The sequence below is a fragment of the Humulus lupulus genome, chromosome 2, assembly GCF_963169125.1.
Source record: "Humulus lupulus chromosome 2, drHumLupu1.1, whole genome shotgun sequence".
Taxonomy (NCBI): Eukaryota; Viridiplantae; Streptophyta; class Magnoliopsida; order Rosales; family Cannabaceae; genus Humulus; species Humulus lupulus.
Genome location: NC_084794.1, coordinates 78041016 through 78113104, shown reverse-complemented (window position 1 = coordinate 78113104; position 72089 = coordinate 78041016). Strand labels below are relative to the sequence as shown.

Sequence of the window (72089 nt, the reverse complement as noted above, 5' to 3'; positions counted from 1 at the left end):
CTTTACCTAGCTGTTACAGAAGATGTAGCTAGTGCTGTATTGGTCCGAGAAGAAGACCGGGTTCAAAAACCAGTCTATTACATCAGCAAGAGGCTTCTCGGAGCTAAGTCCTGATATCCGTTGATGGAAAAGATGGTGTTCTGTCTCATCACAGCCTCCCAAAAGCTCAGGCCATATTTCCAATCCCACTCAATACACGTCATAACCGATCAACCTTTAAGGCACGTTTTGAAAAAACCTGAAGCATCGGGACATTTGTTGAAGTGGGCTATTGAGCTCAGCCAGTTCGAGATTTTTTACACTCCGTGGAGTGCAATAAAAAGCCAAGCCCTGGATAATTTTGTGGCAGAATGCACAGGATTCCGAGAAGATCCTGTGGAAGATTCGCCCCAGGTCACCTCTGCCCAGGCGTCATGGAAGATCTTCGTAGATGGCTCATGTAATGAGAACGGCTCCGGGGTTGGAATCATTTTAATATCCCCAGAAGGACATAGATTCCACTCGACATTGATATTCGGATTCAAGGCTTCCAACAATGAGGTTGAATACGAAGCTTTACTGGCCGGGCTAAGGGTGGCCCAAGAGCTGAAGGCCAGCTCCGTTCAGTGCTTTAGTGATTACCAGCTCGTGGTAAACCAGGTGCTAGGTGAATATCAAGCACGGGGAACCAGGATGGCTGCTTACCTGGCCAAGGTAAAAGTCGAGCTGTCCACATTTGAACGGGGCTCAATCGAGCAGATACCTCGGGAGCAGAACGCCAACGCGGATGCCCTCGCCAAGCTCGCTACCTCCTGGGAGACGGAGACTTTGGGGTTAGTACCGGTAGAGTTCCTGGAGAAACCAAGCATAGAAGAAGTCAGGGCGGAGGTCGAGATGATCGACGCCAAATCGACCTGGATGACCCCCATCCTCGAATATCTAACCGAAGGAAAGTTACCGGAAGAGCATAATGACGCAAGGCGGGTACTTTACCAAGCTCCAAGATATACGGTGGTAGATGGTCTATTGTATCGGCATGGGCACTCCTTGCCTCTCCTGCGATGTGTTCTACCAGGTGAAGCAAAGACCATTTCGCAAGAGGTGCACGAGGGTTTTTAAGGAGATCACACTGGGGGAAAAAGCTTGCTCTGAAGATCTTAAGGCAAGTATATTACTGGCCCACTCTGTCAAAGGACTCGATCTCTTACGTCAAGAAATGTGACAAGTACCAGCAATTCGCCACAGTTGCCCAAGCTCCCCCAGTCGAGCTGAAGATGATCTCGTCCTCGTGGCCATTCACGGTCTGGGGAATCGACTTGGTTGGCGCCTTCTCTACTGGAAAGGGAGGGGTCCGTTATGCGGTGGTGGCTATTGACTACTTCACCAATTGGGCTGAGGAAGAACCCTTGGCAACAATCACTTCCAAGAGAGTCCTCGACTTCGTGGTCAAAAGCATTATCTGTCGGTTCGGGCTTCCAAAAAAGATACTATCAGACAATGGGACGCAGTTCGACAACGACCTCTTCACCGAATTCTGTGAAAGGTACGACATTGTGAAAAGCTTCTCCTCCGTGGCATACCCCCAGGCAAATGGGCAGGTCGAGGCTGTTAATAAGACACTAAAGGAAATCGTTAAGAAGAGACTGGATGAAGCCAAGGGAGTCTGGCTAGAACAGCTCCCCCAGGTACTGTGGGCATACCGGACCTCGCATCGAACACTTACAGGTCATACTCCTTTCTCCCTAGCTTTTGGGAGTGAGGAAGTTCTTCTTGTCGAGATAAAGGTATCTTCGCATAGAGTCCAGGCGTATGACCAGGACCGCAATCACGAACTGCTTTGCACATCCCTCGACCTAATTGATGAAAGACGAGAAGATTCGCAGCTCCAACTCGCGCATTACCAGCAAAAAATCACTCGTTATTTCAACTCAAAGGTCAGAAAACGCGCCTTTAGCAGTGGCGACCTGGTCCTCCGGAGAATCTTTTAGCCAATAAGGACCCCAAAGACGGAGTATTGGGACCGAACTGGGAAGGGTCATACCAAGTAATCGAGGTCATAAAGGAAGGAACCTACAAATTAGCTCGGCTTAATGGAGAAGCAGTCCCACGAACTTGGAATGCCATCCATTTGAAGAAATATTATCAGTAATACCCTTGTAAGGCTTACTTAGAAAGGCCATTTTTTGTTTATTAAGCAATGAGAATTAAGTCTTTTTTCATTATTGTGTATATTTGCGAATGTAATCTCAAGTAACCATGAAAGACCCTTTCCTAATTACTTGGGGGGCATATGGTGCCTGGATACAACCAGGTCGCCTTAAAGACTTAGAAGTTAATTCAAATCGATTGATCGATGTTTTTTTAAAAAAAAAAAAGCACAAGATATTGATAAAGGATTAACACGAACTAAGTCGTATCCTGGATATAACCAGGTCGTCCTAAAACTTAGAAGTTAATTCAAATTGATTGATCAGTGTTTTTATTAAAAAGCACAAGGTATTAATCAAGAATTAACGCGAACTAAGTTTTCAAATTAACGTCCTGGACGTAACCAGGTCCTAAAACTTAGAAGTTAATTCAAATTGATTGATCGGTGTTTTTCTTAAAAATCACAAGGTATTAATCAAGAATTAACGCGAACTAAGTTTTCAAATTAACGTCCTGGACGTAACCAGGTCCTAAAACTTAGAAGTTAATTCAAATTGATTGATCAATGTTTTTTTTTAAAAAGCACAAGGTATTAATCAAGAATTAACGCGAACTAAGTTTTTAAATTAACGTCCTGGACGTAACCAGGTCCTAAAACTTAGAAGTTAATTCAAATTGATTGATAGTTGTTTTTCTTAAAAGCACGAGATATTAATCGAAAATTAACGCGAACTAAGTCTTTAAATTAATGTCCAGGATGCAACCAGGACTTGTCTTAGAAGTTGGTTCAAAATTGATTAACATGTTTTTTCCTAGAAAAGCATAAAATGTCAATCATAGCACCAACAAAAACTAAGACTATTACCAAAATGCATAGAGGCAAAAGGATGTAAATCAATTAAAAACAAAAAGTTGATAAAGACAATTGTCTCGAGGTTAGAAAACCTCATACAAAGTTACAAAAAAAAAATGTGTTCGAATGGTAAAAAGAAAAGAAGTCCTAGGCCCCGCCAGGATGCTCCGATGAGGTCACCACCTCGCCCTCCTGCTCGGCGGCTGCAGAGGTCTCCCCGGTCTTGGAGGGCGCCTCTTGCTGAAGGAGAGCTTTTAACTTCTCCAGGAAGCTATCCCATGCATCTGCCCCCAGAGAGGAGAAGTCACCATCTGGTTTGTAGACCCAGCAATGGTACAACATAGCCTCCATAGAGGAGCTAGCGGCTGCCCTCTCCATCGCCAGGGTGGCCTTGGCCTCCTCGGCCTTCGCGGCGTCCAGTGCGGCCCGAGCAGCCCTGGCCTCCTCGAGCTCAGTCCTCGCGATGGCTAGGGCAGCCCTGGTAGCCTCGACCTCCTGCAACTTAGGTCGAGATGCGTCCAGCTCGGCCTGCGCAGTTGCCAGGGCATCTTTGGCATCATGTTCCTGCTTTTGGGCAGTCTTAATGGCAGCCAAATTTTTCTGGTGCTCACCCCTCATATCCTTGAGCCGAGCCCTAGATCGGGATATGCTCCGATGGAGAGCCAAGGCACCCTGCAAGACCAAAAGATGATAAGGCAACTGCCTTAGAAGAAAAAACAAACATGCGATGCATAAAGAGCAAGGGATACAAATGGCAAGGCCAATTTACTGTGAGAGCCATCCCCAGCGAATTAAGACTCCATCACGTTCTCCGGGCTCCTTGTCTCGATTGCCCGCAGGTCCCTCTCGCCAGTGATTGTAGTAATGGTCCATGGTGTAGCTCGCCGTCTTGTAGACCGTCCCCCGAAAGACGTCGGGGATCTTCTCCAGAGCCCGGGGGTTCACCGGGATGCGCACCTCGGGGGTGGTGGTTGACAAGGTCCCGGGGGGCACCTCCGTTTCCTGAGCAGGGTCGGGAACTCGCGGGGGAGGAGGAGGCATCTTCATTGCAGGAGAAGGCGGAGGCACTTTCTCCTGAGCTGCCGGAGCCTGGTTTTTCCCCTTTGCAGGGGACTTAGAGGTACTCCTGATGGCCTTCTTCGCCAGCCGGAGCTTTTTCACCATGGGCCCGGAGGCCCCAGAGGAAGGGTTCCCTCCAGGGAACATAGCTCGCAGATCGTTGCTCCCGGGCTGAGACATATCCTCTGGCAAAACAAAGAAAGTATTAATATACAAGCAGAAACAATTTACCTAAGCAACAGTGAAAAGGAAATTTAAAACATGCATAGGCGGAGAACTTACAGAATGTTTTACTGTAAGGAGGCTGAAAGGGTCGTCTGGGTTGGAGTCCTGTTGAAACTGCTGGTGCCAAAGCCTCAAAGGAGCTCTCGCGCCTGAACTTCTGGAACGTTGGGAATAGTAACCGGAAGAAAGGGAGAGTTTTTTGAGGCTGAGAAGGAAGAAGAAAATAAGAAAATTTACAAATGAACGGGTGGCCCATGCGTAAGGTGGCCACCCCTTTTATATATGTAAGAGACCAAGTGAGGAGGACCGTTGGATTGCCCTGATGTAGGATTTGAGGATCACTACTCGAAAGGCGAAATGATGGCCGGGTATAGGCTAGGCCATTTAATGCGGTTCTCGGAAGACATACCGTCACCAACCACGATGCTCCACTATTCGACGTCTGCGTAATGGGTGGATGTGAAGAGTCCACAAGGTAGCCTAAAATCCCCCACTATGGCCCCAGGTGATGTCGTGTGCCACGAGCAGGGGCTTGGGGGGCAAATGTACGCCCTAATTCTCCAACGGGCTATTAGCGAGCTGAGGTATGGCATAATCATTTATCAGCCACGTGGGTAACATGTACCCGGAGCTGCTGTTACCAGGTCCCACCTCTTTAGCTCGAGGTAACCAAAGGCTTACTAAGGTTACTAAGGAGTAGGGTCAGAAGTATGGACACCGCGGGCTAAGAAGAACTCCAGTTCGAGGTACGAGCTTGGATTGGCAGCTGTGACCCCTTATAAAGTCTACCAGGCAATGTAAACATGCATATATCAGACATCACGTGTCTGATATATCCCTGAATTCTCAGACACGCAGCATAAATGTGCGTGTTCAGGCACCCACAACTGGGTTGGGCCGTGCGGCCCATTACCCCCCTTACCTATTGATTAGACCACACTTCATTTGTCAGGTTTTAGGAATTAATCATGAATGTCATAGAAGTGACATGATGGGTAAGAAGGTCACGTGATGGCCCCTTTGCCAACCCCCAGGTGCCCTCTCCTATAAATATGGAGACCCTGGGAGTTGCAAAGGGTTGGATTCTATTGCGTAAAGAAATACCCTGTAAAGAATACCATAAAACTAGCAATAATATTGGCTGGTGGAGTAGAAGGATTTTAACCTTTGAACCACCTAAAATAGTATTTGTATCACCATTTTATTTTAAGATCATTCATCTGTTACAGTTCATTACTTAGCACTAATCTCATTCTCTTATTCTATTAATTACCTGTTGGCAAAGAACCGCGTCAACAGGTTACATCCAGGACGTTAATTTGAAAACTTAGTTCGCGTTAATCCTTTATTAATATCACATGCTTTTTAAGAAAAACATTGATCAATCAATTTGAATTACCTTCTAAGTTTTAGGACCTGGTTACATCCAGGACATTAATTTGAAAACTTAGTTCGCGTTAATCCTTTATTAATATCTCGTGTTTTTTAAGAAAAACATCGATCAATCAATTTGAATTAACTTCTAAGTATTTTAGGCCGACCTGGTTATATCCAGGATACAACTTAGTTCATGTTAATCCTTTATCGATATCTCGTGCTTTTTACGAAAAACATCGATCAATCGATTTGAATTAACTTCTAAGTCTTTTGGGTGTCCTAGTTATATCTAGGACATATGCCCCCCAAGTAATTAGGAAATAGTCTTTCGTGATTACTTGACATTACACCCACAAACATACACAATAATGAAGAAAGATTTAATTCTCATTACTTAATAAAAAAAAGGTGGCCTCTCTAATTAATCCTTACAAAGGTATCATTGATAATATTTCTTCAAATGGACAGCGTTCCAAGTTCGTGGGACTGCCTCTCCATTAAGCCGAGCTAACTTGTAGGTTCCTTCCTTTATGATCTCGGTTACTTGCTATGGCCCTTCCTAGTTCGGTCCCAATACTCCGTCTTTGGGATCTTTACTAGCTAAGAAGACTCTTTTGAGGACCAGGTCACCAATGCTAAAGGCACATTTTCTAACCTTTGAGTTGAAATAACGAGCGATCTTTTGTTGATAGTGCGCGAGTTGTAGCTGTGAATCTTCTCATCTTTCATCAATCAGGTCGAGGGACGCGCAGAGCCATTTGTGATTGCGGTCCTGGTCAAATGTCTGGACTCTACGCGAGGCTACCTTTACTTCGACAGGAAGGACTGCCTCACTCCCAAAAGCTAGGGAGAAAGGAGTATGACCTATCGGCGTTCGATATGAGGTCTGGTATGCCCACAGTACCTGGGGGAGCTATTTTGGCTAGACTCCCTTGGCTTCTCCAGTCTTTTCTTAAGGCTCGCCTTTAGCGTCTTATTGACAGTCTCGACCTGCCCATTTGCCTGGGGGTAGGCCATGGAGAAGAATATTTTTACAATGTCGTGCCTCTCACAGAATTTGGTGAAGAGGTCGCTATCGAACTGTGTTCCATTGTCTGATACGATCTTCTTTGGCAGCCTGAATCGGCAGATAATGCTTTTGACCACAAAGTCGAGGACTCTTTTTGAAGTGATTGTTGCCAAGGGCTCTGCTTCTGCCCACTTGGTGAAGTAGTCGATAGCCACCACCGCATAACGGAATCCTCCCTTTCTTGTAGGGAGGGCCCCAACCAAGTCGATTCCCTAGACCACGAATGGCCACGGGGACGAGATCATCTTCAGCTCGATTGGGGGAGCACGGGCAACTGTGGCGAATCGCTAGCACTTGTCACATTTTTTGACGTAAGAGATCGAGTCCTTTGACAGAGTGGGCCAGTAGTATCCTTGCCTTAAGATCTTCATGGCCAAGCTTTGCCCCCCAGGGTGATCTCCGCAAAAACCTTCGTGCACTTCCCACAAAATGGTCTTCGCTTCGCCTGGCAGAACAAATCGTAGGAGGGGTAGAGAGTGCCCACGCCGGTATGATATCCCATCTACCATTGTATACCTTGGAGCCTGGTAAAGTATCCGCCTCGCGTCATTACGCTCCTCAGGTAACTTTCCTGCTGTGAGATATTCGAGGATGGGGGTCATCCAGGTCAGTCTGGCGTCGATCATCTCGACCTCCGCCCCGACTTCTTCTATGCTTGGTCTCTCCAAGAACTCTACCGGTACTAACCCCAAAGTCTTCGTCTCCCCGGAGGTAGTGAGCTTTGCGAGGGCGTCTGCATTGGCATTCTACTCCCGAGGTATGTGCTCAATAGAGCCCCGTTCAAATACAGACAGCTCGACTTTTACCTTGGCCAGGTAAGCAGCCATCTTGGTTCCCCGTGCTTGGTATTCACCTAGCACCTGGTTTACCACAAGCTGGGAATTGTTGTAACACTGAACGGAGCTGGCCTTCTGCTCCTGGGCCACCCTTAGCCCGGCTAGTAAAGCTTCGTATTCAGCCTCGTTGTTGGATGCCTTGAATCTGAATCTCAAATCCGAGTGGAATCTATGTCCTTCTGGGGATATCAAAATGATTCCAGCCCCGCAGCCATTCTCGTTAGATGAGCCATTTATGAAGACCTTCCATGAGGCTTGGACTAAGGAGGCCTGGGGTGAATCTTCCACAGGATCTTCTCGGAATCCTGTGCATTCTGCCACAAAATCAGCCAGGGCCTGGGTTTTTATTGTAGTTCGTGGGGTGTACAAAATCTCGAACTGGCTGAGCTCAATAGCCCACTTCAACAGATGTCCCGACGCTTCAGGCTTTCGCAAAACCTTCCTTAAAGGTTGATCGGTTATGACATGTATTGAGTGGGACTGGAAATACGGCCTAAGCTTTCGGGAGGCCGTAATGAGACAGAAAGCCATCTTTTCCATCAACGGATACCGAGACTCAACTCCGAGAAGCCTCTTGCTGATGTAATAGACTGGCTTCTGAGACCGGTCTTCTTCTCGGACCAATATGGCACTAGCTGCATCTTTTTTGACGACTAGGTAAAGGAAAATAGGCTCTCCTGCCATTGGTTTGGACAATATGGGTGGCTCAGCTAAATGTTCTTTCAGATTGAGGAAGGCACGCTCGCACTCCTTGGTCCATTCAAACTTTATATTCCCCAGGAGCAGGTTGTAGAAAGGTAGACACTTGTCGATAGATTTAGAGATAAACCGATTGAGGGCCGCCACCCTTCCTGTCAGGCCTTGAACGTCCTTTCGTGGCCGAGGTGAGGGCAGCTCGAGCAACGACCTGATCTTATCGGGGTTTGCCTCGATTCCTTTGGTATTGACAATGAAACCAAGGAATTTCCCTGATGTGACTTCGAAAGTACACTTTTTCGGGTTAAGCCTCATGCCGTATTCTCTCAGTATCTTATAGCATTCCTCCAGGTCAGAAACATGGTTGTCGACAGTTTTTGACTTGACCAGCATGTCGTCAACATACACTTCCATGTTTTTTCAGATCTGGTTGGCAAACATCCTGTTTACCAATCTCTGGTATGTAGCTCTGACGTTCTTCAGCCTGAACGGCATGACCTTGTAACAATAAACATTAGTTGGGGTCATGAATCTAGTGTGCTCCTGGTCCACTGGATTCATGGCGATCTGATTATAGCCCGAGTACGCATCCATAAAGGACATGAGCTCATGCCCCGCTGTGGCGTCTACCAATTGGTCGATCCTTGGCAAGGGGAAACAATCTTTGGGGCAAGCTTTGTTCAGATTGGAGAAGTCGATGCAGGTCCACCATTTCCCGTTGGGCTTCGGGACCAACACAGGATTGGCGACCCAGACCGGGAACTTAGCTTCGCGGATAAAGTCACACTTTAATAGCCGGGCTACTTACTCTTCTAGGGCTTCAGCTCGGGTTGTTCCTAGGCGCCTCAATTTCTGGGATTTCGCAAGCATGCTTTTATCCAAATGGAGCGTGTGCATGATGACGCTCGGACTGATCCCCACCATGTCCTCATGAGACCATGTGAACACGTCCAGGTTTTCCTGCAGGAACTTAATCAGCTCTGCCTTCCTTTCGCCACATAGATTTTTCCCGAGCTTTACCATCCGCGAGGGATTCTGTGGATCGATATTTACCTCCTCGAGCTCTTCGACAGCTTGGAGCTCGGATTTATCCTCGCCTATCTTGGAGTCAATATCATCACTTAAGATGATATTTTCCCCTTCGGCACTCTGAGGTTTTTCAATCTCAGGATTAGGCACGAGTTTATGAGATTCCTCATTTCCACCTTGGACGGTCATCGTTAACTGCCCGGGTTTTAGTTTTCCCTTCATAGAAATGTTGTAGAATTCCCTGGCAGCAAGTTGATTGCCACGGACCGTGCGTATCCCCGTGGAAGAGGGGAATTTTAGCGCAAGGTGGCGGATGGAGGTAACGGCTTCAAACGCTATTAGTGTAGGTCGACCCAAAATGGCATTGTATGCGGTGGGACAATCGATGACCACAAACTCGAGGTGTTTCGAGACTGTCAGAGGTCCCTCTCCCAAGGTGATCACCAGCTCGATCATTCCTATTGCCACCGATCCTTCTCTAGAGAATCCGTAAAGCATCATGGAGGTGGCTTTCAGCTCGGTGCAGACAAACCCATCTTTTCCAGCGTGGACCGGAACAGTAGGTTTACCAAGCTCCCATTATTGACCAGCACTCTCCTAACCTCCGATTAGTGAGATGTACGGCTATGACCAGAGGGTCATTATGAGGGAACTGGACATGGCTGGCATCTTCTTCAGTAAATATGATTGGTTGCCTCTCCAACCGTTGCTACTTTGGGAGATGCTGCTCAGGGACGAACTCCACTTCATTATGAGCCTTAAGTTCGTTGACGTATCTCTTTTGGGCACCTCTGCTCGTGCCAACCAGATGGGGACCTCCAGAGATCGTGGAGATCTCTCCTCCTATCACGGGAGGAGGGACGTCCTGATCTACCCGAGACCCGAGCTGACTGACCAGGACTTCCAGAGCTGGATGGCCTGCGGGGACTCTATTCCGCGCATACTGAGCCAAGGGTTTGGCTCTGATGAGAGTTTTGATCTCATCCTTCAGGTGTCTACAGTCATCGATATTGTGGCCAATGTCGTTGTGGAACCGACAAAACTTGGAAGGGTCTCACTTACACTTCTGGTGCTTTAACAGTTCCTGCTTCTTCCAGGGGAGGCGAGCAAAATTTGCTAGGAAGATGTTCTCCCTAGAGTGGGTGAGCTCAGTATAAGTCGCATAGACCGGCTTAAATTTTTCTACGGACTTGTTCTTCTTTGGGCCATGCTGGTTGCCCTTGCTGCTCCCCTTTCTCTTGCCTCCACCAAACTAGTTATTTTGTGTAACGGTTTGGGTCGCTGTCACGACCTCCGTTCCCACTCCAGTGAGCTGTTCAGGGGCCTGGCTGGTTCCCGCGGCTGAGGCTTGCACCTCCTCCAGGTTGATCCACCCGTGGGCCCTATTTAGGAATTCATTTACGGTGCTGACTCCCTTCCTTTGTATCTCTTTCCAGAGTCCTCTCCCGACGAGGATTCCTGTTCTCAAAGCCATGAGCTTGGAGCTGTCATTTGCGTCTCTGGCCTGAGCAGTGACGTTCACGAATCTGCTCAAGTAAGCCTTCAGAGGCTCGTCTGGTTGCTGCCTTACGTTTGCCAGGGTGTCGGCCTTCACGTGGACAGCCTGGGAAGCTCGGAATGCTCTCTTGAAGTCAGCAGAGAAATTTTTCCACGAGTTGATTGACTGCTTCTTATTTTGTTTGAACCATTGTCTGGCCGGCCCAGTCAAGGTGGAAGGAAATATTAGACACCTCAGCTCGGGACCAATGTTGTGGGCCATTATCAGGGTATTGAACATGCCCAGATTATCTAACGGGTCCCCGTCTCCGTTGAACTTGGACAAGTGAGGCATACGGAAACCAGGTGGATACGCCGTTGCTACTATGTTGGGCGCGAAAAGCTCAAGTTCGTCCCCTGAATCATATTCATCTTTTTCTTTTTCTGATAAGAGTTTCCTCATCAGCTCCTCCATCTGAGCCAGACGCTCAAGGGTTTTGTCCTGATTTCCTTGGTTGTTCCGGGGCTGTTCAACAGCTCCGGATCCATTGTACGCGTTTGGCGGGTTATTGTCCCTCCTATCTTGAGATAGGTTATATGGGACGTTCCTGCTGTTGTGTACTTCAGACAGGTCTTCCCTTTGGCGAGCACGGCTGCCATTCCCAACTGGGTCTCCTCTTCGAGAGTTTAGGCGATCTCGAAGGTCGTCTCTAGGGGCGGCCTGAGGACTTTGCGCCGAGCTCAAGCACTGGCACAGGTCTCCGCCGGATAGATCACTTTGACGACTTTTGGTCCAATAGCTCCCATTTGAGAAGCTTGGAGCCCGCCTCCGGGGATGAGGATTCGAGACTTCTCTGGGCGCCCGGCTACGATGGGAAGGTCCGGCGGAAGGAGGGTCTCTCCTACTGCTCCCATGAGCTGGAATGTCTCGGACTGGCTGGGGAGGAGACGGGTATCTTATTGGTGAAGGAGGATGCCTGACCGGAGATGCGATCCTAGTCCCGTCAGGGCGGATCAGGTTAGGCCAGGGCCGCTCCGCTCTATGATCCTCTGGGTCCTGTGCTCAGCGATCTGAGCGGGATGCAGGACGGCTGGCCGGGGCGGGCTGTCGCTGTGAGCCCTCCCCGGATCTCTTTCGTGAACTCCCTCGAGCCCTCCTGGGCACGCTTGAGGGCGGAAGTGAGCTGGGAGTTGAGGTCTGGACCGATCGGCTGTACTGTTTCTCGGCCCTAGGTAGTTCCTCAAAAGTGGTTTCCCGGTGGTGCGATGTGGGAGTGGAATTTGATGTTGGGGGTCTGGACAACCGACCGGGCCTGGATCGATTACCCCGGCGGGACTTATGAGTCTCGCCTTGCCTCTTTCCGACGTTAGCGTCAGTTGTAAGAGGGGGTAGTCGGCCCAAAACCTCTTGAATCTGTTGGTTAGCTTTCGCCAGCTGACTCCTCAACTATGCATTTTCCATTTCCACCGCCGTGTAAAAATCTGGGCTCGGATTGGGCGGCCGGGGAGCCGAACTTCCAGTGTCATCTTGGCCTGTTGGCTGCTTGCCCGGCCACTGCTGAACCTCAGGGTTCTGATCATCGGAAATGGCGGCATGTTGGGCCTCCTGCCCATCACGTTGGTCTGCTTCGTTACCATGTCTTGAGCGAGTGATTACCATGGTTGGGTATTTGCGATAGCACCAATCTAACAGCCTCTCAACGAAAGAACCAAACTGTTGACGCGGTTCTTCGGCAACAGATATTTAATAGAATAAAGAGTGGGATTAGTGCTAAATAATGAACCGTAATAGATGAATGATCTCAAATTAAAATGATAACACAAATACTTTTTTAGGTAGTTCAAAGGTTAAAATCCTTCTAGTCCACCAGTCTATATTATTGCTATATTTATGATATTCTTTACAGGGTATTTCTTTACAAAATAGAATCTAACCCCTTGCAACTCCCAGGGTCTCCATATTTATAGGGAGAGGGCACCTTGGGGTTGGCAAGGGGGGTCATCCCGTGACCTTCTTACCCATCATGTCACTTCTTTGACATTCATGATTAATTCCTAAAACCTGACACTGAAGTGTGGTCTAATCAATAGGTAAGGGGGATAATGGGCCGCATGGCCCAACCTAGTCGTGGGTGCCTGAACACGCACGTTTATGCTGCGTGTCCGAGAATTCAGGGATGGATCAGACACGTGATGTCTGATATATGCACGTTTACATTGCGTGGTTGACTTTATAAGGGGTCAAAGGTGCCAACTCAAGCTCACACCTTGAGCTTGAGGTACTCTCAGCTCGTGGTGTCCATACTCCTGACCCGACTCTTAGTAATCTCATTAAGCCTTTGTTTACCTCGAGCTAAAGAGGTAGGACCTGGTAACAGCAGCTCTGGGTACGTAACATCCACGTGGCTGATATAATTATGTCATTTCTCAGCCCACTAATAGCCCGTGGATATTTAGGGCGTACACAACCATTGGAGCTCTAATCTTCTCAATGGCCTCAATGGTCCTCTGAACTGCCTCAGGACCCAAGTATCTCATTTCTCCCGTCTCATCCCAATGAATGGGAGATCTGCATTTCCTACCATACAACATCTCATAAGGTGCCACCCCAATGGTAGACTGATAACTGTTTTTATAGGAAAACTCTATCAAAGGTAGATACTTACTCCAGGATCCACCAAAGTACAGCACACATGCTCGTAGCATGTACTCTAATATTTGAATCGTCCTCTCAGATTGTCCATCTGTCTGAGGATGATAAGCAGTAGTGAATTTCAACTGTGTTCCCATGGACTTCTGTAAACTCCCCCAGAACTTGGAAGTGAAAGTGGGGTCCTGATCTGACACGATCGACATCGATGCTCCATTGAGGCGCACGGTCTCTCTCACATAAAGATCTGCGTACTAGTCAACTGTATATGTAGTCCTCAATGGTAAGAAGCGAGTTGACTTGGTGTAGCAATCCACAATAACCCATATTGAATCATGTTGACCAACAGTCCTGGGTAACCCCACCACGAAATCCATCGTGATGTCTTCCCATTTCCACTCTAGGATATCCAGAGGCTTCGTAACCTTGTTGGCCTCTGATGTTCAGCCTTGACCTGTTGACATGTCAAGCACTTAGCCACATATTCCACTACATCCCTCTTCATCCCACGCCACCAATATAGTAATCTCACATCCTGAGACATCTTCGTGGTGCCTAGATGCAAAGAATAAGGAGTAGTATGAAATTCATCCAGAATATCTCTCGCCTCAAAGCAGTGTCTAACAGAACACATATCCGACCCTTGTATCTCAACAAACCCATCTCAGACACTGTATAATCTCTGGACACTCCAGCTAAAACATCCTCTCTGATCTTGGTCATCTGAGGATCACCCAACTGACCTTCCTTGATTCTCTCTAACAACGCAAACTGTAGCGTAATGTTGGCCAACTGGCCCACCAGTAACTCTATACCAGCTCTGGTAAAATCCTCTGCTAATTCTCTGGATATCAGCCTCGCACTATAAATTTGTCCCGGACCCTTCCGACTTAAAGCATCATCTACCATGTTGGCCTTTCCTGGATGATACAAGACCTCACAATCATAATCTCTTACTAACTCCAACCAACGCCTTTGTCTCATATCCAGGTCTTTTTGTGTGAAGAAGTACTTCAAGCTCTTGCGGTCAGTGTAAACCTCACACTTCTCCCCATAAAGGTAATGCCTCCACACCTTTAATGCAAAGACCATAACCACCAACTCTAAATCATGAGTGAGATATCTCTGTTCATACTCCTTCAGCTGACGTGAAGAATAAGCGATCACCTTCCTTGACTGCACCAGGACACAACCCAAACCTTGATGTGAGGCATCACAGTATATCATAAACTTCTCCTTATCTATTGGGAGATTCAGAACTGGAGCTGTAATCAACCACTGTTTCAGTTCCTGGAAGCTGGTTTCACAACTGTCTGACCACACAAACTTCTGATTCTTGAGTGTCAACTCAGTCAATGAAGTAGCAATCTTTGAGAACCCTTCCACAAAACGTCTGTAATAACCTGCCAATCCAAGGAAACTTCTAACCTCTGAATCATTCTTTGGCCTTGGCCAATCTCTGACCGCCTCAATCTTGGCTGGATCTACTTTAATCCCCTCCTTACTAACAATGTGTCCAAGGAAAGATACCTGAGATAACCAGAACTCACATTTCTTGAACTTTGCAAACAATATGTGCTCCCTCAGTCTCTGTAAAACCAATCTCAAATGTTGCTCATGTTTAGACTCTGACTGAGAATAAACCAGAATATCATCGATGAAGACGATCATAAACTAGTCCAAATAATCCTTGAACACTTTGTTCATTAAATCCATAAAAGCAGTTAGGGCATTAGTCAATCCAAAAGACATGACTAAGAACTCATAATGCCCATATGTAGTGCGAAAATCCGTCTTTGGTATATCTCCCTCCTTGACCCTCAGCTGATGATAACCAGATCGAAGTTCTATCTTTGAGAAAACCCTTTTACCTTGCAACTGATCAAACAGATCATCTATCCTTGGCAGAGGATACTTGTTCTTACTTATTCAGTTCTCTGTAATCAATACACATCCTCAGAGAACCATCCTTCTTTTTCACAAACAGAACTGGTGCACCACAAGGTGAGAAACTAGGTTTGATAAATCCCAAATCCAACAATTCTTGCAACTGTACTTTTAATTATTTTAAATCATCAGGGGCAATTCTGTAAGGTGTTCTAGACACTGGCTCTGTCCCTGGTGCCGTGTGGTGGCAACCCTAGTAAATCATCTAGAAACACATCCAGAAACTCAACGACTAGTCTGGTCTCTTCTGGTCTTACTGGCATGACCTGAGTGGTGTCAACCACACTGGCTAAGAATCCTATGCAAACTCCTTGCAATAGGTCTCTAGCCCCCAAAACAGATATCATAGGCATGCGAGGTCCATGCAAAGTACCAACAAACACAAAAGGATCCTCACCTTCAGGCTCAAAGGTGACCATCTTCCTTCTACAATCTATGGTTGCCCTATACTTCACTAACCAGTCCATACCCAGAATCATGTCAAAGTCAGCCATAACTAACTCTATCAAATCCATTGACAACTCTCTGCCCTCTACTGTCACTGGCAAAGATCTGACCCATCTCCTAGATACCACTAACTCCCTAGTGGGTAATAAGGTCCCGAACCCCACAACATAATAATCACATGGTCTACACAGTCTCTCAATAATTCTACAAGCAACAAAAGAATGTGTAACACCAGAATCAATCAAAACAGTATAAGGGGTTCCAGCACTAAAAAGTTTACCTATAACTACCGAGGGCGAAGCCTCATCTTCTGCTTGAGTCAATGCGAACACTCGAGTTGGGGCCGAGTTGTCCACCTTTTTGGGTTCTTCCATTCTTGCTTTAGGTAAATCTTTCTTGAAATGTCCCGCTGCCCCACATAAGAAGCAAGCCTTTGCCCTACACTCTCCCAAATGGCGCCTCTTGCACTTAGGGCACTTTGGATAAGTCCTACACGCCTCACTGCCAGCCTAGCGTCCCATTGTAATACCATGTGGTCGCCTATTAGGACTTGGAGCTGGGAAGGTATTAGGAACTTTCCTCTTCTGATCATTAGGGCCTCCACCCCTACCTGAACCCATAAACGGAGGACCTGTCCTCCTCAACTCTCTTCTGGCTGCATTGTCCCGCCATATCTTGTTTTCTGTGCTCTCAGATGTGAGCGTCTTCTCCACCACCTGTGCATAAGTAGTAACTCCAACCACAGTGGTGATACAAACATCCCGGGCTAATCTAAGCTATAGCCCCTAAAGAAACCTCTCCCTTCTGGTCCCATTAGTGGGCACCAACTCCATGGAAAACTTTTCCAATCTATCAAACTTCAGGGCATATTCAGTCACTGTCAAACTCCCCTAAAGTAATCTGATAAACTCTTCATCCTTTGTAGCCTTGCTATCATCATTGTAATACTTTTCATTAAACAAAGTCTGAAACTCTTCCCACTCAGGGCATTGACATTTCTGGCTTGAGATATCACTTCCCACCAAATCCGGGCATCTTCCCGAAACATGTATGTGGCACAGGCCACCCTTTCATTACCAGACACCCTCGTGAAGTCAAGGATGGTGGTAATCATACTCATCTTGTAACGCCCTGGATAGCCAAGATCGCTACACTGTGTACTTATAAAGGTGCAAGACTTGCTAATCAAGTCATTAATTTAAAAACGTGTCACTAAACATGTATGAGCTAGGGTTAAAAAAATTTTGGTCTCAAAAGTTTCATTTGATATAATTAAGCATTTATATACATGGGATCCCAAAAGAAACAAATTTTAAAAGTTGGATTACAGACTCCCAAAAATACAGACAACTGTCAGCCTTACTAAGGCAAAATGAACAATTTCTGGGTCTCGCGTCCCTGCCTAAACCTTAACTGTGGTGGCTGAGCAGCTGGCCATGTACATTCCGCTCGCAGAGCTCTCCATATCAATGCTGATCAAGTTTTCCCTTGCCTTTACCTGCACCACGTTGCACCCATGAGCCAAGGCCCAGCAAGAAAACATGATATGCAACACAACGATAATAACAGATAGTAAACTCACTAAGCATGAACTCTCATCAAATAATCCCCATTAATCACTCGTCATATACTCAGAATCATGGATGCAATCAATCACTTATAAAAATCATATCACACAATAATCAGGGCCGACAACTTAGGTCACACCCTCTATTTATCCCACTGACTCCGGCCCGCTTAAACCAAGCTCAGTGCATATTAAGCTGTCCTTGGCTACCAGTGGCCAAGCTGCGCCCTATGCGCTAGTGTAACCCTTGGCACCCTTAGGCCGTTGGTTCACTAATTAGCTTGCATGGCATAATACCATCCTTTCAAGCATACACAATAGGGAACCCTTAGTCCCATTACAGATATTCAACAGGTGCAGTTTTATTACCTTTAACTTCTTCGCTTATTAGCTATGAGCGACGTCCCTCGAGCACGATCCTTTCCCGAGCCCTCACTTTAGCACCTAATCACAACCAAGGTATTGGGTTCCATTAATATTCAAATATAGGTTTTCAAGTACAAACTAACTTCCGGGAAATTGAATCCCACCAAGCACGGTGGTGGAATTGATCCCGAGCACTCTAGGCTCACTTCCCATGCTTAAAAACCCTAAACGTTCAAGTATGCATCTAAGGGATGCGGCCCTTGAAGCCTAGCCGTGGCCCTGCCCTCAAAATAGAACCAAGGGCATGCCTGAAAGAAGACACGCGTCGCGACCCTTGCTTTGGGCGCCGCGGCGCTCACCCTTGGTCGAGCCCCCTGGCTCATCTTCATCCTAGGGCCGCAACGCTCTAGAACAGAGCCGCGACCCTTCCCTTCATGCCAAGAAAACCCACCATTTCCAACATCTAAACCTCATCCAAAGCTTCCCAATTCAAAATCCTTTAATCACAACACTTTTATCATGATTCTAACAACACATCCCAACAGAAATCTAGCCCAAAAATCTACTAGAATTCCCATTTCCAATTTCTGAAACTCAAGAACTTCCAACACTAAAACCAACCATACAAACTCAGATTGAAACCTATAAATCACGAATTGAAGCTTACCTCTTTTGCTGAACCACTTCTCCAAGAAAAATCCAAGCTAATTCCCAAGCTTTCCACCTTAATTCTGCCCTTAAACATCAAAATCACAATTACCTCAATACCCAGCCAAAACTCAGAATTTCTAACCACAAAGAAGGGAATTCAATGCTTACCTTAGTACTGATCAAGTTTCCTAGTTGATTCTTGAGCTAAGCCTCTAAATCACTCCTTCAATCCACTGAATTCCAACTGAATTCCCCTAAGATTTTCAGTGTTTTTCCTTGTGTTTTCCTTTAGAGAGAATAGAGAGTTAAGGTTGAGAATAAAGGGTTGGTCTAATTTCTTTCTACTGTTTTCCTTAAAATTTAGCTTAACCTTATCCCGTTAAGTCAATGCCGAGGCTCGGGGTGCCGGAAACGTCCCCGAGGCGAAAACGGTAATTTTCCCCAATATTCCCGCCTAGACTTCCTAACCTCAAATATATCTCCATATATTTATTTTCATAACCCGATAGTCTAAATAACTATCCGATACCTAAAATATCACTAACTTATCTAGAGTCAACTATTAAGCCCCGTTGTGACTTTTCCCACTATCTAGCCCTAGGATCGCCTCGAGTCGTGCTCTGCAGACCTACCCACATAATAATGTGGTTCTCACAATACCATATATATATATCACATTAACACCAATATAATAATACAAGCATTTTGATCATACAATTATTCATTTAAATCAATTAAGTCATTCAAATCACGTTTAACCCAATAATGCCCTCCCAGCACACTAATCAAGGCCCTTAAGCCTCATTAGCGAATTTGGGGTCGTTACACATCCACTGCTCTGCCTTAGCTGGATCTACACTACCTTAAAAAACTGGAGGTTGTTTTTTCTTGAACCTTTCATAAAGAGGTTCCCATTTGCTTCCAACCTTTGGCTGCTGCTCAGCTGTTGGCACCGCTACAAATGGTGCCTCTAGTAAAACGTGCCCTGCAGGAACTTGTTGTTGTCTCAGGAGGCGGATTTCTTCTTCCTGCCTCAATATTCTGGCCTATAAGTCATTAAACAGCTGCTGCCAGTTATTAGGAGTTGGTTGTGGAATCTAATTATGGTCATTCTCTTGACCCTGTCTATCATTCTAGCCTTGATCTTCCTGGCCAGCTGATGAATTTGTCTGCCTTGGAATCATATTATCAACTTAAACCTTGCTGAAAAAATCAATGCGGCCAGTTAGATAGTGATAAGTAAACCTCTTTCCGCCTCACAGTCCAAGATCAACAGATATTCACCCATATTCCATAATTATACAGATATACAAATGGATACATGATCATAGCATTTAGCATTTAACACGCATTAGTTAATAATTCATAATGAACAATACTAATAAGAATGTTCTAGCAATATCAGTTCTAATAAGCATGTTCTTTCTTATGATGCAATAGTCAAGGCCCAACTTTATTAATGTATTTCATGTAGACAGGTAAAGCATTTATACTTTATTTAATAAGTTAAACATATAACCACATAAATAGTAACCAAACCATGAGTGGAGCTTGTCTTTAGTGGTGAGTGTACATGCCCAGCCAGTCTACAAGAATCCTAAACCTTGGCACACTCTGATACCAAGTTGTAACGCCCTGGTTACTCAAAGACTGTTACTGTGGACTTTAATCAGTGCTTAACTCGCTAAACGAGTCATTTGGTTATAAACGTGCATCTAGGTGTCATTAATAGGCTAAGGTGAAAAATCTCGGTCAAAAGGAATGGATATATTGTATTTAAAACATAAAATTGTACATGGGCCCATAAAAGCATTTACAAAGTTATTTACAATCTAAAATGGTCATTATAGTATAAAAGTTACAACCCGCCGACCTAAGCGGAAAAAATAGGGTTAACCCCTAGTTCCTCTGAGAAACACCTTGATCGTGTGGTCAAGCAGCCACATATGTACACATCACCACCTAAGCTCTCCACTCAAGGCTGGGTAAGCTTTTCTTTCCCTTTACCTGTACAGCATAACACTCGTGAGCCAAGGCTCAGCAAGAAAACTTATTATTGCATGTATACAATATCAATTGATGATTATGATAATCATACTAGGGCTTGTAGCCCTAATTAGATAAGAGACTAATGAGTCACTCTTTGCATAGGTGACTAATGAGTCACACTCTGGATTGGTGACTAATGAGTCACACTCTGTATAGGTGACTAATGAGTAAGTCACAAACATGGGCTCCGCACCCTTAGCCATGTGACGATGCAATCACCTGAGCCGTTTGGCCTTGTATCTAAGTAACTAGCCTTTAGACTAGACAAGCGCTTTTGTTTTCATCGAACTCAAGGTCGGTCAAGCATTTCATGCTAATGATGATCATGCTTATGTCAATTAGATCTAATCTTTTCGGCTTGCGTTAGACACGCTAATACCATTCTTGACTCATAAGCCCATACCATTTGACCAATGCTCAGTACTACTGCCGAACTTGACTAATGAGTCACAGCTTCACAGTCAATACTAGCACCATTGCCGATTCTGACTAATAAATCAGTACCACTCACAAGTAAGCAAGATTGCTAAGCATTTAATATGCAATCAATGTCCACATATAGAGCACTCAACATGTCTCATTAATAACCATGCATGTCACATACTAGGTGCAATTTTCTTACCTCTGGTTCGAGCGAGAAATAAGTTAAAAACGACCATTGAGAACGATCAATCATTTGATCCTTTAGCGGTCACCTAGTCATAACCAAATATGGAATTCCATCAATAAAATCAATAATAAAAGGTTCATGATCTAAACCTTGCTCCCGGGACCTCGAATCCTACTAACACTGTTAACAAATTTGATCCCGAGCCTTAAGAATTGAAACCCCGAGCAAAAAACCCTAAAAAGTGCCCAAAAGAATTCCCTGGGAAAATAGGGTAGCGCTACAGTGCTGCCCCCCAAGCACTACAGCGCTACAAGCAGAGCTGCTAAGCCATGGACAACGCTATAGCACCCAACCCTAGGCGTTGTAGCGCCAGAACCAGAGTGTTCCAGCTCTGGTTTTTCCTCTTCGAGTTCTCCAAATTCCAAACCCCAAAAATTGATTCCAAACCTCAACCAAACCCACAAATGAACCCAAAAACCAATCCTACAAGTATTAGGCATCAAAACCCAATCAAAATTTCCCAAAAACTTCATTGAATTCCCAACTATCAAATCCAAAATCTCAACTGAAAACTAACTGAAAAACAGGGCATAAACCAGAGATTTCATGGCTGAATTTCTTACCTCAAACTCAGGATTAAATCCCCTTCAATGGCTGAACACAATCCTAAACCCTCAAGCCTTGCTTCCCTAGCTTGAATCGTCAATTGGGGCTTCAAAATTTTAAAGGGAAAAGAAGAAGAAAAATGATTGGGAGGAAGAAGGAGAATAGGCTCTGTTTTGCTTAAGTTTTCTACAGACTTCCTTAGTTAAATATATTCCTTGGTCAAATGACCAAAATGCCCCTAGGTTAAATAATTTCTTTTCAAGGCTAGCAAGGGCAAAATCGTCATTTCCCGTCTATCTCGTTAATTATAATTAACGTCCTCTAATTCCCATTATTCCCAATATTCTCAAATAGTAATAAATCATATTCCATTACCCTATAATTCCCGGTAATGTACTAATCAACAAATTACCCCAAGACTCACCCCGAGCCCAGAAAATAACCCCGTTATGACCAAACCGCTAACTTGTATTCAAAGATTGTCTCATGCCGAATAGCTCAAACAAATCCACACTATAATGTGACCTCATCCATAATTCACCAACAGACATGAAAATATACAAATATGCTCCCAACGGTCCAAATTACCAAAATGCCCTTATAATGAAAAGTGGACTCACATGCATGCATTTATCATCATATAATAATATAACTCACTTAATCATGCATATAATCATTTAATGGCATAATAAATAAATTATGGCCCTCCCGGCCTTCTAATCCAACCATTAAACCTCATTGGGAATTTTGGGGCATTACAACTGCCGCCAATTCCAAATCATGTGTGGGATATCTCTACTCATACTCCTTCAGCTGTCTCGACGTGGATGCTATCACCTTTCCGGCTTGCACCAGTACACATCCCAAAGCCTGTCTGGAAGCATCACAATAAACTATAAACCTCTCATTGTCTGATGGAAGATTCAATACTAGAGCATTGATCATTCGCCGCTTCAATTCCTTGAAACTGTTCTCACACCTGTCTGTCCACACATACTTAGTCTTCTTTCGCGTCAATTCGGTCAATGGTGTGGCTATTCTAGAGAATCCCTCGATGAACCGCCGGCAATACCCTGCCCTTCCCAAGAAGCTCCTAACTTCTGGTACACTGCTCGACCTAGGCCAATCTCTCACTACCTCAATCTTGCTTGGGTCAACCAGAATCCCCTCCTTAGTGACAACATGACCCAAAAATGTTACCTGCAGTAGCCAAAACTCACACTTGCTGAACTTATCATATAACACATGCTCTCTCAACCACTGTAATACCAAGCGTAAATGCTGCTCATGCTCTGTCTCTGACAGGGAGTACACCAGTATGTCGTCAATAAATACGATCACAAGCTTGTCCAAATAGTCCTTGAAGACTATATTCATCTATCCATAAAGGCTGCTGGGGCATTGGTCAATCCAAATGACATAACCAGAAATTCATAATGTCCATACCTCATGCGGAAAGCGGTCTTTGGTATGTCCTCCTCTTTAATCCTTAACTGGTGGTAGCCTGACCGAAGGTCAATCTTAGAGAACACTGTCTTCCCCTATAGCTGGTCAAACCAGTCATCGATCCTAGGTAGTAGGTACTTATTCTTAATGGTTAACTTGTTCAGCTCTCTATAGTCAATACACATCCTTAAGGATCCATCCTTCTTCTTTACGAACAACACTAGAGCATCCCATGGAAAAAAACTTGGTCTGATGAATCCCAAATCCAGTAACTCTTGCAACTGAATCTTCAGTTCCTTCAACTTTGCTGGAGCCATTCTATAAGGTGTCCTAGATACTGGCTCCGCCCCTGGCGCCAACTCTATGACGAACTCAATCTCCCGGTGTCGTGGCAACCCTGGCAAGTCTGCGGGGAACAAATCTGGAAACTCACATACCAGTCTAGTCTCATCCGGTCCAACCGACACTACTCTGGAAGTATCCACAATGTTTGCTAGGAATCCTATGCAACCCTCCCGCATCAGGTCTCTAGCCTTCAGTGCCAAAATCATAAGTACTTGTGGACCACTCATTGTCCCCATGAATACAAAAGGTACCTCTCCTTCTGGTTCAAAGGTCACCATTTTGCGCTTGCAGTCACTCGTCGCCCCATACTTCGATAACCAATCCATCCCTAGGATCATATCAAAGTCATCAATTGCTAGCTCAATCAGATCCACATACAACTGCCTACTGTCTATCTCTACTGGCAATGCTCTAGCCCATCTCCTAGAGACTACCAGTTCCCCAGTCGGCAACAAAGTATGAAATCCCCTAGCATACAAATCACTAGGTCTACACAACTGATCTATCACTCTAGCAGAAACAAATGAATGAGTAGCCCCTGAATCAATCAATGCAGTAAAAGAAGAACTAGCACTAGAAATCTGACCTGTCACGACCGAGGGGCTAGCCTCAGCCTCAGTCTGGGTCAAGGTAAATACTCTAGCAGGAGTGAGACTGTTGCTTTGTTTTGGCTCTTCCTTTCTGGCTTGTGGGCAATCCTTCCTCAAGTGACTGATACTCCCACAAGTAAAGCAAGCCCTGATCCTGCACTCTCCCTGATGTCATCGTCTGCACCGAGGACACACTGGAAAACTCCTCCAGTTGTCTCCCCCACCCTGACTGCCACTGAAAACACCCCTGTGCCCTCCTATCCGAGCTAGGAGGAACAAGGGCCTTTCTCTTCTGCTCGCTGGGGACACTACCCCGACTAGATCCAGTAAAAGGAGGCACCTTCCTCCGAGCATCGTGCCTAGCAGCGCCCTCTCTCCATATTTGATCCTCAGCCTTTTCAGCTGTAAGGGCCTTGTCCACTACCTGTGCATAAGTGGTAGTCCCCAGACCCAAAGTTATCTTGATGTCATGGGTGATCATGACATTCAATCCTCGCATAAACTGATCTCTCCGTGCCATGTTAGTCAGCACCAAATCTAGAGCGAACTTCGCTAGTCGGTCAAACTTCAAAGCATACTCAGTAACCGTCATTCGATTCTGAGTCAGGTTGGTAAACTCATCAACCTTCGCAGCTTGGACTGCGACATTGTAATACTTCTCATTAAAAATATTTATGAATTCTTCCCAGGTCATAACTGCAACATTCCTTCTCTGCGACACAACATCCCACCAGCGGGTGTCTTCTCTCAACATGTAGCTAGCACAAGCTACTCTCTCATTCCCTTCCACCCTCATGAAATCCAAGATGGAAGAAATCATATTCATCCACTGCTTTGTCCACAGTGGGTCTAGTCCACCCTCGAAGGTGGGATGATGCTGCTTCCTAAACCTCTCATACAAAGGTTCCCATCTATTCTCCATAGCAGGCTGGGCTGGCACTAGTGCCACAGCCTGTGGAACTTACAACCCAATGCCCTGAAGAGGGGTCTATTGCCTCAACTGTCGAAGCTCTTCTTCTATTCGGTGAAGTCTAGATTCCATCTCGGAAAATAACTGCTGCCAATTCGGTGGGGTAGGTGGAGGGTTCTGACCCTAGTTGTCATCCTTGGCCCTATTGTCGCGGAGTCTGATTGATCGCTGAGGCATTATAACAACATGCCTACAATCAATGACGTCGTTTATCAGGCATGATGACAATATCCAAAACCACCTCCCAATTAACATCAACCAACCACAATTAGCAATCCACATAACATAGATAGCATACAATTCATTCATCATGCTCTATTAAAATATTCAGGAAAACAAGGCACTTTAGCAAGCATTTAAACATATAATTCAATAATTACCAACCAACCTTGAGTCGAGCTTGTCACTGGCAGCGAGCGTACATGTTCGGTCAATCTCCAGGAACCATAAACCTTGGCTCGATCCGATACAAAGTTGTAATGCCCTACTTCCTTAGAGTCGTTATTAAGTGAGTTTAAAAATGAGCCATCAACTTGCTAATCGAGGTTTTAGGTTAAAAGTGTGACTAAACTGAGATAAAACTCATTAGAAGTCATTAAATATAAAACATTTGGTTATTCATTGAAAACACATAAAGTTTTACAGTTGGGATCCCAAAATTCTATTCAGAAAATATATTACAGATCAAAATGTACACGTCATCGACTTAGGCGACAAAACAACTATTACAGTATATTTCATTTTCCCAAAATAACCCTAGCCGTGGCAGCCAGGTAGGTCGAACATGTACCCATCGCTCCACGCTCTCCGTACTCATGGTTGGCCGACCTTTCCCTTGCCCTTACCTGCACCATAGAGCACCCGTGAGCCGAAGCCCAGCTAGAAAACTCAATACAAAACAAATAACATATGCATATCTATCAACAACATATAACAAAATAGCCAACAGGCTAAACACATAACGGCCATGCCGTCCCAGACGCTTTACCAGGCCCTAGGTTTGTGGTCCTCACTGAGAGTATGAATCCAGCATCCTAGAAGGGTCTCGCCCTAACGGCTTGCACTCCACGTGCTCAACGCCGTTCCCAGCCCCTTGCCGTACTCGGCTCTACACCCCGCGTGCTCAATGGCGTTCCCAGCCCCTTGCCATACTTGGCTTCCTGCCGTTCTCGGCCTTCGCAATTCCCGGCCTTCGTCGTTCATTCAAAAATATGCACTACATAGCATAATATCAACAAATATTTAAACATATACTAAACATAAACAATAGGGCTACGCCATACAATTCAAGCATATAGGGCCATGCTCTGCAATACAAACAATAGGGCCACGCCCTACTCTACAAGTACAATAGTTTTCTACCTGTGTCCCAAGCTTCCTGAGCACCGCAATCTCGAGCACAGTCCTCTAACCTAAGCCTCATTGAAAACCTAGTCAAAACATATTCATAATATCCATCCATCAAGTTCTAATCCAAAAAATAACTTCAGAATGTAATTCTAGCTTCCGGGACCTTGGATTCTACCAAACCGGGTGGTAAAATCCTTCCCGAGCCTTAACATTTGGATTCTCGAGCTAAAAACCTTCAAACAGCCAATATCTTGAATTTGAGCCGTGACCTAGCCCCTTAAGGGTTGTGGCGCGCTCAAGTCATAGGAAAAATGCCTCTCTATTGAGGGACACAGGCCGCGGCGCTCCAATCCTTCGGTCACGGCGCGCTTGGGCAGATAGAGGCTTCTAGCCTCTTCGACACACACGGGCTGCAGCACCTAAAGAACAGGGCCGCGGATCGAACCTCCCAACCCAGAAAATCACCATTTTTCCTGCGTTTTCCTCAAGCCTAAACCCCAATTTTCATAATTCAAACATCAATAAAACTCATAATTGAACCTGGATTCCTCGTTTACATATCCTAGTTAACACAATAGGTCCATAAACAACCCCATAAACTCATCAAACATCCAAGATCATACTTAGAACCCATTTCCATGCAAGCCTATACTTCCAAGAGAATTCAACAACAAAACCAAATATTCGGCCTGAGCAAATCCTATACACTTCTAGCCTTCAATCCCTTAGTCCCTTAGTCTGAAATTCCAATAGACCCTTCAAGCCATCAAGCATCCAAGAAGATAGAGGGAGCCGAGAACGAGAGAAACCAACGAGTCTAGCTGAGAATTTATGTTTCCCTTCCTTTTCTTTAGTTCCAGTGACTTTTTAAGACTATTAAGCCTACTCTAAACTATGTACAACCCCTGCCAAAAGATCAAATTGTTATATTATTTTATAATATAATGTAATATTATATTATAATATAATGTTTTAGATTAAATAAATGTGACAAATAGTGTCACATATTGTAACATATGATAGAGAGTTACAATATTTAGATATTGAGATATATCCAAATATGTAACATATTTGGTGTTACAAATTTGTAACTTCCAAATATTACCCTTTATTGTGTAAATTTGGTGTTACACAATATTGAGATGAATTTCATATAAGCCACATGTGAAATGGCTGTTATAGATATGATTTTAACCTCAATAATGTGTTTTGGGGGTTACAAAATCATTTGGGAGGGTTTGGAACCATTTGGAAAAACAACACATTTTCAAGTGCTGAAACTGGGCTGTGGCTGCGGCCACTGAATGATGGTGGCCACGGCCTGGGGGACAGAGAGCAGTGGCCGCGGCCACTGATGTCCCTGGCCACAGGTGCATTTCATGCCATTTTTTCAGTTTTTTCCAAATGTGTTGAACGGTTCCAAAAACCCAAATAACTCCAAAATCTCAATTTTAATTCCATATTAATCCAATTAAACATTGGTAACAACCATGGGGGTTGGTGGAATTTGAAATTCAAAGGGTGTCTCTAAACTCTATAAATAGGAGCCTATAGCTCACTTGAAAGACACATCATTTCTATCCATTAGAGCACTTGGCTAGAAACACCTTGAGGCTTGATAATTCCATAAAGCATTTCCAATATTTGAGAGAGATCCCTTAGTGCTTGAGTTAGGGGAAATAAGCTTTTGGACAAAGGTTTTAAACCTTGTTCAAGTTGGTGATCCCCAACACTCTTCACTTAGGTTGTGTAAGTGAGAGTTTTCTTTTGTTTTGTTCTTACATTTTATTCTATTGTTTTTCTTCTTATTTTCATTTCTATTTACTTATAACTTTTGTTTAGAGTTGTAATCTTCTTTTCTTTTGTTTCAAACATCTTTCCTTTACTTGTAATCTTTTGTCTAGAGTTGTATCTTTCACCATTCTCTTCTTCTTCTTCTTCTTCTTCTTCTTCTTCCTTTTCTTTGTTTATTTGTATTTTTCAGTTATAGAGTTGTAACTTTATTTAATCAATCAATATTTATTTGTAATATAATTGCATAGATTTGTATTATTCTTACCTATTTCCATTGAGGCAATACATATTTTTCCTAACACAAACTGCCCCTTAAGCTTATCTTAAATCCTTAAGTGACCCAAGGGAAATTCCATCATTGGCCTTATCCCACTAATTCCTTGGGTATTCCCATAAATCCCTATTTAACGCCGACATGTCCAAATCATTACCAAACTAGTACATGTTACTCAATAATTCCTGAGCCGGGTATTTGACCCCGTTGTAACTTTCTAGTTAAACGGCTCCCTAGGACTGTCTCGGATCATGCATCACAAAAATATCACCACTCACGTGTGGTATCAATCACAATATACACAAATATTGCATTTATGCCCTCAATGAGCTAAAATTACAAATATGCCCCTAATAGCCAAATGAGACACACTTCCATATTTAATTCATCTAACACATGCATTTCTAATCACATAATCATCAATAATTCATTTATTAACATAATTAAATCAATTATTACCCTCCAGGCACGCTAATAAAGGCCCTAAGCCTTATTAGAAAATTTGGGATGCTACAGCCACTATGGGGGTGTGGTATGTGTAACGCCTTGCTAATTAGGGTCCATTACCAGGTGTGTTTTGAAACCAGTGCTGGACTTACTAACAAATCATTTGGAATAAACATGTGATTAAGCCACTAAGGTTTGGGTATTAAAAACTTTTGATCATCTCATAAACATTTTCGTTAAGTTAATAATAAGTTCTTTACATGGGATCCCAAAAACATTAGTTTAGAAGCCTGTTACAAAACTCAGATTACACATTAAGTCGTCCTAAGCGGCAAAAGCTGGGTTTAACCCTAGTTCCTCTGAGCATCTCGGCCGTGATGGTCGAGCAAACTGCATATGTACATACCACTGCTAATGCCCTCCGACTCATGGTTGGTTGAGCTTCTCTTTACCTTTACCTGCACCACAAAGCACCTGTGAGCCAAAAGACTCAGCAAGAAAACATATTCAACAGTTTGGTGAATAAAACAACCATCAAACAGTAATAATTGAATCCAACGCATTCATTAAACCCAATTGGATACCATAGAGTCACACAAGTGCATGTCGCACTTTCTTTCAAGTTTTTGGCATTCGAGCCAGTCAAGCGCATGTTGCACTCCTAGGGTGGCCCAGCAATGGTGGCCTGCACTCCACGTGCATTATGCCAATCTTAGCTTATAAACTAAGTTCCTTATGCCCTTGACTTATAAGTCAAGCCACCACGTGCCTCCAACTTATAAGTTGAAGCCTTGGGATTTTCAACTATTAAGAATCTCCCAGAGCCCATCATAACTAATAAGTTGATCCCCACTTAACATCCTAATAATACCCTAGTTTATAGACTAAGCTTCACAATCATAACAGATAGTCACATGTTTCATATAGAATACTTAACAGATAGTCACACAATGCATTATAATACATTCACTTAACAATCATAAGTATAATCATAATTATGCACGTTACAGCATACCTAATCAGACATTCGCAACATAATTATAATCATGTTCATCACCTTAACTAAGCTCTAATCATGCATTCACATAACAGGTGCAGTTTTCTTACCTTTGGTCTGAATGTGGGTTACTAGCGACGACCCTCCGAGTACGATCCCCGATTCAAGCCCTTAGCGAAAACCTAGTCATAGCCGCGATAAGGGAGTTCCCATTAATAACAAGTAAATACAACTTTCAGACCAACTCTTAGCCTCCGGGACATCGAATTCCACTTAGAAAGGAAGTATAATCGATCCCGAGCCCAAATGGTTAAGTTCCCAATCTAAAAATCTCATTTAATCCAAAATTCCCCTTAAGAGCCGCGACCCCTCACACCCGAGCCGCGGCCCGCCTCTAATTTCAGAGGCTCGGCCTCCCTGAAATCCAACACACGCCGCGCTGCGCCCTTGAGGCGCCGCAGCCCGCCCCTGCCTCCGAGCCCTGCTGGCTCAAAAATTCCTTCACAGGCCGCAGCTCACCATAAAAGAGCCGCGACTCACCACCACGAACCCAGAAATTTCTGGGTTTTTCTGCAACCGAACGCAGCCAAAACTTAACCAAATCTGACCCACACCTCCAATTCAATTCCCACAACATACAAACTCATTCTCACCAATAAAACTCTACTAACTATCACAGTAAGCCTTAAAAAAATTCACAAACTCAACTTTTCAATTACCTAACATGCATAACACCATAATTGTAAATATTCAGTAAAACCAACCAACAATTCAGTTCAAGATTCTTACCTCAGCTGTGATGAAAAACGCCCTTGAACTAATCCCCAAGCCTAACACCTTGATTCCCCAAGCTTTGATCCTCTTCAATTTTCCAAAAACTCCTCAAGCTTCCATGGCACCTAGAATAAACGAGAGAGAGAGAGAAGGAAAGCTCCTGAGTTCTTTTCCTCTAGTTTCCTTAACTTTCTCAGCAATCCCAGCTCACCCAAACACTAGGCTTAGACCAAAAAAATGACCATTTTACCCCTTGCCCTTATCTTAATCATCAAGTGTTCACAAGGGCAATTTTGTCCTTTGCCTCAAATCCCGCTATCCACAATTTACATCCTATAACTCCTGCTAATTCCAATATTCTCACTCGGTTACCACTAAATTCCCATTACCCACTAATTCTCGGTAATGTACTAAATTACTAAAATACCCCTAAGCTCACCCCGAGCCGGGTATTAAGACCTTGTTGTGACTTTTTCGCTAACTTGCTCATCGAGACCGCCTCTCGTCGAGTAACCCAAATATATCCACATAATAATGTGGTCTCAATCACACAAGCACATATTCGCATTTATACCCCAAACAGGTCAAATTACTAATATACCCTTCTTATAAGAAACGGGCCCACATACACATATTTAATATCTTTAAAAATACAAACATAATTATATTTTAATATAATTCACATATTAACTCAATTATTTCCTCACGGCCCCCTAATCCTGGCACTAAGCCATATTAGGAAATTTGGGATGTTACAGTATGCACCTATTCAACATAGGTCGTTATACTTGTTGAATAGTAAACTTGAATCTATTTATGATCGATGAATTATGTATTTGATGTTAATGCTTATTTGAATACCTATTATAGATGGTTGGTTTTTCTTTTTGGACCTCGGCTCACGGGTGTTTTGTGGTGCAGGTAAAGGCAATGGGAAATTAGTCCATCCATCCGTTGGAGAGCTCTAGGGACGATGTGTACACTCAACTTGGCTACCACAGTTGAGATATATTTTGAAGAACTTAGGATGTTAGTCCAGCTTTGCCGCTTAGGTCGGCTATTTTTGTAACTCTTGATATAATTGTATTTTTGTTTAAAACCTTTGGGATCCCTTGTGTACATTCAAATCTTTTAAATGCAAAGTTGAAATACCATTGACCAAAATTTTTAGTACCTAAACCGTCTTTAAACTTAATTACACTTTTGAGTCCAAATGATTCACTTAACGATTTAAGCACTATTTTAAACACAGTGTAACAGTCCTAGATTAGTAGGGCATTACAGGTGGTGCTGTCTCTCAAGAGAGTAGGAGTTTTCTCTCTGGATGGTTCATAAATGGATAAGCACAAGGCCATGAAAAGTGTTGAGTGCGTACAACGGGAAATACATAAGTAGTCAAGTAGAAGTATGTTATGTTAGGGTTGGTGCCATAAACACATGTGAAAATGCATTTTTATTGATTTAAATAAAAGTACAATTTTATTATATTTGTTTATTGAAATTTTTCTTTAATAATTTATATACATATTGAAAAAATTCATATTCATTTATGAGAATATGATCTTGTATGCATACGAGAGAATTAAAATCATATATAATAAATAAAATAGTTAAAGTACAAAATATTTTAATCAATGGTTGCTAGTATGGTTTAATAAGCATATGCGATGCAAGTAATCTAAATTTGAATATTGATGTGGATAGACATCTTGATAAATGTACTTTATATAATTGTGATTATATATGACATGACCGATGTGAATTAATTTCTTTATAAACTTACTATTTTCCATAAAGATTTAATTCATATCTTAAAATATGATCATTTGTAGATCAATTTAAATCCTGAGTTGTCATGAACTCTTGTTCATGTTTATTGGATCTTTTGATTCATTTGTTAAGAACTCTTAATATAATTAGGCTAGTGACTTTTGTTTTGGAGATTCAATATCTTGAATGGATATCTTGAATTGCTGGGAACATGATTTTACAATAATGGAATTCATTCTTTCCTAGCAGATCGAATATTGGTTCCCTTAAGGGTTAATTCTGAGACTGAATAGTTATTAAGCTCAAATATATAATATGATTATAGATTAATTATTCACTGGTGAATTAATTATACTTAAGGAACAATAGGTAATTAGAAGGGTAAAACGGTAATTATTGACCAACTCTAATTAACGAACCAATAAATGGAGGAAAAAACTACATATATTAATTATATCAATGGACTACAAGAGAATAATTTGTAAATATAATTCTATAATTTCTAAGAGTGCAATTCCATATTTATAGTGGAAAAATAATGGAACTAATAAATAAGATCATTTAATTAAAAAGTGAGTAAAATATTATCTTAGTATAAGATAATTATTCAAACTGATAAATTAAGATAAAGTTAATTATGAATTAAGTGATATTTATGTTTGAATTAATATTTATATTATATTTGTGAATAAATATATTATCTTAAAGTTAATTAAACAAATAAATAAGAAAAATCAGGGTCAAAACTAAGTTGCTCACAACACTTACAGTGACATGTGTCCCTAGGATTTGAATTTTGATTTTCAAATATATTTGTTTATTTAATTTGTTTTGATTTGATTAAAATACACAATTACAATAAAGATATAACAAATTAGTTAGAATTAATTAAATTAAAAGAAAATAAAATTGTTTTATTATCTTTATAATTCGAAAAAGATGTGATCATTTTTAAGTCAGTTGATTCATACATATCAAAAGCATCGATAGAAATTTTTCAAAGCCTGAATATTTCAAAAACTCCCTATAGCATTGTCTCTTCTCCAAAATATCTAGATATCATGTGTTGATAACATCTAGAGAGCCTAAATAATCAAACCAGTGAATCTTACGTCCCCACACACGTCCTTGTGTGTTTAAGGAACGACTTGGGAGACCGTGGCGTGAGTCTTCGCAGGATAGGAAGATTGTTTGATTATACAAAAAGACTCAAGGAATCTGGATAGGCTACAAGATGTATGCTTCTTCCTTTTTATGTGTAGATTTAATGTATAGATATATGTATTGATCTTGCGTCCCTGATTTTATTCAAAGTAATACCAATATGTGAGACATTGTTATATTATTTCACACAATATAATATTATATTAAATAATGTGACAAAATGTGATTTGTCACACCTTGTAACATATAATTGAGAGTTAGAAAATTGGACACATGTGTGTACCCAAATGTAACATATTTTGAAGTTACAAAATCAGTTACAAATTTGTAACTCCCAAATATCACCAAATAATGTGTAGATTTTATGTTACACATTTTGATTTGAATTCATCAAAACCATAAGTGAAATGGATATTGGAGACATGATTTTAACCCCCATAATATGTATGGAGGTTGCAAAGTCATGTGGGAAGAGGATAGAACTGTTGGAAATGAAAAAGCTAAGTGTTGCTGAAATTGGAGCTGTGGCTACGGCCAGGAACATCTCTCGTCTCGGCTAGGGACGCTGACAATCAACTCCAACTTATTTTTTCCATCTTGAACGGTTTTAACACCTCATATAACTCCCAAAACTCTTTTTTAATTCCATAAACATCCAATTAAAATATTGGTAACAACCATGGGGTTGGTGGAGTTTGAAATTCAAAGGGTGTCTCAAAACTCTATAAATAGGAGCCTATTGCTCCCTTGTAAGACAACACTATTTCTATCCACTGGAGCACTTGGCTAGAAATACACCAAAAAAGTTTGATTATTCTAGAGAGCTATTTTCAATATTGAGAGAATCCCTAGTGCTTGAGATAGATGGAAATAAGCTTTTAGACAAAGGTTGTAAACCTTGTTCAAGTTGGTGATCCCCAATGATCTTCACTTTGGTTGTGTGAGTGATGGAGTTTTGCTTATTGTTCTTGTTATTTCTTAGTTCTACTATTGCTTTTATCTTCTCTTCTTCTACATATTTTTCTTTACTATTTCTAGTTTATTTGTAACTTTTGTCATAGAGTTGTGATTTCTTCTATTTCATCTCCTTATTTCTATATTTACTTGTACTTTTGCAATATAGTTGCGAACTTATTTAATCATTATCTTGTCTTTTTTATTCTTTTGCTTAAAGTTGTAATAGTTATTATTTTCCATTGAGGCAATAACAATATCTCTAACTATCAAAAGCTTATACCCTTGTTTGTTTCAATGGAAGGTGAGACGATCAAGATCATGAACCAAGACCTAGTGAGGTTGGATAGGTTTGATGGATCCAATTTCACTAGGTGGCAAGACAAGGTGAAATTCCTTTTGACAACACTCAAGATAGCCTACATCCTTGAGTCATCCTTGGTACCTCTAGCCGAGCCATTCGACAAAGACACTCCTAAGGTGGTGGAGAAAAGAAGGAAGAGAGAAGAGGACATATGGGTCATATCCTTAATGCCTTATCCGATAGGCTATATGACCTCTATAACAATACCAAAATCCATGAAGGAAATTTGAGATGCCTTGGAGAGTAAGTACAAGGCCGAGGAAGAAGGTACAAGAAAGTTCTTAATTTCTCAATATTTTGAATTTTCTTTCATTGATGGAAAAAATATTTTACCTCAAATTCATGAGTTACAAGTGATTGTGAACAAGTTGAAAGTTCTCAAGATTAAGCTTTCCAAGGCCTTTCAAGTTGGTGAAATAGTAGCAAAATTACTACCAACTTGGAGGAGCTATAGGAAAAGAATCCTCCATAAGAATGAGGATTACACTTTGGAAGAGATCCAAAAACACATTAGAATTGAAGAGGAATCAATAATTAGAGACAAGGGTGTGAATGAGTCTAAAGATGAGACTTCCAAGGGCCAATGTTGTTTCACACAAGCATCCCAAGGGCAACAACAACAAAAAGGGTAGTGTGAACCCTTTAGGTCCAAAAAAAGATCATGGACAATTCAAAGACGTGAGAGGTCATTGTTTTGTTTGTGGAAAATCCGGGCACTATGCTAGAGTATGTAGGTACCGAAATGACCCACATGGAAATGGGGCAAATGCTATTGAAAAGGAAGAAGAGATCATAACTTGATTACCATGTTTGTGTGCCTTGTTGGGAAATGGTTGTTTTCATGTAATGACCTATAATAAACCTTGTACTCTTGAAAGCTATCAATAAAAATTAAAGTATTATTCTATGATAATTCTTTATTTTGCTATGAGATTAATTATTGTGATATGAGACATTTGTGTGGAATATTAACAAAGTTTCAAAATGAACTTGTTAAAATAATAGGTAAGAGTTTAGACCTATTATGCCATAATGTGATTATTTGTTTGAGAAATTTTCACATGACATTTGTGTTCACATTTTTTATACTGTGAAATATATAAAAGAAATCAACGCGGTGAAAGCTACTTTCATAGAAGTGTGTCTTGCTTTAGCAAATAAATAAATCAAAATAAACATTGATGCTTTTGTTTATCTTGATCTATTGAGAGTTTATCATGTGGCTTAAATGACTCATGATGAACTTTGGGAATTATAATTCTATATTTATCTTGGAGGATAAAAGACTTAATAGAAATAAAGAGATTTCTATTTAAAAGTGATATTTTCACTTTATGTGAGAAATGTGGGGGTGATGCTCCAAATTTAATCAATTTATTTTCATAATGGTTGATTAATTTGGTCATCCTATTAAATATGTGACTTGGAATTCCACATTCTAAATCACTTTGGCTATATGTGTATAGAATGGATAAATATAGACATGCTTGGTGTCTAAAGTTATTGTTATTAATATTTTGATTCAAGAAGGAATCAATTTAAAACATAAAGGAGAATTCATAGAAACAAAGAGGTTTCTAGAATTAATATTCAAGAAAATATTAATCTTATATATTGAAGTATAAAATAGTGGAGGTGTTGACTATAGTCAAAATCACTATTTTAATGGTGTAACTATTTTAATCAAACTATAGCTAGCAACAAAATTTGAATAAAATAATGAGAGTGTTTAAGTATGCATACAATGCAAGTGTTTAAGAAATTTTACTTTATGCACCAATGCAAATGTTTCTATAGAGAGTAATTATTTAATCAAGTGGGGGAATATTATATTTTAATATAATGTTTTATTGATTAAATAAGTGTTACAAAAGTGATTATTTAATCTAGTGGATGAATGTTATATTATTTCATATAATATAATATTAGATTAAATAATGTGACAAAATATGTTTTGTCACGCCTTGTAACATATAATTGAGAGTTACAAAATTGGACACATGTGTGTGCCCAAATGTAACATATTTTGGAGTTACAAAATCAGTTACAAATTTGTAACTCTCAAATATCACCCAATAATGTGTAGATTTTATGTTACACATTTTGATTTGAATTCATCAAAGTCATAAGTGAAATGGCTGTTGGAGATATGATTTTAACCCCCATAATGTGTATGGAGGTTACACAATAATGTGGGAAGAGGATAGAACCGTTTGGAAATGCAAAAGCTAAGTGTTGCTGAAATTAGAGCTGTGGGCGCAGCCAATGATAATCCTTGGCCACGGCCTGGGGGACAGAGGCCAGTGGCCGCGACCAGGAACATCTTTGGCCGCGGCCAGGGACGCTAACAATCAACTCCAACTTCTTTTTTCATCTTGAACGGTTCTAACACCTCATCTAACTCCCAAAACTCCTTTTTAATTCCATAAACACACAATTAAACATTGGTAACAACCATAGGGGTTGGTGGAATTTGAAATTCAAAGGGTGTCTCAAAATTCTATAAATAGGAGCCTATTGCTCACTTGTAAGACAACACTATTTCTATCCACAAGAGTACTTGGCTAGAAATACACCAATAAAGTTTGATTATTCTAGAGAGTTATTTCTTATATTGAGAGAATCCCTTAGCACTTGAGATAGAGGGAAATACGCTTTTGGTTAAAGGTTGTAAACCTTGTTCAAGTTGATGATTCCCAATACTCTTCACTTTAGTTGTGTGAGTAAGAGAGTTTTGCTTATTGTTCTTGTTATTTCTTATTTCTACTATTGCTTTTATCTTCTCTTCTTATACATATTTTGCTTTACTATTTCTAGTTTATTTGTAACTTTTGTCATATAGTTGTGATTTCTTCTATTTTATCTCCTTATTTCTATATTTACATGTATTTTTGCAATAGAGTTGTAAACTTATTTAATCATCATCTTGTCTTTTGTATTCTTTTGCTTAGAGATGTAAAGTTCTTATTTTCCATTGATGCAATAACATTATCTCTAACAGACATTACTGGTTTTTATCACTAGGAATGTTGAGTTCAATTTTTTAAGAATACCTTAGCATTTCGATAAAAGCTTTGTAGTGTTTTCACTAAGATAAAGTTCAAACCCAAAATGTACTTTATTATATGCACAAATATCATTTAGGCTAGAGTAACAACCAAGTGGGGGATTGTTATGATTGGTTAAATACATAGTGAAATTGGTTAGGCAAGAAGAGGTGCAAAAACCATAACGGTTTCACTAAAGTCAACATGTGTGAGTTGACTTTTGGTATAGACATTTATAAATCATCTTCTTGGGTAAAAAAATGTTTCTTTGGAGAGTATAAGAGCACCAAATTTTTTTTGAGGTATTTGAGGATGTTTTGAGACAAGTTTTGGGGATCCAAGTCAGAGAGAACCAGTCTCAGAAGGCACTACACAGGCGACAGACGGTATGTACATGACCGTACAACGGTGACGCATTTTTGGCATCCAAAATTCAAATTAAAATACTCTAATATCATTGGTTGTGTCTAATAAGTGTTGATAATATATTATATTTCTCAATGGAAATGGTAAAACCAAAATACAACTCTATGCAAAAAATACAATAGACAATGTAATATTTAAACAAGTGTTACAACTCTATTGCCCAAAATACAAATAAATAGAAAGATTTAGAAGAGGAAGATCACAAACTCAAAACAATAATAATACAAGTAAATAAGAACAAAAAGATCAAAAAAATGAAAAGAACAATAAAAAGAACACAAACTCTCACACAACCAAAGTGTAGAGTAGTGTGGATCACCAACTTGAACAATGTTCAAGACCTTTATCCAAAAGCTTATTTCCCCCTATTCTCTAAGCACTAAGGGATCTCTCAAGGAAATAGCTCTCTGGAATTATCAAGCCTCTATGATGTATTTTCCAGCCAAGTGCTTTGTGGATAGAAAACGGTGTGTCATACAAGTGAGCATTAGACTTCTATTTATAGAGTTTTGAGACATCCTTTAAATTTCAAATTCCACCAACCCACATGGCTGTTACCAATGATTAATTAGATGTTTATGGAATTAAAATAGAGATTTGAGAGTTACTTGGCTGTTGGAAACGTTCAAAATTGGATAAAACCGAAGTTTGGAAAATGTTGTCAGCCACTCTGGCCACGGCCTGAAAACACTGGCCGCGCCCCACGATGTTTTTCTGCCTCTTGGGCCGCGACCTGAAAAACACTGGCTGCGACCCAAGACGTTTTTTCAGCTACCAATTTTCCAAATTTTCCAAAACGTTCCAAATTCATTCTCACTTGATTTTGTAACTTCCATACACATTATGAGAGTTAAAATCACATCTTTAACATATCTCTTATGATTTTGAGAAATTCAAATCAAAATCTGTAATATCAAATCTACACATTATTGGGTAATATTTGGGAGTTACAAATTTGTAATTGTTTTTGTAACTCCAAAATATGTCACATTTGGGCATATACATGTGTCAAATTTTGTGACTCTTGACAATATGTTACAAGGTGTGACAAATCATATTTGTGTGAAAAATCACATTATGTCACATTATTTAATATAACATTATATTATTTAAAATAATATAACAATAAGGGTTCCTATACTATTTTAAGGGGGTCATTTGAGTTTTTGGGTGGAGTGATCATTCACATCTCTCTCTCTCTAAAACATTCTTTCTCTAGCTCTCAAATTACTAGTTTTCTCTAAGATCTTTATCAAGAAAACTTGACTTGCATGTAGATTCAAGGATTTTAAATCCCAATCTCATTTTATTGTAGTAACTTCAAGCAATCTCAAAGAGGAGGCTAGGAATAGAGATTTTTGGACAACAAATTTCAATTTATGTCAAACCTTTGTTACATTTGTTGATTCAAATAAAATCATAGACTTGTAATTTTATGTAACCAATGTTTTACAACTTAAAGGACTTGTTCTTATTTGTGTTATTTTCCTTGTATTATTCAAAGTTTGTATAGTCATATCTCCAACATTTGTAACTCTTAATTTTATGTTACAAAGTGTAACAAACAAATTTTCATATTATTTAATCTAACATTATATTATAAAATAATATAACATTTTATAGTATAAAAGTTTATGTATAATATATATTTATTGAATATATTCCCATATATAATTTATTTTATTTGTTGAATATATTCCATGTATAAATTAAAAGAAGACAATTTAAAGTTGGTTTCCATTTTTGTTTCAAAGAAGGATGATGGGAAAGTTTTAAGTAGAAAGAAAGTATAAATTTTTTAAGTACATAACATATATTCAAATAAGGCTACTAATTATATACGGTTAATAATTAATGGTACTATTAAACCCTTTTGGTCATATTATAATGAAACTCGTTGCATGACTTTTCATCGTGCTTTGTAAGTTCAACATTGTCGACACATATATATATATATATATATATATACTAGATACAAGCAACGTGCAATATACATGTTTGCTTAGTTTTATATATAAAATTTATTAATTATTTTTATTAAATTTATATTAATGTCATATAAATTTCAACTAAATATCATATTTTAATTAAATATTTTATTTATTTATGTTTAAGTTTATGTTTGTTCTAATTTTTAAATTTGGGAGTGACAACAATAGATTATATATTATATGTTTAATGTAATATTAAATATTATACGTTCTTGCTATTTTTTTTTTAAAAACAATTTGTTGTTAATTGACAATAGATTATATTATATGTTTAATATGATATTATTCTAATAAGTAAGTTTAAGTTTAATTAAATTTTATTTAATTTATAAAATGTATGATTTTATTATTTTTAAATAATTATTATTGTAAAATATCTCAAAAATATCTTATTTTAATTTGTTTAATTATTTATTATTTTTAAATAATTATCATTGTAAAATATCTAAAAAATATTCTATTTTAATTTTTTTAATTATTTATTATTTGTAAATAATTATCATTGTAAAATATCTCAAAAATATCCTATCTTAATTTTTTAATTATTTATTTTATTTTATTAAAGTTTAAGTATCTCAAAAATATCTTATTTTAATTTGTTTAATTATTTATTATTTTTAAATAATTATCATTGTAAAATATCTAAAAAATATTCTATTTTAATTTTTTTAATTATTTATTATTTGTAAATAATTATCATTGTAAAATATCTCAAAAATATCCTATCTTAATTTTTTAATTATTTATTTTATTTTATTAAAGTTTAAGTATTTACAAACTACCGTTAAATATAAGAATATTCTGTTAAATATAAGAATATTCCGTTAAAGTTAACATTTAAAAAAATAAAAAACCGTTAAAACTAAGAATTTTCGTTATCTACACACTTATTATATAGAAGAGATATATATTAAAATGTTAATAAATAAACTAATTTGTTTGACTTTCCAATTATTCGGTAAACGGAACTCTTAGCATCAAATATGAATTACCAAATATAATAACATAACTATTTATGTTACATTATAACATAACTATATATATATATGAGAATGTTTTTAAGGGGCTTCTCTTTAAGTCTTACCGGTAGGACTCTTAGTGTTTACAACCTGTGAATAGTTTTTTGTGCGATTTTTTTTTATGACCATGTATATTGTATCTATTTAGAGCATCCTCCAAATTTTCAGAAAATTCTGAATAGTTTACAGTACCGAAAACTAGGTTTAAACATGTTATTGCACGCGTGACTAATTTTTTTTATGGGTGTGGAAAACAACATGTTTGAACCTATTTTTCGGTACTGTAAACTATTCGGAATTTTCTGAAAATTTGCAGGATACTCTAAATAGGTACAATATACACGGTAATAAAAGAAGTCGCGCCAAAAACTATTCACAGGTCGAGAAATACTGAAAATCCTATTGATAGAGCTTAAAGTGAAGCCCTATAAAGAAATTATCCTATATATATATATATCGAGTAGTTTTGTCATGAATCATATTACATAGTAAACAACATAAGTTTATGGTATGTTTTGAAATTTGAGTAATTATATTATATTTTAAAATAAACTAATTTGTTCGACTTTCTAATTATTCGGTCAACGGAATTCGGTCAACGGAATTCTTAGCATCAAATATGAATTACCAAATATAATAACATAACTATTTATGTTACATTATAATTTAGTGTATATATATCGAGTAGTTTTGATTCATTACTAATATTTTGTCATGAATCATATTACATAGTAAACAATATAAGTTTATGGTATGTTTAGAAATTTGAGTAATTATAATATATTTTAAAAATATATTTGGATGTCAAGTGATAATTATATATGAATTCCTATTATTAAATTGTACAAAATATTTCGTAATTATACAGAAAAATAATATTATATAATAAATACGATTTAAAATTGATATTAATTAGCAATTACACTCAATTTTTATGGGAGCTAAGTGTAAGTGTAGTTCCTCAATCAGGTCAAATTACATACTTATTATGTAATTATATAATTAGATAAACAGACAAAATTAAGTAATTACTCTGAATTATACTTAATTTCAATTACAAACTGACACTTTTAAACAAAACAAAACAAAACAAAGAAAAGTACACAAGGACATGAGCGGATAATACTAAATCATTCAATTGTACAACCTATTTTTTTTTCCAATTTAAAACCTTTGCAATGCAAACTCATTTGAGAATTTAGTTTTTGTTACAGCCACAATTAGGCATGGAAAAATGGGGCGGTGAGGCGGGGGAGGGCGGGGCCCCGACCCGACAGGGCATCTTTGCCCTGGTAAAAACGGGACGGAATTCGCCCCGCCCCGCTAGGAATTTAAACAGGGCGAGGACGCCCCGCCTCGATTTTTTTTTTTTTATACTCTAACTCAATTCTCTCATGCTACTTATATACATAGTAAGTAAAATTGACATTTTATATGTGGTTTATAATATTTTTAATTCTATATAGACAATTATAAATATTGAAAAATATGTTTTATATAATTTATCCTTATTTTTGTATTTATTTTGAAAATTTTAAAATAAAAAAACAAAATATAATATTTGATGGTGCAGTTGATACCAAGTGTAAAATATAAAGATTACAATAAAAAATAATATTTAGGCTTGTGGAAAATTCTAAAATTATAATTTAATGTTTCTTAAAAAAAAAAAAGTTAAATGGGGCGGGATAGACCCGCTCCGATTAAGCCGGGGCAGGGCGACCCGCCCCGCTCCAAGAAACTAATCGGAGCGGGGCAAGGCGGGGACAAATGTTTGCGGGACGGGGCGGGGCGGGGCGGGGCAGGGCAGACCCGCCCCATTTACATCCCTAGCCACAATTTAACAAAATTTACTAGTAAAATAAAAACAAATACAAAACAAGAATAATTATTTCTACTTTTGCACCAAAATGTATATGCAAAATAAAGAAACATCAAACATGATTGGTTTGAGCATCAAGAAAAGGCAATTCCGCTTTGATATGACCCACAAATTATTAATTAATAATAAATAATAAAACTAGAATAATTTATACTTTTCTAATTAATATATATTTTCATTTTTTTGGTGCAAAAGAAGAAATTACTCTTTGTGGACCAAACACATAAAAGTAATCACGCTGGTCAAACATACCTTCAATTAGAGTCCTTCAACAATTATATCTTTTAGTCAAAGAAATTGTGGCGTAATTATCATTCTTAACACAAGCTTAAGTTGTGTTTGGCAAACACTAATTGAGGAGGGTATATATATGATAGAATGGTACGTTGGCAAAAATGATACGAGGAAAGATTGGTAAAGAAGTGAACATTATTAAAAAGAAATTAGTTGAGTAAAAAAAACCCCTATTTGGATGTAATAACATTTTCAATACATGGAAAAAAAAAAGCCCAATGATGATATGTGTTAGTTGTATTTGTAAAATGAATGAGGAAGCCAATACTTGATTTAAATATTAATACTAAATAGAGTGAATTATCTTGATTCTTAACTTTTTTTGGTCGCAATCTTCATTGTTAACTTAGTAACTAATACTCATCAAACAATTCAAAGAAAAATCAGTCTCCTCTCTTATTATTCTTCTATCCTCCATTCTCTCATTTTCTTCAGCTATTCTGTTCAACCAAACAGAGTCTAAAGTTATTAATTAAATCGAAAAATATTCTTTAGAAAAACATTTAATTAAATCACAAACAAAAGAACCCCTAAAGATAATATTAATAATAATAATAAGAAGAAAATAAATTTCTTTTGTTTCTGCGATTGTCCGGTAATTTATCCCAATCCAAAGTCAATGGGGCTCTTCGGTTCAACCCTCCACCATCTTCAAACTCCAACTCCAACTCCAACCATGATACGCCCAAAGTAGACAGTTCTTTGAGTCTTCTTCACTACCCAAAGACCCATAATTTAAATTTTGAAAGGAATTTAAAAAAAAAATATTGAGGGGCTTTCTATTTTCGCCATGAAAGGATTAGAAGCTCTCCTTATATGGGTTGCGATTTTTGGGTTAAGCTTTTCCGGGTGTTATTCCAAAGTTTCAGAAGACGATGTCAGGTGTTTACAGGAGATCAAGCTGTCATTGTCGGACCCTGAGGGGAAGCTGTCTAATTGGGATTTTAAGAACACGTCGGTCGGAGTTATATGCAAGTTCGTCGGCGTTACATGTTGGAATGATCGGGAGAATCGTGTGTTGAATCTCGAATTTAGGGACATGAAGCTTTCGGGTAAGCTACCTCCGGCGCTGGAGTACTGTGGCAGCCTTCAGAAGCTGGATCTAGGTGGAAACGAATTCTCTGGTACCATCCCTTCACAGATCTGTGATTGGGTTCCTTTTATTACTACTTTGGATCTGTCCAACAATGGTTTCTCTGGCTCTATCCCACCTGAGTTGGGAAAGTGCTCGTACCTTAATGAGTTGGTGCTTTCGGAGAATCATCTTTCGGGTACTATACCTTATGAAATTGCTAGCTTGGGTAGGCTTAAGAAGTTCTCTGTGGCCAGGAACCAACTCACGGGTACTATTCCTACGTCTCTTAATCGTTTTTCTGAGGAGGATTTTGATGGGAATAGTGGGCTTTGTGGGAAGCCTTTGGGAAAGTGTGGTGGGTTGACTAAGAAGAGTCTTGCCATAATCATAGCTGCTGGGGTTTTTGGTGCTGCAGCGTCGTTGTTGTTGGCTTTTGGGCTTTGGTGGTGGTACCATTTGAGATTGAGTAAGAAAGGGAAGAGCGGGCATGGTGTTGGAAGAGATGATGATTGGGCTGAGAGGTTGAGGGCTCATAGGCTTACTCAAGTTTCTTTGTTTCAAAAACCACTTGTGAAGGTTAAGTTGGCTGATTTAATGGCAGCTACAAACAATTTCAGTCAAGAGAATGTGATTATTTCGACTAGAACAGGGACGACTTTTAAGGCTGTACTTCCTGATGGGTCAGCTTTAGCTATCAAGAGGCTTAACACTTGTAAACTTGGTGAGAAGCAGTTTCGGTTGGAGATGAATCGATTAGGACAGATAAGGCATCCAAACTTGACACCCCTTTTGGGGTTTTGTGTGGTTGAGGAAGAAAAGCTTCTGGTTTATAAGCACTTGTCCAATGGTACACTCCACTCTTTGTTGCATGGATTTGGGAGTTCATTGGATTGGCCAACTAGATTCAGGATTGCCTTGGGAGCTGCTAGAGGTCTTGCTTGGCTTCACCATGGCTGTCACCCTCCAATCATCCACCAGAACATATGCTCGAATGTGATTTTAATCGACGAGGACTTTGATTCTAGGATAATGGATTTTGGATTGGCAAGGCTTATGACTTCTGACTCTCATGAGAGTAGTTTCGTTAACGGAGACTTGGGAGAGCTTGGTTATGTGGCTCCAGAATACCCCAGTACTATGGTTGCTTCATTGAAGGGAGATGCTTATGGTTTTGGGGTTGTACTTCTAGAGCTGGTTACAGGGCAAAAACCTCTTGAGGTCAACACTGGTGACGAAAGTTATAAAGGTAAACTAGTGGACTGGGTAAATCAGCTAACTAGTTCTGGTAGAATCAAGGATGTCACTGATAAGACTCTTCTTGGAAAAGGCTATGAAGAGGAAATCATGCAGTTCCTGAAGATCGCTTGTAATTGTGTGGTTTCTCGGCCCAAAGACAGGTGGTCTATGTACCAGGTTTACCAATCGTTGAAGAGTATGAATAAAGATCGTGGTCTCTCCGAACAAGATGATGAATTTCCACTTATTTTTGGCAAGCAAGAGAATGATTAATGGAGAGGAGATGGAAAAAGCATGCAAATGGTTAGAGACTTTCATCTTGAGGTAAGTTCTCAAGGCCCTGTATGTAAATGGTTTGGTGTCCATTTTAGCTGATTTTCATTTGTTACTCTAGCTGTATAATACAATAAACAATCTGAACATGGGGTCCTGTGGTAAAGAAATTATTGTTTGCTATCATATAAAAATACAGCGCCCAATGAGGCTTGATAAAGTTTGTAATATGCATTCCTTTTTGTTTAGCTTTAGAAATTCAACACTTGAGAGTACAAATGTCAATTTAGTGCAGAAATACAATGTTTGTAGGTGACAAACAATATCTCGCATCACTTGGGGACCTTTATAACTGAAATGATTTTAATTATTATTGTTATACAGCAATATATAACTCATCTCATCTCATCTACTAAAGGGCTGATAAGTTTTGAGCCTACTAGCTAGTGTTGAAATAATCTGGTCAATTCAATCAATGATTCTCGTTACTCCATAACTATTTACTACTCTGTATGATTCACCAGATCAGTGACTAGAACGAGTAATACAATTAAGAAGTAATAAATCTTGATCTTTAGCAATTTTCAAAAGAAATCTCACTTGGTGAGAATTTATTGAATAGATGAAAATAGAATCCTAGCAAGGAAGGACATTGATGATTGAACCAAGGCCCTCTAAAAGAACTACTCAGATCAGCAAACACAAATAGGTATTAAAAGTTGGAAACACTTATTCCCAATTTTTGTATCTCCTTTGTAAAAAATACTACCTAGTGAAGCATCAAAAACTAAGAAATTTGACTAGTAAGAACAAAAGCCCTGTTAAAAAGAATTTTTCATTAAAAAAAGATATTTGTATATTAGGTATCTAAACAAAAAAAAAATAATAAGCTAAAGTTTCTACTTATTTTATGTCTTTAGCTATAACTAAAATCATAAATTTTGCCAAACGGGGCCAATACGAAGTTTTGTATGTCACATCCCTTGCAAATATGACTAACAACAACATTTGTGAAGCAACTTTCCTCGGTCAGCCAGGCATGTTTAATAACATGCACACTTTTGGTTATGAAGAAAGATGCTTTTCATTCCTGCTAAATTAAGCAAAGGATTCACCATGCTTTTCCAAATACAATTTCATCCACCACATGAGGAATAGCATTTTAATCCCTTTTTCCGTCCCCTATCAAGACATCTAAAAGTAAAGAGTACTCGTTTCAACACAATATTTATTCATTCCATTTCACAAGATTTTGAGTTTTCAACTAAACAATAAAACACCATTCATATTTATTTTCCTATTTTGTTAACATTGTAATTTTTAAATCAAATAATAAACCATGAAAAACCTCTTAACATAGTAATTCTTAATCTAGTCAAAAATGTATTTGCTAGTTCTATCTCTGAAAGTGATATCATATCACCTGTGGTAATCACATTATGATATCTTATCACCTTTAGGATTTTTTTCCCCTATTGTTCAGATTGATTAGTCTTTTCTGACATTTCAACGAGGAAATAGTTGCAAAAAATCAGGATGGTTTATACTTTTCGAAACTAAGATCGAATAGAATCACTTTCCAATTGTATTTGAACATCATTGTGTTTTTTTATTAGAAATTATTCTTCACTGGTTGGTAAGTTTCCCATTTCAGTCTTCGCATGCTACAGAAGTTCATATCCAAGACCTTTCATGCTTCTTTGCATTTAGTTTAATTACATACATTTCCAAACAACATTTGAATCTTGTCACTGTTATGGTGGTTTTGTATTTATTTATTTAAAATGATAAGCAAAAGTCATAATGATGTTCAGATGTTGTATGGTCAAAAACTGGTTACCATCATTTGAAGTTGAAAGTCTGTCATTAGAAATTTCTTGGCATTTGAAGAATGACCAAACATGTCTTGCTATAACCTCTCTTTTTTGTTTTTTCAATTTGATAGACCATAGCACGTGATAAACGCATGAAACACACCTGAATTATTGATTTGAGATAAAAATAAACAAATAAATAAAGCTTGTGTAAATGGAAGAAATCAGTGTGGATAAAACAAATCAGAAGAAAAGTAAAATCATATATAAAGTGTTTGAATTCAGTACAGTAAAATTATATAATAATAATATTATGAATAAAGTATCAGAAGCATATATATATATACAAATATTATATATAGATTTTAGTGTGGTAAGTAATTGTGGGGAAAAGTAGAGATAGTGCTACATACAAAGCCATACCTGTAATAATAGAGTAAGCCACTGAGCACTTAGTGTTAATAGTGGCTGGTTATTACTTAGTGTTTTTTGATAATTTATTCTAATCGAGTTTAGTGGGAAGGCTGGTGTTTCTATGGCCGACATTATATTATGTATAATAACACGGGTTTTAGCATAAATATACTGAGAGTTTTTTCTCAGTTGGCAATTTAGTTAAGTCTTTCTTATTTATTTTGTCATGAAAATTTTATTTTTAGAGTATAATATATAGAAAAATATCAAAACTGTCCATTAAATTTTTTTACTAGAATGATGCTACTGTTTTTGTGATTTTGAAACTCGGAAACTTAACTGCTTAACAATAAAAAACTCAATACATCGTTTATGGTAGAACTCCTAAGACTATGTAACCCAAAAAGTTAAATTCAAAACGAAACAAATTTTACATAGTATAATTAACACAAAACATAACAATATGTTTGTGGATAATCTAATCTAACCTAACATTTTGCTTATGTTCTCTGTTTTTCTTTTCTTCCTTTTTGGGAAGAGTAAGAGTTTTTGTACTTGTTTTCAATCACGAAACTGCACGGTTGGGAATCTGTCACACCCATGGAACAAAAAAGACTAGTTTTGAATCTCTCATTACTTTGGACCGAGTCTTTCCTTCTCGAACCATTCAAAATCAAACCACATAAAAAAACCAAACCAAATAAATAAAAATTCTTTAAATGAAAAATAAATAGATAAAAGCAAAAGAAAAAGCAACGGTCAGGGAGGAGCCTCCTTTACTTTGTTTTTTCACTTTGTACTAATTTAATTATAATTACCATCTTATCTTCAAATGTTCATGTTTTAATTCCAAAGGTAAATTTGTTATGTATATTTAAAACAACTTCCTAAGATTTTACCATATTCTCAAATAGATAAAGCCAAGATTCATGCAAAAATGACAAAGAGAACAAATTAATTGTTTTCCATTTTTGTCTAATTATTTATTGCTCTACTTAAACTAGAAAGTGCAATAAATTGGCCAGGTTTTGCTATTCAACGAGGGCAGACACCAATCAAGGAAATTTGGTTTCGGTAAAAGAGCAACTTTAATTGATGGTAAGTTGCTTTAGTTTAGAGGACGATCCACACAATAAAAAAGCCACAAAATGATTCATATACATGCACACACACACACACCATTACCATAATCCATTTATGCATATGCAGTCAATTACCTTTTACTCTGGTAGTGATTCAATTCAATGTATTCATTTATTAACTTTCCCCGTACAAAAGCAAAAAAAAAAAAAAAATCCATATCCACCATGAGAGACTAGGCAAATGTCAGAAGTAATTATCTTTTTCATATCTTAAGGCTCTTTGAATGTGTGTGTTTATTATTTTGTCTCAGAGAATCAGAGACACTCGGCCCCTTTACAATGAGTTTCTACAATTCATGCACTCACCGGTACTCACTGTAACAAATATAATTATAATAACAATAAGCTTTGATTTTCATTAAGTAATCACTCCACTAAAACCTCTACATCATCCTAAAACTCGCACAATAGATTACTTACTAAAACTATAATTGCATATATATATATATAAAATTATATATTATAAGTATTGAAATATATTTTCACTCAGAACCCAAATGAAAACTCATAAAGTGGAGAAGATCCCAGCTTCCACTCTTCTTATAATTCTTGATTGTTTATCACAAAAGTTTTGATGCTTCAACATGTAAGTGCCTGGCATTTTAGACTCGGCCAGGTGGTTGTCTAGTCGTCACTACTCTCCTGGAATAACAATATCATCATCAGAGATTAAGCTATACAAAAATTATGTGAAGTAAAAGTCTCTTATTTCGAAGTAGCTATACACAATTGATCTGAGCTAAACTATATATGAAAATGTTTTGAATTACCAGGAAAGGGCAGAGTCTGCAATATAACATACAAGTTCCTTTCCCTAATTAAAGTTGTACAATTCTTTCTCCCAAGGTATATTTTTCGTGTGTTTTTATCAAAATAAGAGAAAGTTAGATAATATAAAGAGGCTTTTGATAAAGAGTTCATGATGTTTTCTCACTTATTATGAAACACCACCCAAGCTACATAATTTTTTACCCTTTTTTTTTTCTTCCTAATCTTCTTTATTATATTAATTTTTTCATGGCACTAATAATATGGAACGTAGAAAAAGAATACACGAGTAATTTTCATTGTCTCCCTTCACCCCCACAAAAAAAAAAAAAAAAGAAAAAAAAAAGAATGTTGTTCCATTAAGAAGAAGATGCATATGCATAATAAAAGAACTGTACAGCTTACAAGAATGAAATTCAGTGTCACAATCTGATCAACCAAATCTAGAGAATGAGTAAAATAAAACAGAAACTAACAAAATCGCTTTTTGTCTCCTGTTAAAATATGCATACACTTCTAGAGTTTCAGTTGCATAAAAAAACATACAAAAACATATTTCACTTCATAACATAAGCCAATATATAAAGAGAAACGAAATGTACCTGTTATGAATGGGATCAGGACCATTAGGCACTCTTCTCTTGCTGACGTAAATGAGATTAGTGTCCCAATGAAGAGAGGTTCTGTCTCTTCCATTCCACTTCCAATGCTTTAACATTTCAGTTGAAGATGAAACACTTCCAATGCTCACCGTTTTGGTGGCATGAACATGATGATTTGATATAATCCCAACTAAGAGAAACCAAAACGTACCAAGAAGAAAAAGAGCTCCAACAAAAACCCTCAAAACAACCTTGCCTCTACCACTAACACTCCCACTCCCCATTGCAGCAGCAGTTTTTTCCCTCCTTATTTTATCCATAACCTCTCTACTACTTGTAGTTTAGAGAATGGCAGAGGCCATTCAAAACAAGCAGAGAAGAAAACGACAACAAAGAATGTGAAAGGACAAGGAAGAAGCAAAGAAGAAGAAGAAGAAGATCAGATCTAAATGAGTAGATTAGAAGGAAGGAAGAGTGTTTGTTTTTTGTTTTTTTTAAGTTGGCGGGCAAAGAGAGATTGATTCTATATAAAGGGCTGCTGGTAGTGCAGAAAAGACACAAGAGGATATCCTCTGTATTTACGAGATAGGGATAGAGCCAAGGAAGGTTATATAGACAAAGACACTTCGTTGTTCTTAGTAGCTTTTTAAGAGTAGAATTGGGTCCACATGCTTCTCTTTGTGTTGCTTTGGTTTAATTTTGTGGATTTTCACGCACCTACAATAGGGGACCTCACCTCACTATCACCACCCTATAACTCTTCCAAAATTCAATAAACCAATAGTTTGTTTTAAACACATAGAGCCCGGAGCCCATACGTATATATCACACAACAGTGGATTTGGATTCTTGTTCTTCTTCACTCCTCCCCTGTTTTCATGCACACTTGCTTCCAATAATTTGTACACCTTTTTTTTGTTGGGAAATGTCTACTTTTGCGTTTTTATAACTTTTTTTTAGTCCTTAGAGTAATTTTTTTTAACTACAAGTTTTTATACAAAAATATGATCTCCCAAACAGGAATGGAGGCAGATTGTTAATATACGGATGGCCAAAAATTTGAGGGAACAAATGCATTATATTATTAGAAGAAAACTAAAGAAAATTATAAAAAATAAAGTTTATATTTTTTTTTGGATATTGTGTTTTTTTCCCATACTGTATTTTGACAAACTATTTTTTTAGTCCATATGTTTTATAAAATAATTTAAATTGACTATTAAGTCAAATTTTAATAAAGAAAAAATTGAATACGACAACACAATTGTTAGGTAAATTGATTGTGTTTTGTTCTAAATTGTTAGTTCGGTGAATTATTTATAATTTTAGTTAAAAAAACATTAATCAAAATTGGATTTGTCAAAACTTTGACAAAATATAAAATCTAAAAAGTAATTTATCAAAACACAATATCTAAACAAGTAATAAAACAAAACATAAAATACAAAAATGTATAAACCCTCAAAATAACTAGGAATGTGCTTCTCTGCCTGCTTCCAAATACATGCCATGTTAAAAATCTACATGCTGAGGCATTTTTTAAAAATTGATGGCTTATCTACGTGCCTCCCTTGTTTTCATACGAGATATAATTTTAATTTTTTAGTGTTAAAATGATAAAGAGGTTTTTTATGGGACAATTCTGACGCTTAGAAGTACTATAGAAAAACAGGTAGGCCATAAACAAGAATATAAAAAACATACAGATTTTACATGAAAATCTTTCCAGAAAAGAAAAAAATACGAGCAGAAGAGAAAAAAAAATTCAAATTGTCGAAGAACTCAATGATACAAAACTGTGCCGTATTACATCAAACAATAAGCATAAAGGGGAAACCTAAAGACATGTCCATATTAAAAACCTATCAGCCCAATCTCTTCGCTATCACCAGTCCCAATTTGTCTCAATATTTTATTTCATTACAAATGTCATATTGCAAACTTCACATGCTGGGTCAATTAGAATTCGATTTCCAAACACAAAAAGTACCACAATAGATTACAAATTATTAAGATTTGCTCTTCATAAATCTCTCTCAGTATTTTCCAAAAGAGATTAATAGTAAAAATAATATCATCCCAAATAATTACAAAACACATGAATGAGGCCTATAGTTTAGATATTTTTTTTTCCTTTTGAATATTTTTTTTTAATGATTCAATATGCTGAGGATAATTTTTGTTGAGCATAAACTTTAAAATGTCTTAAGAAATTACCAGAGAAAGAAAAAGAGAAAACATAAAATCCTGCTTGTTTTGGTGTTTGGAGTTAAAATAAAGCAGTGGATTTGGCACATGTATGACTATGATGAGAACAGCATTTTTGTTCAACTTGAACTGGTCCAAGCAAACTGTTTAAAACAAAGGCATATCATATACAATACAATATTGAATATTCCAACCAAAAAAGAAAAGATAAAGCTTGAAGATAAAACTACCAAATAACAGTAACTTATCGTTTTCATATAATCATTGCTTTTTTAAAGAGTAGCTTGTGCTGTCCCCATTCACTTGTACAACTACAAGACATTAAGCGCATGTAGTGTATAAAAACATGGAACATTTATTAAACAATATATGTATATTATACCTATATTTTCAGAGGGAAAAAAGAAGAAGAAAAGACAAAACTAATCAAATTTTGAATTTTTTCCATCCAACAAGAAATGAATCTGTAAGATGTTAAAGCTAATGTAGGAATATATGCAAGTCTAAAACAGGAATATAGAATTTAAACAGCATATTATTGTTTAGCTTATCCTGTAAATCTTATGTGCTTTTATATATACAAATTGGTACCTAAATATATATAAAAGTGAGTAAGAGAATGAATATTTTGGGAGAGCAATAATATATTGAGAAAAAGTGTTAGAAGAGAGAGTTTCCCGGCAAATTCAGTCATTAAAAGAAAACACTCTGAGAGTGACAGTTAGAGATGCCTTTGCTCTGTGGAGGGCCTACTTCACTATCTCACAATGTTAATTGAAAAACAAGTACGTACGTAAGCTTAAGCTTCAAGTCAGTAACTCAGTAACTGAACAACTTGAGAAAAGCTCTGCATTGCAGTGAAAGTGAAACCCTTTTACAAAATTATATATATTTATAAGAGGGGTATTTGTTTTGTTCACAATATACCTAAAAAAAATTAAGAGATGCTAATCTTGTTAAGACTTGCATTAGTTTTTATATCATTATATCAATCAGTCTAGTTAGTACCATCATCATCAGATAATGTTACCTGTCAAAAACAGTCAGTTTCTGTTTAAGATATGCTAGACCAAATTTCCACACATACAGAGTCTCACAGTAAAAGAAATTCCCTCAATAAATAAATCATGGTTTTTTGAGCTAACTTTTATCTTATTTATTACTTACCAAAAAAAGAAGAAAACTTTAATAATTAAAATATCTTAAATATTTGTATCCACTAATATCTCCTTCAAATCGTCTTTGTCACAACAAAAGTCACATTGTGACCACTTACAACCATCCCATCAAAAATTCTTAAACAAAATTCTTTGCTACATGATAGGATATATTTATTTGTATAAAGTAAAATTTATTTGAAAAAGTAAGATTACTTAATCCTACTTTGCTTCATATCTCATTCTACTATTGAATGGACAATATATATATTTTTTAAGTGGAGAGAAAAATATGGTAAGAATCTATTGAATCATTATTAAGCTAAAAGATATGGTATACTTCTAGCTTTTTCAATCTCCCTCTTGTGGATTAAGAAAGCCCAACTCTATATATAATAGCTGGCCCAACAAAGTTGTACAATGCCCAAAAGCAACAATTTCTTTCTTTACTTTTTTTTTTTCTCCTAAACATTTTGTACTGGGAAAAGTTGGGATAACTTCAGAGAATGAGATAGCCGGGATATGACTTTGGCAGCTCAGATGATAGTCAGTGAAGTGTAGAGAGTGAAGCATCACACTTAAGTACAGCCAATTCGAATGTTTAGCAAAAATGAGGTTAACTTTAAAATATGGATGTACATTTGTATGAAAAAAACTCTAAGGGCAACTTTAGGGTGTGAGAAAATTGATCGGGTAACATTGTTTTATGGACATTTTTTGTTTTGTTTAATAATTTTTTCCCCATTTTGTAATGTTAATATTATTAAAGCCTCATAGGGAAAGAAAAGAAAACTCACTGGCTGTATATATTTGAAAGAAGATATGCACTCACCTAATTTAGCTGCACCTCAATAAGAATGCTGTTGGAGCCAAGCATGAAAAAGAGTGGGAGAGAGAAAGAGAAAGAGATAGAGACATCACTATTTTGTGATGTCATGATAAACTGTTTATTTTCTTCTAATAAGAAGCTGAATGAAACATATTCATGCAATTTTAGTTAATGGGGGAGCCCAAATTGCATGCATTTCTTGCTTTGATATCCCCTCTCTTTCTAAAGATTCTTTCTCTCATTTTAAAATGTACATGCAAGAGCTTTGGAGTTTGCATCACCCAATACATAATTTATCCACCTTTACGAACTTTTTTCCCTTCTCTTTCTCACACAATGGGAAGGCCTCCTTGTTGTGATAAATCAAATGTGAAGAGAGGCCTCTGGACTGCTGAAGAAGATGCAAAACTACTTGCACATGTATCTAAACTTGGGATTGGGAACTGGACTTTGGTTCCCAAGAAGGCAGGTCTTATTTTCTATCATATTTTTATCCATGTTAGATACCATTTTAAATTATAACTATATATGCATATGAATCTCTATGTTTGATACCATTAATCTTTTGAATCACATTTTTGCATGAGTTTTCATACAGGACTTAATAGATGTGGGAAGAGTTGTAGACTCAGGTGGACTAATTACCTTAGGCCTGACCTCAAACATGACACTTTCACTCCTCAAGAAGAAGACCTTATTATTAACCTCCACCAAGCTATAGGAAGCAGGTTATTTTTTTTTTCTTTTTGCTTTTCTTTTTTTGGATAAATTCATGGATTTTGGTCAAGGATAATTTAAAATAGTCGAAAAGTTTATGTACTTGTTTGTAGGTGGTCTCTTATAGCAAAACAGCTTCCTGGAAGAACAGATAATGATGTCAAAAACTATTGGAACACCAAGCTGAGGAAGAAACTCTACACCATGGGGATTGACCCTGTAACTCATAAACCCATTTCTCAAATCCTTTCTGAATTTGGAAACATCAGTGGTCTTCCTAATAACTCTGGATACCATATCACAAAATCAGAGCCATCATCAGTCACCACAGAATTAATAATCCCATCTACCAATATGATCATAAGTACTCCTAGAATGGAGCAAACCAGAGACTTTAACTCTTTCTACAATGAAGCATGCCAATTTCAAGTAACCAACCAAAACATTTTTAATGTCCAACCACACTTTTTCACTGAAGTAACCTCCCCTTGTTCCTCATCATCTTCTTCTCATGTCAATGACTTAAGCTCACCACAATCTTCTTTCTCTTGCCAACAATCTCAACCACAAGCATTCCCCCTGCATTCTTCTTCTTTTACTTGTTCCAATAATTGGAGCGAGTTTTTTCTTGGTGACACTTTTGAATCCACAGAAGTGACAGGGCAAGCAAAAGAGGACGATTTGGAGGGTCTTTTGTCATATGCAAACCCTATAAAGTTTACTAATGGAAGTGATCAAAACAGTTCAATTATGGGAGTTCATGAGGATCAATTTTCTGGTAACGTCATTAATAATGGAGCTCAAATCAACAATGATCAACCCAAAAATTCCTCATTTGTGGATACCATCTTGGATCAAGACAGCGAATTGCGAGCGGCCTTCCCCGAGTTCTTGGATGGATCTTTTGAATATTACTAAGTACACTCTTGGTTTTCAAACTCATTGGAATTGACTAAAATGTTTAAAGTGATACTTTTTTTTCGACTATTTAGTGAGAGAAATAATAGGACTTAATATCTTGTGTTGCAAGCAAGGTAAAAAATTATTATGGTAATGATATTAGTTTCAAACTTTACAGATTGGATGGCTTTGACAAAAGCTTGTTCTTAGTTTATAAATGCTCTTAAACTGTGGATTTTCCGGTGTGGAACCTAACCCTGAAAATAATATATCATAATTGGACATTAGAGATAACATTTGTGAACTCCAAGCTATATTTAGAGGTTTTTCTTTCTCTCCTTTTTTTTTTGTTTTTTTTCGTAATAAAACACTTTTGTGGGGACAATAATATTAATAAATGGCAAGAAAAATGGTTATCCCATTGTGTAACGTATTTCCAACAAACTGATCCTATATTCTATCTAGCACCTAATAATAGAAATCAGAAAACGAAAAAAACTAGTTGATCTAATGGTACGTAATGAAGAAGATGAAAGTAACATTAACAAAATCTTAGTCAGAAAATTACATGGCGTATCTATAGATTCAAGAGTTTGATTATCTATCATATAGAAACTAAATCTAGAATTCTCATCCACTAGCTTATTGGTTTGCAAATATGTGTATAGTGCGAAATCATTAAGCTTATTGGTTCGTCAACAAACTCTCACGAACTGTTAATAAGATACATAAACAAAACACAACTTCTGAAACCATAAAAACCGTATTGTTAGTTGAAAAAGTGGAGCTAAAAAAGAGTATAGAAGAAGGCAAAACAAAAAAAACCAACAACAAAACCAAAAGATAATTGATATTCATCATCGATCGATATCAATTAATGACTTCCTTACAAAGATCGGTGGTGTCTTTCAGAAGACAAGGCTCATCGGGTCGCATTTGGGATGATCATCTTCAAATTCAAGGGGCTGACCCTAATAAGGCCTCTTGCTCCACCTTCAATCCCAACAATAGAGATCAAGAGAAAGATCTGCCTCGTCATATTCTGAGAGGCCAAAGCCAAGGCCGCAATCTCCACCAGAGAAATGTGATTGACACATCCCGCCATTCTAACCATAATAATAACGATCGACAGAGGGAGCAAAGATGTGCTTTCTGTGCCTTGCTGGGACGATGTATGGGATCTTCTTCTACGACTTAGCCCTAATTAAATCCTCTTAATTTCTTAATTAGTTACTTATAATTCATTCCCCATCAACCCTATCTTTGTATAGTTTCATATTTTTTCAGCTTTATTGTGATTGTTATTATTATGTTGTTTTTTAACTGTATATCATCATTGTAACTCTTTATTGGTAGTCATATTCATTAATATCATACATATATTATTTTCTATCTTCTTTGTTTTTAGCCACGAAATTTGAGGGAAAATGTTCATCATGTACGGAACTGTATCGTACAAAAAATACATTATTATCATTGTTACTGAGATATAGATTAATAAGTTGGTGAAGGTGTTTTTCAATAAACTTATCAGACATGAAACTGGAGAATGTACAAAGCCATGAACTTGAATTTAGTGACTACTATATTGAATCCAAACCAGTTCGTGGTATATGTAATATTCATGAATTATGTTGCTTTTAAAAGGACTATTTCCTTGCTTTATTCCTTTTATTTTTTATTTTTGAGGGTAAGTCCGGAAGTTTCATTCAAGAAGAAGATTAGGACCAAATTCATTACAATAGCTCATGAATTAGCCAAAATGGTAAATCATTTCCCAAAAAGGTGAGCAACCGGCAACAAGGCTAAATGATCGACATACAGAGGCAAACAACATTGTTTGTACTCAAAGTCATTAATAAGTACCATGCTAGCTATAAGCGAACATAGGTTAATAAAGAACTTGCCTTGTGCGAAAGGAGGTTAAAGAACTTGCCTTGTGCGAACAGAGGTAGAAGGATTTACCTTGTGCGAACAGAGGTAGAAGGACTTGCCTCACTTCTCTGTTAGTATATGGTGACTTGATATAAGCGAATAGGTACACTATACTTGCATGTTAGCGCATGCATGCCCTGGTTGTGAGAACAAGCATGCTATACGTTATGTTCATCTTTCCTTTGAAGGAAATACCTAACAGGTCCGAGATAATTAATATTGCTATTCTTTGACATGTCATCATGTCCAAAAAATTGGTATAACATTTTCCCCCAAGTTAGTTTTCATGCGTTGCACAATTCTGACTTAGTTATGTGAACAACTACTACATTCTTTTTTGGTTATACATGCAAGTGACATTTAATACGAATAGTTTTTCATTTTTGTAGTTCTGTTCGCTTTATATAGGTGTAGCTGCATGAACAGGCAGCTTCTGACCTCTTTCCTTAGCTACACGAACAAATGGTTTTTTACCTCCTTTGACCTCTTTCCTTAGCTACACGAACATAATTTTCTTTGAAAATGCAAACGAACAGAATTTTATTTGAAAATGAAAATGAACAGGATTTGCTTTGAAGATGAAAAACAAACATGATTTGCTTCGAAGATGCAGACGAACATGATTTGCTTCGAAGATGTAAACGAATAAGATTTGCTTTGACGATGCAAACATACATGATTCTCTTTGAAAATACAAAAAAACAATGCCATAGCATTATGGGCAAATAAACATACCACTATGGGCTAACAAGCTATTCTTGGTAGCTTTGTTAGGCTCCGAGCATGTACTTTTTTTTCCTGTTTGCCTAGCATAGGCTACTATGGGCGAACATACTTGTCTTTGATCTCTTTAATTATGTTCCCATATTGGGTGCACGTTTGGGTGAACATGCCACTCTCATGGCTAGGCAAACAGAAGTAGAAATTCCATTAAAGGATGAGCAAATTGAATTGAAGGTTATTTTTAATTGATAACGATCAGAATTTCGAAGTTATCCTCTTTTCTAATAACGATCATAATTTGAGGTTATCCTTTTTTTTTTCTTTTTCTGAAAGACTGTGGGGAAACAACCTTATTTATATACTTGTTGTTCCCGTATGACCTTCATTCTCGTTTTTCCTTCACGAATAGGTGAACAAAATCTTTTGCCTTCATGATCAAGCGAACAGACTCTTTTGCCTTCATGATCAAGCGATCAGACTCTTTTGCCTTCATGGTCAAGCGAACAGACTCTTATTCACGAGATTTTGATATCTTCTCATCTTGTTTTTATCGTAGGGCGAACAAAAGTCTATTTTGAATTTTTTTTGTGCAAAATCTCTTCTCGGGTTCTTTCCTATATCGTATGTGCCCCCAAGTGATTGAGGAATTCTTGGTCCTTGATCACTTGTTACGTCATGCTTGGGTGCTTATAAATGTTCTGATAATTTACAGTAAGGCATAATTAGCTAGCAGAATTCGTTTATCAACTCCTTAGGCTAACAGAATCACTTTGCTCACTTCATGTATATAAACATAGGTGAACAAGCTATGATATACGAACAGGTTCCATGTTGGTACATGTTCTTGTACTTTTGAGGTTTGTGTTCGCCCAATGTAGACGCATAGTATTGCCAGATTGCCTTTCATAGTTTCCAAGCTCTTCTTTTCCTGTTCGTTTTTGTGACATGAAAATGGATGAACAAGTTGAAAATGAGTTATTTATTTATGAAGACCCATGGATGAGCAGACTTCTCTTTGTAGGAACAGAGTTGAAGGTTACTCCAATTGGTAGGCCATCAATTTTGAAGTTTTCCTCTTTTCTGATAGTGATCAGATTGTGAGGTTTTCTTCTTACTAACAGCGAGCAGAATTCAAAGTTATCCTCGATCACAACTCAAGGTTGTCTTCTTTTTTGAGGATGCTTTTGAGTTGATTGTATCTTCTCGGTTCGAGCCTAGTTCAACCAGGTTTAAGTTTTTGCTTAACAACTACCTGTTAGTATTTAGGTCGTGTACCTGGTTAGGACTATGTTTTTATTGCTTAATTGCCTACCTATTATCATTCAGACCTCGTATCTAGTTAGGACCAGGGTTCTATATCTTAAATAGCTTACCTATTATTATTCAGGCCTTGTACCTGGTTAGGACTAGAGTTTTATAGCTTAATAGCTTACATATTATTCAGGCATTGTACCTTGTTAGGACCATAATTTTATAGCTTACAAATATTTTGCATGCTTATTTTAACATATAAGTATTGTTATCCCCAAAATTTGAAAACGATGACGTGGCAATAGAGATGACAAATGGCAAGCAATGGTTGGGTGACTTGGCTTAGGAGTGACCCGGTAGACCAATGAAGAATTTTGACTGGCCAGAGAAGTGTCATGACCGACCAGGCATGACCTTATCCGACTAGTCACATGTTTGTCTGACCAGGCATGACCTTATCCGACCAGTCACATGTTTGTCTGCCCAGGCATGACCTTGTTCGACCAGTCATGTGTTTGCCTGCCCAGGCATGACCTTGTCCGGCCAGTCACATGTTTGTCTGCCCAGGCATGACCTTGGCCGATCGGTCATGACCATGTCCGACCAGCTAAGTGCATGTCTGCCCAGTGAAGGTGTGGTCGACCAGCCTGAATGAGATATGGATCGACTAGACAGAGACAGGCTACGCAAGAGATCCCAGAAATGGCTTCAACAAGAATCGGTCTTGGCTTGCGCGGGAATCTCTCATTTATCCCACGAATATAGTGTACTGTTATATTTTGAATATTATTGTAAATTAAATATAATGAGAATAACAAAATATCCCGATTATGGGGGATATCATCTGTACGATCCTGAGCCTATAAATACAAGGCTTATGTCTTCATAAAGGGGACTTTTGAACTTTTGATTCGAATTCTTATTTTCTAGAGAAAGAGAGTACTTGTATTTGAGAGAATTCTTGTATTCTTGTAATTTGCACTGAAGAAACTCAGTTGACTCAGGTTCACCTGATCTTGAGTGCAGATCTATAATCACAACTCTAAGTGGATTAGGCTATTACCAACACATTGGGGCTGAACCACTATAAAAATCGTCTGTGTCGTTTATTTCTCTTGAAGGATTTTATCATTTTTGACGTCTACACGTCGTTGGCCAAAAACGCGGTCAATATTTTGGTGCTTTCATTAAGAGCCTGAAGAGAAAGACAGACGGTCCCTGAAGTATTATGGCGCCTAAGAACACCAATGCGGCCTCCAAGAAGACAGGTTCCTCTAAAAAGCCTGCCAGATCAGAAGGTCCCGACCCTCAAGACCATGAGACTGAGCCTAGAGTCGTGCTCGAGGACGTGACTCCAGAAGTTGAAGAACTCCAGGAAGCCATGGGGGCCTTCTAGGAGGAGATGGCACAATTCAACGCCAGACAGGAGGCGTTCGCTGAGGAAATGGCCAGGCAGAAGGTTGCATTCGAGCAGCAAAGACGGGAAATGGACGCTAGGAGTGAGGAGATCCGGTGACAGCAGGAGGAGGCCGATAGGCGACATCGCGAGGCTACACTCGCTCTGGAGGCAGCTACGCAGCTGACCCGGGACAATGCCCAAGATGCAACTGGAGTGGCAGCCACCCCAGGAGCAAGGACCACAGAAGCTGGTTGTAAGAACACTGATAGACCCCATTCTCGCGGGCCAAACAGGAGTGGTAGTAACCCACCTGGTCGTGAGGAAGATGGGGTCCGGTCGGGCACTGCCTCAACTCAAAGGGGGAACTCCAAAACCCCCTCAAGGAGCCACCGATCAGAGACTTCTAGGTCTGGAAGTCATAAATCAGGTAGCAAGAAAACTCCTCTTGAGCAGGATCATAATAAAGCTCCTCGAGGTAAAGAAACTTCCCACTTCAAAGATGGGCATGGTCGTGATGAAGTTGATAGTCATCACACTGACCAGTCGAAGGAGAAAAATGATAACAACCGTCGGGGAGGGAAAGATCGCCCAGCTCAGACAGGAAGGCCACCACTGCATCCTAACCAGCACAGTGGCAAGGAGCATGTTCCGCATAGCACACCTTCTGAGAAAACCCGCAGTACGGTGTTCGATCGGTTAGGAAAGCACACTGTTCAGAAGGATCTAAGAAACGTCATTGCTGATAGGAGAAGGACCCTCCCGGTCGAAGGGCGAGATCCAATCTGACCAACCAGTCAAGTAGAAATACTTGATGATGGTTTTCCGGATAGGAGCGCCCGACCAGGTGGTCCCGAGAATGAGTCCCAAGTAGTGCCCCCAAGCATCCAAGCCCAGCTTGATGCTCTGACAGCAGCAGTTAAAGGTCTGTCGAAACAACCCTCTGAAATTGATCCAGTAGACCACAGGAGTGGCAGCCCGTTCTGTGCTCAAATTAGAGCAGCCCAGCCACCAGCAAAGTATAAAGCACCGGTACTGCCAGTTTATACAGAAAAGGCAGATCCGATAAGGCACGTGGGGAAATTCGAAGATCATATGGAGCTGCTCGGGGTGAGTGATGACTATCGGTGCAGAGTCTTCCCCACCACCTTGTCTGACACTGCCCAGGAGTGGTATTGGAAGTTTAAGCCTAACTCCATCACTTCTTGGGAAAGTTTTAGAAAGGAGTTTTGCAGGCAATTTAGTGCTGCTTGGACCCCTCCTGTTTATGCCAATCACTTGGTGGATATTAAGCAAGGAAAGGATGAGTCTCTCAAGAACTATATACTAAGGTTCATGAGAGAAGCTAACCGAGCAACTGCAGTGGGAGATGAGGGGAAGATGGTGGCAATTTCTTCCGGCATTATCTATCGAAGTCCTTTGTGGGACAGCATTCATCGTAATCCAATTTCAACATTACAACAATTTCTAGATCGGGCGGACAAATACATGAAATTGGATGATGCAATTGAGAAGGGAGAGAAGGGCCTGAACAATCCGAGCGGATCGACTGATCCTCCCAAGAATGGTGGAAATGAGCAAAGTGGTGGTAAGAAACGTGGGAATAACGGGTCTGACCGCCACAATGAAAAGAAGGCTAAGTCGGGATCAAACGACAGGCCAACTAAGTATGAACCTCGGTTCACCAATTACACCACTCTTTTGGCGAGCCGAGCGGAGATATATTTGGCAGGTCATCAGGAGGTCCCCTACCGAAAACCCCCACCAATCAAGAAGGAGATGAGTAAGAGGGATATGAACAAGTTCTGTCGCTTCCATGGAGACTATGGTCACGACACGAATGAGTGCAATCATCTCAAGGATGAGATAGAGTTTCTCCTCCGGTTGGGGAAACTGAAGAAGTATCGAGCAGAGAAGACCCAGGGAGAAGGAAGTAACAACAATCCTGGGTTCAAGTGGCACCGATCCCCTCCTTTGCAACCTGAGCCCGTGCACTTCACACTAGACACCATATGTGGAGGTCCACATCTTGCTGGAGATAGCAATAAGGCAAGGGAGAGGTATGCTCGTACCCTTCGTCATGAGTTGGATGCAATATCAACCTCCGAAGTTATGGCTGTGGAGGAGCGACCACCGAAGAACCCACGATACGAAAGTGAGTCCCTCACTTTCACTGAAGATGATGCTCGACACGTGAGATATCCTCACAATGACCCTCTCGTCGTGATAGTCCAAATTGCAAATATGAAGGTGAAGAGGTGTTTGATTGACACAGGGAGCTTAGTGAACATTATTTACAAGCCATCCTTTGAGAGGATGAAGCTATTTATCAATGACTTGAAGCCATGCTCTCAAGTCATTTATGGGTTCACTGGAGAAGGATTGTCACCAGCTGGAACAATCAAGTTGCTAGTCACAACAGGGGAGGCTCCCAAACATGAGACAGTGATGACCGAGTTTTTGATTGTCGACTGCCCGTCCGCCTACAATGTGGTTATTAGTCGACCACTACTCACAAACTTACATGCGACATTTTCAATCTGGCACCTTCCAATGAAGTTCCTGACCAGTGCAGGCATAGGCTGCATCCGAGGAGACCAGAGAGAGCCTAGGGAATGCTATAATGCCTCGGTAGCTAAAGCAAGAAAGTGGGCCAAGGAGAACAACATGATTGTATGTGCCGAGAGAGAGGAGGTAGACGAGATGGATATCGACCTAAGTTTTGCAGTTGTAACCGATCAGGAAGAGATGTTAGAGGAGTTTGGCCAAGAAATCACTCTTGTTTTAAGAGAGCAAAAAGCCCCATCCGGTGATGAAGTCACCAAATAGGGCGTTGCCCAAAGCGAGGGAAGGGACTTTGATCCTCGCTTTGGGGATTATGAAAGTGATGTGGGACCGTCCGATGAGTTAGAGGAGGTCCCAGTAGATGAGAATGATCCGACCAGAGGAGTCAAGGTTGGAAAAAAGTTGAAGGCAGAAGTGAGAGCACAACTGATAGACTTTTTGCGAAGGAATCAAGATGTCTTCGCCTATTCTCATAAGGATATGGTGGGTATCTCACCAACTGTGATCAGCCACGTGCTCAACGTGGATGAAAGCTATCCAGCAGTGCAGCAGAAAAGGAGATTGCTTGACAAGGATCGAGCAAAGGCTCTCAAGGAGGAGGTAGAGCGGCTAAAGAAGAATGGGTTTATAAGGGAAGCATATTACCCCGCCTGGGTTTCAAACCTAGTCTTAGTGCCCAAACACAATGGAAAATGGAGGACTTGTATAGACTTTACCGACCTAAACAAGGCATGCCCAAAGGACTGCTTTCCTTTGCCAAGAATAGACCAGCTGGTGGATGCAACCTCTGGTCATGAAACATTGTCCTTCATGGATGCGTATTCAGGGTATAACCAGATCAGCATGCATCCTCCTAATGAAGAGCATACCAGCTTCCGAACGGACATAGGGCTGTACTGTTATAAGGTCATGCCTTTTGGATTGAAGAACGCCGAAGCTACCTACCAGCGTTTGGTGAATGGTATGTTCCGTGACTTAATCGGCAATAGCATGGAGGTGTACATAGACGATATGCTGGTGAAGTCAAAGTAAGCTGAAGGACATGTACGAGACTTGGAGGAGTGCTTTGCAATACGGAGAAAGTACAGCATGAAGTTGAACCCCCTCAAGTGCTCATTTGGAGTAAGCTCTGGAAAATTTCTTGGATTTATTGTGAATTCCCGAGGAATAGAGGCAAATCTAGAAAAGATAAGGGCTCTCGCAGAAATGAAGTCTCCGACCAGAATTAAGGATGTGCAAAGCTTGACTGGGCGGATTGCATCTCTAAGCAGGTTCATCTCTAAATCAACGGACAATTGCATCCCGTTTTTTAACCTGCTTAGAGGGAGCAAGAAGTTTGAATGGATAACAGAATGTGAGCAAGCTTTCCAATCCATAAAGGAACACTTGGCCCATGTAGAGTCCAAGAACTTTACTTAGCTAATTGTTTAGTAGTATTATAGTATGATTAGTGTTATCTTTGTTACTATGGATTTTTGGTTCAGACCGGGAATTATTTGGACACTCATAGTAGTACTTATAGATTTTCTAAGTTTAACCTATAGTTTAAGAATATTAAGTATAACCTAAGGTTTGATTAATGTGACTGATATTAAGGATTATATTTATTATATTATAAGGTTTAGACATCAACCAATAGGATTTTAAGCACATGTTATGAATGGTAATTAAGGATTAAGTATTTTGGAGGATTAAATTAAATAAAGGTAAAGTTTGAATGATATAGGGTCAGTCAGCAGCTTTGAATACGTTAAAGGCTTAGTCAAGGCTGTTTACTTCATTCAAACTTAGCTAAAAATGTGTAATTTCATGTTTAAATATTCAGCGTGTGCCGATATATCGCAGCTATAGGGGGCGATATATCGCAGCACGTAGATACGGAAAACGCGAGACGATGCACGGTCGCCTCGGGCATACTGGCCCAGGCGATATATCGCCTACAGGGGGCGATATATCGCCTCCTCCAGTATGTTTTCAAATGTTTTTGAATTCATTTCCTCTCAGCCATTCAAACTCCTTCAACAGTCCAACATCTTTTGAACGAGTCTTCAGCCTCTGCTGAACGATTATTCAAATGATTTTCATCTAAAAAGCCATTATTTTTATTCAAGTAAAATCAAGATACTTTCATTCCCAAACTCTATAAATAGGACCTAGTACCCAGCCATTATTCACCATTTGCTCTAAGTTCAGAAGCTGCTAGTGTTAAGTGAGTGTGAGAGTGTAAACACCTGGCTTGGGGAAAAATTATAAGCTTAAACATCATAAGCTTATCAAACACTTTGGGAAGTGAGTTCTATAGTATTTCGGTGGAGGTTAGATTGATCTTGCAAATCTTTGAGGTAACCAAAACTCTAGTTCCTTTCTGTATTATGTTTCCTTTCTCTTAGTCTTCTACTCAATTTCCTAACCTCATTCTTATTTTGGTTAGGGAATCCAAGTTCTTAAGCACTTAAGTTGTGGTAAGCATATTTTCTTTTAATGGTTTAGTCTTCCTATTCTCTTTCATTTCATCTCCTTTCTTTAGACTCACTCTTGTTCATTATGGTTTTAGGAGTGTTCCAAAAAGTCCCAACTCAGTCCATTTTATCCCGGTAACTTTGGTAAGGAAAATAGGCTAGAATCTATATGTTTATGTTTATGTTATCTTATGTGTTATGTTGTGATATGATATAATAAGTATGTTATGAATATGTTGTGCATGTGTTTGTTGTAGGCTTGGGCTTATGCCCTATTTGACTAACAAGACCCCAAAAAGATTGTGGGCATATGCTTATTTAGCTGGTAGGACCCCACTAATCTCATGGGCATAAGCTTGTTTAGTCTATGGGACCCCAAGTAATAATGACCATTATAATAAGTGTATTATGTGTTATGATATGCCTTTATGTTATTATGAAATTATGTTTATGTTTATGACTATGTGTTAGATTTTCCTTGCTGGGCATTAGGCTCATTCCTTTCTGTTTATGTGCAGGAAATAAGCTTTAGAGGTGGAAAGATTCGTGACGCTTGGAGGATGTGTATCGATGATGAATGGAGTCAAGGGGCCGAGCGTTATTCGATTTGAGGATTGTAACGACCCACTAATCTAGACTACTTGGACCATTAACGAATCTATACATAAAACTTACATTTTTGCGGAAATACCATAATTATATTGAAAACTTATGGAAACAAAGGTTACTTTCATAAAATAAGTAGGATATGGGTACCCATTGTCTTTAAAACAAAAATAACTTAAAAACTAAAAAGATTTACATAGAAAATGCAGAAAATACATTTAAAACCATAAAAACATAAACATGACTACATCCTCGAATCGAATAACGCTCGGCTCCTTGACTCCATTCACCATCGATACACATCCTCTAAGCGTCACGAATCTTTCCGCCTCTAAAGCTTATTTCCTGCACATAAACAGAAAGGAATGAGCCTAATGCCCAGCAAGGAAAATCTAACACATAGTCATAAACATAAACATAATGTCATAATAACGTAAAGACATATCATAACACATAATACACTTATTATAATGGCCATTATTACTTGGGGTCCCATAGACTAAACAAGCATATGCCCATGGGATTAGTGGGGTCCTACTAGCTAAGTAGGTCATATGCCCACAACCCATTTGGGGTCTTGTTAGTCATATGGGTCATATGCCCAAGCCTACAAACATACACATATACATATCATAACACTTTTAATAACATAAATCATATAGATAACATAAGCACATAACATGTTGATTCTAGCCTATTTTCCTTACCAAAGTTACCGGGATATAATGGACTGAGTTAGGACTTTTGGAACACTCCTAAAACCATAAGAAAGAGTGAGTCTAAAGAAAGGAGATGAAATGAAAGAGGTGGAAAGACTAAACCATAAAAACATACTTACCAACTTATATGCTTAAGAGCTTGGATTCCCTAACCAAAATAAGAATAAGGTTAGGGGACTGAGTAGAAGGTTTTGAGAAAAGAAATAACATAGAATACAGAAAGGACTAGAGTTTTGGGTTTACCTCAAAGATTGCAAGATCAATCTAACCTTCACCGAAATACTATAGAACTCACTTCCCAAAGTGTTTGATAAGCTTATGATGTTTAAGCTTATAGTTTTTCCCCAAACCAAGTGTTTACACTCTCACACTCACTTAACACTAGCAGCTTCTGAACTTAGAGCAAATGGTGAATAATGGCTGGGTACTAGGTCCTATTTATAGAGTTTGGGAATGAAAATATCTTGATTTTACTTGAATAAAAATAATGGCTTTTTAGGTGAAAATCATTTGAATAATCGTTCAGCAGAGGCTGAAGACTCGTTCACAAGATGCTGGACTGTTGAAGGAGTTTGAATGGCTGAAAGGAAATGAATTCAAAAGAGTTTGAATCCATGCTGAAGGAGGAGATATATCGCCCCCTGTAGGCGATATATCGCCTGGGCCAGTATGCCCGAGGCGACCGTGCATCGTTTCGTGTTTTCCGTATCTACGTGCTGCGACATATCGCCCCCTATAGCTGCGATATATCGGCACACGCTGAATATTTAAACACGAAATTACACATTTTTAGCTAAGTTTGAATGGAGTAAACAGCCTTGACTAAGCCCTCAACGTACTCAAAGCTGCTGACTGACCCTATAACATTCAAACTTTACTCCTTATTATATTTAATCCTCAAAAATCTTAATCCTTAATTACCATTCAAAACATGTGCTTAAAATCCTATTGGTTGATGTCTAAACCTTATAATATAATAATATAATCCTTAATATCAGTCACATTAATCAAACCTTAGGTTATACTTAATATTCTTAAACTATAGGTTAAACTTAGAAAATCTATAAGTACTACTATGAGTGTCCAAATAACTCCCGGTCTGAACCAAAAATCCAAAGTAACAAAGATAATGCTATAAATACTATCATACTACTATCTATCTTAGCTAAGTAAAGTTCTTGGACTCTACAAGGATGTAGTCTCCTTTTAATTTTTATGGTTTTATATGTATTTTCCGCATTTTCTTATGTAATTCTTCTCATTTAAATCATGTTTTGTTTTAAAAAGACAATGGGATCCCAAATCCTTCTTAGTATTCTGTTTCTTTGTAAATAACTCTTATTTTGCAAGTTACTCAATAAATTATGGTATTTTCGTAAAAATGTAAGTTTTATGTATAGTTTCGCTAATGGTCCAAATAGTCTAGAGTAGTGGGTCATTACAGCCCAACCTCCTGTTCTTTCGAAGCCAGTTGATGGAGATGACCTCTTTATGTACCTAGCAGTCACGAAGCACACTGTTAGTGCTGCCTTGGTACGAGAAGAAGATAAAGTGCAGCACCCGGTCTACTATGTTAGCAAGCGATTGATAGGAGCAGAATCCCGGTATCCCATGATTGAGAAGTTAGCTTATTGCTTGGTACTTGCATCGCGTAAGTTGCAACCGTACTTCCAGGCTCACCCCAATAAAGTCCTTACCAACAAGCCCCTACGTCAAGTCTTGCAGAAACCGGAGGCATCTGGTCGGCTACTTAAATGGGCGGTTGAATTGGGCCAATTCGAAATTAAGTACCAACCAAGATCCGCTATTAAAGGTCAGACTTTGGCGGATTTCATTGCTGAATGTACTGGGATCGCTGATGTTCCAGACCATCAAGAGCGTGTCACTGAGCAGAAAGAGGATCTTCCTACTTGGCAACTTTTTGTTTATGGGTCGTCGAACGAGCATCATTCAGGAGTTGGAATTATATTGGTCACTCCAGAGAAGCACCGAATTCATTGTGCATTAAGATTCAGATTCAATGCTTCTAACAATGAGGCAGAGTATGAAGCCCTCCTAGCAAGCTTGCGCTTGGCTAGAGATGTGCGTGGAGATCATGCTGGGGGGCAAAGTCTATCTAAAAATATTTTGCGGCAAGGATTTTTCTGGCCTACAATGAACGAGGATTCCATGGAGTACGTAAAGAAGTGTGATAAATGCCAGAGATTTTCTAAAGTGCCCAGGGCGCCTCTGAATGTCTTGAAGAAAATGCAGAGTCCATGGCCTTTTTCAGCGTGGGGCATTGATCTGATCGGGATATTACCCAAAGGGAAAGGAGGAGTGCAATTTGCAGTGGTTGCTGTGGATTATTTCACTAAGTGGACTGAAGCCGAACCACTATCCACGATCACCTCAAAGAAAGTGTTAGACTTTGTGGTTAAAAATATAATATGTCGCTATGGTCTGCCAAGAAGATAGTGTCTGACAACGGCACTCAGTTCGACAGTGACATATTTACCGATTTTTGCACTCGGCATGGCATCACAAAAAGTTTCTCCTTGGTAGCCCATCCACAAGCCAATGGGAAAGTTGAATCCGTAAACAAAACTCTGAAGGACACTTTAAAAAAGCATCTAGTGCGAGCTAAGGGTGCTTGGGCGGAAGAATTGCCAGAAGTCCTTTGGTCATACAGGACTACTGCCCGGACAGCAACTGGTCATACCCCCTTCTCCTTGGCATATGGGTATGAGGCCATGTTACCTGTGGAAGTAGACCCACCATCTCATCGAAGGACCATGTACAACCAGGAGGAGAATCACCAATTGCTAGCTAAATCTTTGGATTCCCTCGAGGAGAGACGAGAAAAAGCAAGCTTGAGAGTTGCTGCTCATCAGCAAAAGGTGGCGCGTATTTTAATTCCAAAGTCAGAGATCGAAAGTTCCAGGTCAGAGATTTGGTCCTCAGAAAGGCGTTAGTCAGAGACCTGGCAGCTGGAGTACTAGGACCAAACTGGGAGGGACCGTATCAAATTGAGCAATTCTTGCCACCCGGCACTTACAAGCTTGCTCGGTTAAATGGAGAGTTGATCAGGAACTATTGGAATGGTGAGCACTTGAGGAAATGCTATCAATGAATATTGCTTACAGAGTAGTAGCTTTGTATCAAGTGCTTAACTTGTTATTTAAGTTTGTTTGTGAACTGGCTATTTGCTAACCAGTCATGTTATTTTGAACAATGCTATTTTGTTTGAGACTCGTAAGTAGACATGCTTTGTCATTTTTTTTACGAGTAATAAAAGAGATCACGAGCAGTGTGGTCGAATCTTGCTATAAATTTTGCATATGTGTTGATTATTCTTGCTTTGGCAGTGTACAACTGTCATTACAACTTAAAACAAAAAAGGTCTTCTAAAAGAAATATCGGGCAGTGTTCAACTAGTCAGTATCCATCAGATGAATACCAACGTTTAAATAGTTGCATGTGTTTTGCAGTGGTTAACTGCTGAAATATCTTTCGTATATTCTATGTGTTTCATGAGTAATAACTGCTCGGACAAATTCGGTCAAGTAGCAAGTGATCAAGGATTTTTCAACCCTCAATCACTTGGGGGGCACATAGGGTATACTGGCGTACACTTCAACACAGGCAATAAGAGCACGAGCAAAGATGTTTGTTTTTAGGCTGACTTGTAAATTTTTGAAGTCTAAAAGGGCCATTAAGCTAACTTGTTTGACAAAGCTTAAGTAACTTGGAATTTTTTCAAATTTTACGTTGAAACAGATA

At 38.9% G+C, this 72089-nt stretch overlaps 3 protein-coding genes across 3 annotated transcripts; 2 read left to right on the top strand and 1 right to left on the bottom strand.

The window, feature by feature from the left end:
* The first annotated feature begins 44108 nt into the window (after positions 1 to 44108).
* LOC133818069 (inactive LRR receptor-like serine/threonine-protein kinase BIR2) lies at positions 44109 to 46457 on the top strand. Its single transcript, XM_062250756.1, has one exon. The coding sequence runs from the start codon at positions 44329 to 44331 to the stop codon at positions 46120 to 46122; it is 1794 nt and encodes a 597-aa protein (XP_062106740.1). The 5' UTR covers positions 44109 to 44328; the 3' UTR covers positions 46123 to 46457.
* A 3254-nt stretch (positions 46458 to 49711) lies between these two features.
* LOC133818068 (CLAVATA3/ESR (CLE)-related protein 25) lies at positions 49712 to 51417 on the bottom strand. The gene is made up of 2 exons (XM_062250755.1): positions 50863 to 51417; positions 49712 to 50134 (listed from the first exon to the last, which is right to left on the bottom strand). Exons 1-2 carry the CDS (start codon positions 51180 to 51182, stop codon positions 50095 to 50097), a joined length of 360 nt encoding a protein of 119 aa, XP_062106739.1. The 5' UTR covers positions 51183 to 51417; the 3' UTR covers positions 49712 to 50094.
* A 3270-nt stretch (positions 51418 to 54687) lies between these two features.
* LOC133816132 (transcription factor MYB35) lies at positions 54688 to 57089 on the top strand. Its single transcript, XM_062248790.1, has 2 exons — positions 54688 to 55784; positions 55887 to 57089. Exons 1-2 carry the CDS (start codon positions 55639 to 55641, stop codon positions 56689 to 56691), a joined length of 951 nt encoding a protein of 316 aa, XP_062104774.1. The 5' UTR covers positions 54688 to 55638; the 3' UTR covers positions 56692 to 57089.
* Positions 57090 to 72089: the final 15000 nt, after the last annotated feature.

What these genes read in the sequence shown, in the direction of transcription:
- LOC133818069 (XM_062250756.1), top strand. Translation starts at nt 44,329, where the DNA reads ATGAAAGGATTAGAAGCTCTCCTTATATGGGTTGCGATTTTTGGGTTA.
- LOC133818068 (XM_062250755.1), bottom strand. Translation starts at nt 51,182, where the DNA reads ATGGATAAAATAAGGAGGGAAAAAACTGCTGCTGCAATGGGGAGTGGG. An exon ending in CCTGATCCCATTCATAACAG is followed by an intron (nt 50,135 to 50,862) that starts GTACATTTCGTT and finishes TTGTTATTCCAG; the next exon opens with GAGAGTAGTGACGACTAGAC.
- LOC133816132 (XM_062248790.1), top strand. Translation starts at nt 55,639, where the DNA reads ATGAGTTTTCATACAGGACTTAATAGATGTGGGAAGAGTTGTAGACTC. An exon ending in CACCAAGCTATAGGAAGCAG is followed by an intron (nt 55,785 to 55,886) that starts GTTATTTTTTTT and finishes ACTTGTTTGTAG; the next exon opens with GTGGTCTCTTATAGCAAAAC.